Source organism: Cygnus atratus, chromosome 29 (assembly GCF_013377495.2).
Source record: "Cygnus atratus isolate AKBS03 ecotype Queensland, Australia chromosome 29, CAtr_DNAZoo_HiC_assembly, whole genome shotgun sequence".
In the NCBI taxonomy this organism is placed as follows: domain Eukaryota; kingdom Metazoa; phylum Chordata; class Aves; order Anseriformes; family Anatidae; genus Cygnus; species Cygnus atratus.
The window spans coordinates 1,216,052-1,286,706 of NC_066390.1; the positions used below are offsets into that span (position 1 = coordinate 1,216,052).

General features: G+C 49.6%; 2 protein-coding genes across 2 annotated transcripts; both read left to right on the forward strand.

The window, feature by feature from the left end:
* The first annotated feature begins 41,917 nt into the window (after positions 1-41,917).
* HOXC13 (homeobox C13) lies at positions 41,918-45,789 on the forward strand. The gene is made up of 2 exons (XM_035571744.2): positions 41,918-42,560; positions 44,714-45,789. Exons 1-2 carry the CDS (start codon positions 41,918-41,920, stop codon positions 44,968-44,970), a joined length of 900 nt encoding a protein of 299 aa, XP_035427637.1. The 3' UTR covers positions 44,971-45,789.
* A 9,064-nt stretch (positions 45,790-54,853) lies between these two features.
* Positions 54,854-56,454, forward strand: HOXC12 (homeobox C12). The gene is made up of 2 exons (XM_035571748.1): positions 54,854-55,418; positions 56,216-56,454. Exons 1-2 carry the CDS (start codon positions 54,854-54,856, stop codon positions 56,452-56,454), a joined length of 804 nt encoding a protein of 267 aa, XP_035427641.1.
* The last annotated feature ends 14,201 nt before the right edge of the window (positions 56,455-70,655 follow it).

Below are 70,655 nucleotides of genomic sequence, written 5' to 3' on the forward strand. Positions count from 1 at the left end.
CACTTTGGGCTCCTTTGCGAAGTATTTATTAACCTTGTGCAGGGGATGGGTTTTCCAGCAGGGAAATGCATCCGTTAGCAAACATTTCTTTCCTTTTCCCCCTCCTGGCTGCCTCCGGCTCAGGCCGGCTCTCAGAGAAAAACAATCCTCAGTGGCCAAACCTTCCCAAAACCCGGAGTCAGCTCGTGGAGCCCTTCCCGGAGGAGGAAGGCAGGATCCCCGGGCTTCCTTCACGAGGAATAAACGCTCATTTTAGTAGCCAATTTGATTCACTTTTCAAGGAACAGGTTTTCATGCTTTGTGCATTTATTTCCTAATTTTATTATGCCATTTAATTAGATCATGCACATTGGTTTTATTGTTAAAACATGTCCTTGTTTTCTTTATAACTGGATTTCATGGCACTACAGGGACATTTAGGAAAATATCACATTCCAGCATCGACCGTCGAAATCAGACCTAGATCTGAACGGAGCTGCCGGCTCGTAAATCTCGCCCCAGATGGAAAAAGCGGGATATTATTCACAGCGTGCGGAGCGCCGGCGGTTCCGGGAAGGGCCGCGCACCCCCTCGGAGCACTGAAATTACAGCCCGAGGAGGGACGGCGAGGAAGGGCACCGAGGGGTTGTTTGCAGGATTCCTCTTTACAGGCTGATAATGGCTGGGGGCTGCCCCCCCGAGATGCTGCATTCTGCCGATGGGAAAGCTCTCCGCTTTCTCCTCTTGCCTTTGAGGTCTTCTCCTGCCGAGGAGCCGTTTCCCACGTCCCTTGCAAAAGCCATGTGCGACCCAAGCGGGCTGGATTAGCGTGGTCTTGAAGGGGAGCTGGGGAGGAAGGGCGACTTTTCTCGCCGTGGGTCAGAGCAGATGGCTGGAAGCAATGAGGAACGGGGTCTGGGAACTTCCCCGGGGATGCCTGAGAAAGGGGAAGGGAAAAAAAAAAAAGTGAGGAATCTGCAGATTTTTAGACACTTGATCAGATGGTTGGAGGTTGACTACAGGAAACTGAGAGCCTGGGGCTTTGTTACTGCGGGTTCCCGAGGGCTGGGGGCTGGCGGGGGGCTGGAAGGGAGCCGGCGGGAAGCAGAAATCAATTAGTGCTGGGGAGAACTTGAGCCGGTTCAGACGGATCCATTTGGAGGAGGCACGCAGCGAGAGGGGCCGGGCCGCGCTGCAAATCACCGGCGAGAGGCACCGCACATCCTCGGCTGTAATTCATGGCAGAGCGGGTCTCATCCTGCCCCCAGCCCTGGCTGCGGACCACGCGGTGGACAAGTGGCTTTTGCAGGCTCAGCTTGCTCCGGAGTTGGTCACCTAAAGGTCTGGCTGATGGGTGCCGTTTGGGGTGCTCTGCCTTGGAGGGGCTGCTCTGCACGGGGATGTCTTCATGCGTGGTGCAACCTGCCCTGGTCTCGAGACCAAATGGGGTGAAAAGGGCTTTGTGGTGATTGCTGGATGCTGGGACACTTCAGCTTCTTCTCTTCTTTCTTCCTGCTGCCAGCACCCAAGGAGAAACACAGAAAAGATGAGGGCAACCGGGTCTGGTGGGTCAATTGGAACAATGCAGAAGACCTTTGGTGCTGGAGGGATCTGGAAGGGAAAGGAGACACTGGGCAGGTGGCTGCTCCTTGGGAAGATGCCCCCAGGAGATCACATCCCATTGGAAATTAGATTTGAAGCACATGAAGACAGTGAGCACGGTGACCCAGCGATCGCACTGATTTTCCTGCAGCTCTTCCTCCAAATGGTTCCCATGTGACTTGGGGCCACAAGAAGGTCTCTTTTCCAGCCTTCACCCCATCCATGGCTCCTTTGCCTCCAGGATCCTGGAAAACCGGAGCCCAGAGCCAACAAAACGTGCCATCGGCACCTTCAGCCCCTCTGATGCTTCATCCCCTGCAATAAACAGGGGGGTTCATCACCTGCCCCTGGCACAGGACCCCTTTTACAGCCTGGTGCAAACCCCACAGCTCGGGACACGTCGGCCCTGATTTACACCCGCAGAAACAGCCAGCACCGATGGGGTGCAGGTCCTGAGCCCCGCAGCAGGCTGAAGGCACCCGCAGCATCACTGCTTCAGCTCCAGCCGGGATGGATTTGGCCCAACTCGTTTAAAATTCCTTTCTCTGCACACAAAACCATTTTCTGCGAAGTTTAGCCTTGGGGAGATTTATTTCCTTGTTAGCTCAAGATTTTCCTATTAGCCCATCTCAAAGAAACATGGCTGCATTTTCTCCAGTGCACCAGCTGTTGTGCGAGATGCAGGTACATATTACAGCCGTCATTAAACGGGCTGTCATTCCTAGCTTCCTAATTACCGTATGAATAGAGAGTAGCATGAACAGAGCAGCCGATTGTTCCACTGTGACTTACACAGGGAATCAAAAATGGAAGATGCATGCGCCGCGCTCGGGTCTTTTCCCTTCGAAACCTAATTGGAAAGGAAACTCGAGTCAGATCTGGCCGCCTGCATAGCGCTGTGCCTCATTTTTCAAGAGGGTTTTGAGAAAAGGAAAAGCCCCCGGTGTGTTTCCAGCCTCTCCCCCTCCTCGTTCCTCCTTTAGTTGGTTTGAAACATGTAATTTAACAAAGCAGCACAACTGAAAATGAGGGAGGACAAACATATGGTAAAGTGGATGCAGGGAATATTCCAATAAGCAGTAATATACTGCAAAGATGTATCCTGGTTGCAGTCAGCAGGTTTTTGGTGGTTTTATGTGTTGTGGGTTTTTTTGTTGTTGTCTTTGGTGTTTTGTTGGTTTTTTTTTTTCAGTAATAGCTCCATCCTTTGTTGCAGGAAGTCATGGTGCAGTTTTCCACAGAAATTTCTTTTTCAAGCTCTTTCCTGTGAAAAATAAATAAATAAAAAATCAGCATTGCTGCACCGGGGTCACAAAGAGCCCATCGGCGAGCGGCGGCACACTCAGCATCCAGACGCCCTTGATTTGCAGCACCTATTACTGCCATTTTATAGACTGGTGAAGGAATAAAAATAAAAACACAACAAAGGACGGCACAGAGGTACCAAGGGCTGGTCCTGGCAAAGGGAAAGACGAAGTTTTGCTCAAAATGTGATCTGAAAATGAGCTGAGACACAGCCAGTGCACGGGCTCGTGGTGCTGGAGCGACACCTGCAATCACCCGGGGTTCTTTGCCAGCTTCGGCACCCACTTGGGGAAGGTCTGGAGGGAGAGTTTGCTCATGCCTGGTTTGGATTTCACCATTGCTAACCCATCCGGTGACTGGAGATATCCTAAAGTGTCCTGCCTTGCGGAGCCGCCAGCCTTCCGTTCATGCTGCACCCCTGCTAGGGGGCAAGGAGCCCTTGGGGTCTCCTCTGCTCTCCCTAAGTGCATGAAATTTGGGAAAAATGAGGTTTAGGGTCTCTATCTGATGCAATCCATCCTGCCCTTTACAGGGCAATTTTTATGCTGAAAAGGGAGATGGGAACTTCATGGTGTCACCTTGAAATCAGCACATCGAGGTTTTGGGACACAAGAGGTGCACCTCTTTGAGGTGTCAAGGGAAGCCAAGCAAGCAGACCTGGCCAAGACTCTTTGCATCTCATCCTCTCCCACATCAGAGGGACAAACTGACCCAGTGGCACCACACCAAGGGTCCCACAAGGACACTGAACACCTGGCGATGCTGTAGCCACCAGGCTGGCCAGGGAGGACACGGGAGCCCGGCCTCCACCGAGGAGGCCACGTCGAGGTGCAACGCTCCAGCTGCTCGGGTTCTATCAACCGACCCCATCCCCTTCCCACCTCACCAGAAACCCCAGCCACGTTCTCAGGATTAACCATTTCCAGACATCCCCACCTGCAGCCAGGGAGGGGAAGCACAGCACTAGCTGGTGGCCTCAGTGAGAAATGAAGCAAATCTGGAGGAAAATGGGGTTTTACAGGGCTGGGGGGACGATCCAAGCAAGCTGCCTATGGAGAAGTGGTGTTACACCTCCTGGAGCCCTCAGATGGAGATACGAAGGGTTTTTCCTAAAGATGCATGAACCCGTCTGGGTGAAATGGGATGTGGGTGGAAAACTATCACATGCATCATTCCCCATAGAGTTTGTTTTGGGTGCAAACACATTATGGCACAGGAGGTGCTATAGGGTAACGGGATGTGCAGGGTCCAAGCCTGCAGCTCATGGAGGGTAATACCAAGGCAGCAAAGCCAAGGAGCTCATTAGGGCACGGACGGTAGGACCTGAGACGTGGGAATGATGCCATTCCTATAAAAAAATCCCCCAAATGGGTTGCTCACCATCAACCTCAGCCCTCCCAGGGGGAGCTGAGCCCCTTTGGACACCTTCAGCCCCACAACTCATCCTGATGTTGCTTCCCACTCCCTTCTCCTCCACCCTGGACCACCACGATCCCACAAAAAGGGGGATGTGGAGGGGGTCTTCCCCCCCTCGCCCCGTCTTTGTTCCTCGCCAGCTCCATCTGCCCAGCTCCCCACCTGAAGGCAGCGCGGTCCCTCTGTGGCATCTCAACGCGTTGCCGTGGAAACTGCAATATCCCGACCCGAGGATGATGGCTGGGAGTGGGAAGGGAACAGCAGGAAACAGTTTCCATGCAAATATCCATTGCAATAAAAGGCCAATAAATAAACAAGCAAAGGAACTGGGGAGGAGGAGAAAAGGCGGGGGGGGATTATAAAATGGAATAAAAAATGGGACGCCGGCTCGCGCCTGAGGAGCTCATTACCTGGAGCTCGGCGCGTAAACGAGCCTTGTGTTAATTGTGGCTTCGTGGGACACTTTGGCAGAGTAGGGATGTTGGGCAGGGGTTAATGAGAGACCCCGGGGCTTGCATGGCTCCGAAGGGTAATTAGCGCCAGGCCCTAACGAGCTTGGTGGTGTTGGGGCTGTGGCAGGCAGGGATGGAGGGGAGAGGTCGTGTGGGGCGCAGGCAGCCCCCACGGCTCACGTAGGGGGTGGTTTTGGGACACCCCCTCTGACCCAAAACCACCATTTTTCCCCCCAAAATGGACCACCTGGGTTTATATACTCTGGGATGGGGCAGCACGGGATTGGCTGGGAAGACAGGGTAGTTGCATGGGATTGGCTGGAAGGAAAGCTAGGTGGCAGCATAGGATTGGCTGGGCGCAGAGCGAGGTAGCGGCATAGGATTGGCCAGGAACACAGCTGGCAGAGCGTGATTGGCTGAGGACTCAGCCCCATGGGGGACCCGGGCAGGATGCAACCCCCGGGATGCTGCATTGGGGCAGGGGGCTCCCTGTGGGAAGGGGGCACCGGAGGTGGGCTGCGACCCCGGAGCAGGATGCGACCCCTTTAGGATCGCTTCTTTGGGGCACCCAAAAAAAAAAAAAATCAAAAAAAAAAAAAACCACTTTTTGGACCCAACCGCAGCAGCTGTAGCGGCGGGGATTACCCTGCTGCAGCGTGTGCCAGCTTGCAGCATCCCTCGGCTCCGGAGCCCGCACGTAGGATATCGTGCGAGGGGAGGGAGGAAGCAGGAACGTGGCTGGCCTTGAGCAAGCCGTGGCCCCCGTGCCTCAGCTTCCCTGCCCGAAACGCCAGGACAGCGCCCAAGATGGCCGTGGTCCACTGAGGGCACGTTATTTGCAGGCCTGACTTCGGCACCGTAACTGTGTCCCCCATGGGGGTTTTGTTGGGTTAATTACAGTTTGTGTAAGCGGCCACACCTATAACCGAAATAGCTGTGACCGAGCCCAGTTTGCGTGCAGATCCACCAAAACCAGGAGCCCCGAGAGGGAAAGAAATGCGGAGAGCGTTTTTGGTAAGATGGAGCGTTTTTGGTAAATTCGATTTCCATGCAGAAATACCAACCCACGTTGGGGCTGAGTGGAGGAAAAGCAAAGCGAGGTCCCACCTCAGGGTCCTTCTCAAAGTGCCGTGACCACTACCAGGCACCCAGAGACCACAGTGATGGGCGCCCATGGCAGAGCCCAGCGAGGAGCAGTAGTGATGGGGCCGTATCCTGCCATAGCCGCCCAGCGTGGCCTGAGCTGTCCATGCGGCACGGCTGGGGCCGTTTGCAGCACCAAGGTTGGTCCTCGTCGGTATTTCAGCTGCAGTCTGCTCAACATTCCCGGCTCCCATCATGGGTGATGGATGGAGCATGGTGTGGGACCCAAAAATTTGGGGATTTCTCACCCCAGTGATGATGCCTGCACCCCTGGGGGCAAGCCCTGCATGACTGCTCACTCATGCATGTCCCCGATGGGTTTGGGGCCTGGAGCAGCATCCCTGCCAGCCCCAGGGCTTGCATTTTGGGTAGCTGTGGCACCCAGCTGCCCTGCCACCAGGGGCTCCTGCGGGCAGGATCCGGCCCTGGCCTCCGTGCACAGAGGGGACCCCTCTGCCCTCCCTCCCCCCGGACCACGTGTGTTCCCAAACCTCTGATTCCCTAATTTTCCTTTTAAAAAAACCATTAGGGTTATACAACCACATTAGATGCCTCCTGACGGACAAGAAAGGACACGAATCCAACCTTTCATCATTCCCACCCCCAAATAAATCCAGACAAGGTTCCTTTGTAGCAGCTAAGCTGAGACACCTTAACATTTCCCTGCTAGCAAGCTCCAAGTTTCTTTACTCACCATATATTTCCCCTGACAGTTTGTACAGATACTTAAGACACCATATAATTATCATCACAGCTAAAAGGCAAGGGGTGATTTATTTGTGACAAGCACCACCTTTCCGCGATGACGCCATTGACACTTACACCGAGGGTTTTTTTGGCGTAGGGAGGTGCGGAGATGCAAAGCTGGGCTGCTTTCTCCTCCGTCGGCAGTTTTTTTCCCCAATGCTCGTCCTCTCCCCGCGGGTGCTTCACTGCCAGACGCCCGGATCCGGCCCCGGGACCGTCCCCACCAGCCCCAAGGCTCTGGAGGGTTTTGGATTTCGGGGCTTGCCCCATCACTCGGGCCGGCACGGGGCTCGCCGTCTGCACGTCTTTTTACTCTTGGCGTGTGAACAATGCGTGCACTTATCTCAGTACTTATTTAGTGCCCGGCTCCACACCCTGAAATTGCCTGATTATAGCTTTCGGAGCCTGTGTGATGCATTGGGTTAGGCAAACAGATGTGCCAAGCAGTCTTGTTGAAAACCCACATCCAGGCAGCAGCTTTCAGCTCTCCAGGTTGTTCCTTTTTTTTTTTTTTTCCTTTTTTTTTTCCCCTCTTCTCCCTCCGCCTTTTGCTTTCAGAAGTAGCTCTAATAATTGCCTTCATATTGCTCTCAGCGAGGGAAGGGCTGGGGAGAAGCACTCAATGGTTCAGCCACTTGCCAGTAATTTTCTCTGCAAGGAATGGGCCCCTCCATAGCCAAGAACTCATGACTCTTTTGCCTGGTTGTCTCCTTGCCTAGAACAAACCCACCCCCTCGCCTCCTCCCAGCCTCCTCCGCCAACCGAGCCGCCAAGGCGTCTCCTCTCCACTCTTGACCTCTTTGAGTGCACGTCTCCGCATGGCACAATCCGCATGGGGAAGGCGAGCAGGGCTGGTCATGGTTGGGGCCTTCACCATCCCGTCCTCTACCTCTCTGTGGCATCTCCTAATCCCACAGCCACCCCAAAAGGGCTTGAAGGGAGAGGGTTATGTGTCAGACCTGGTGTGGAGAAGCATGGACCAAGAGGTCTTTTGCTGAACCCCAGCCACACGTCGCAAACTTGTCCATTTCTCCTTTTGGAGCCGATGGAGACAACTGGGCACCTTGTAAGGACCATCTGGGCCATTAAGATGGTCAAATCAGTATGGGGGGAGGTTTTTAGGAGGGATCGACTGAGGATAAATCCTTTTGTGACTGCTGATAGACAAGATGAAGCCTTACCCAAGAAGACAGGCAGAGATTTGACAGGAGTCTCTTGGTTCCTCCCGATCCTCCTCCCAACCTCTAAGCCTTCATGATGGGAAACATCCACGTGAGGGATGAGAGACCTGAGCTGCCCAAACTCAACCACTGGGACCCCGGCATCGCTGCTCACATCGTTGCAGCCCATAGCCCTTCTTTGCTCTTAGGAGCTGCTCTCAGGTGCCTGTAGCTGAGGTCTTCTCACCTTTATGGCCCACTGGTTGGGTTCTCCCTCCTCCTTGCCACCTTGTTCTGCTTTAAGGGGCTGTTTGAGACCTGGGGCAATGGGGAAGGTGCAGCTCATGAGCATTTTTGCTCCCAGGCCAGGAATGCAGAGATTGGGCAGCACTTGACTAACAAAGAGACTGCAGGATGCCCTGGGTCTGTGAGCATGTCCTTGGGCTGAAGCCCGGTCCTGTACCATGGTGGAGCTTGGAGAAATGGAGGCTGGGGCACCTATTCCATGCACCACCTCCGTGAATGCTTGGATCCCACGAGGAATCTGCTCTTCTGTGCCTTGCCATGGTTGAGCTGGAGACCAGCATGCTGCTCTGAGGAGCATCTGGTCCCCTCCATGGCCCGTACAAGAAGCCTGGCAAGAGCATGTCACACGGGGACATCTTCCTTATGGATCTTTAGGGTTATATGAGGTGAGTCCCCAAGCACCCGACTGCATTGCACATGCGTAGGTGCCCTTGGGTTCCCAAGACATCTCACAGAGCAGGATTTGTGCAGATCACCCACAGCTTGGCCCACTGGGGACGGGTTGGGTTGGCCCATGGGTAACAACATGGAGGGACCCCAACCCAACCAGCCAGATGCCTACCCATCTGTACACAGGCTAGCCCCGTTCCCACCCCAGCCCCGTCCCCTGCCCCAGTAACACTGGGCATGGAGAATGAGGATGGCGGTGGGTGACGGATGCTCTCCTCCTCCCCTCCAGTCGTGCCACCAGCACTGCTGTTTCCCAAGCTGATTTCTCCCCCCTCGCTCTGGGAAGACGCAGTTTTCTCCCTGCCTCTGCCACACTGATCCTAACCCTGCCTGCCCTCCCTTGCCCACTCTCACGTGCAGCGACGGGCTCAGACTAGCTGCTCTCCCAGCAGCAGCTACCACGGCTTTCTGAGTCACCCCCACGTTCCCACGTGCCCCGGAGAAATCGGGATTGCAACCGCTCAGCTCAGCGCCTTCGCCGCCTGTTTGCATCACCAGAGTGGCGAATTAATTCCCTCGGAGTGCTGAATTAAGCCTGTATATCCCAGCTTAGCTCCAGAACAGATCTCTTCCCTGCCCCACCTCCTGCTGATTCTGAAAGTTATTTAAAAAATGTCCTGGAATCAAACCAATGTTTTGTGGTTAAAAAAAAAAAAAGAAAGTTTAAGAAAAAAAAGATTAAGAAAAAAAAAAAGATTAAAAAGGGAAACTACCGTGCTCCCTGCCATTGCATCAGGGCAATGCCAGACTGTTGCACATGTTCACGTGTGCAGCCAGCTTCCTACAGGGATGCATAAACGGGTAGAGTGAACCCCACTTTGCTCAGTGTGGCTGGAGCCACCCCATGGCCCATCGAAACCCTGCGACATCTGAATTTCAGCTGGTTCCACCTGACACAGTCAATGGGGAAGCACACACACGCAGAGGACAATTTATCTGCGCTATCTTGGGTACCAATCTCCAGTGATTCACCCTCTGCAGGTGTCTCTTCACCTTTGACTATAACGGGAGCCTTTAATATCTCAGCTTTTATCAGAGACAGGTCCTACCTGTGCATCCACTTTTGAGCACCTCTTTCAAGAATGATCTGGGGGACAAATCAAGAAAAATGCTGAGAATGATCCAAAGCTTAATGAAACACAGCCCTGCTTGTGCAATCTTTGCAAGAACTCTAGAGAAGAGAAAGCAGAAGGAGCAGACCTAGCTGCTTCATGCAAAAGCTTTCTGCAAAGGGAGGAGCAAATTATTCCCTCTGTCTGCTGGGAACAAGCGAAGAAGCCATAGGCCTGAACAGCATGTAGCAGGATGAATACCAATGCCAGGTATTACACCATGGAATTTTTGGTGGGTTTTCCTATGATTACACTACTTTACAGGACTGTGTCTATATTAATGCTAATCAAAACCCAACATTAAGCTCTCTATGAGGAGCAGGTGATCTAAAATGGCTTAGAATTGGGCTATCAAAGGAGAGCCTTGGAGGTCTGATAACCAAAACCTCTCATTCTTCTCCTCCCTTAAAAATAAATAAATAAATAAATAAAAATAAATGGGGCACTTCTGTCACTTTTAGTTCAACACCTCTCAGGAATGACCTGGTCTCAATAGCATTGGGTGCTACCCAACATGCACCACAAAATGCATTCGTCATGTCCCACTGGGATAAATTTGGGAGTACGGACAAGGCCCACCTGGAAAACATCCATGTTTTCCCCAAAGGGCTCAGAAACAGATGAATTATGGACAGAGGTGGCAGAGAGGAGCCAAGGTGTCCTGCACCCCAAGCTTGTGGCTTCATGGTGAAGCCTCCCAGCTCCTGTGTTTTTCTTGGCCCCAACATGATGTAGCTGCAGGCCCACGCAGTGCAGAGAACTGTAGGCTGCATGCATTAAATTCACCCTCTCCCACAAGCTCTTCAAAAAAAAGAAAACACACAACCCCAGAACAGCAAAGGCAAAAGCCAAGGAGAAAGACCTTGGGTGGCAAAACCACATGTTTATAGCCCTTAGGCTTTGACAGATTATTGGCTTGAGAGCATTTCTAGTTCCAGGGAAGTAGGAGGCAGCCAATTCCCAAAAATATGTCATTGCCAGCATTTCAAGAGACACATTTTTGGCAGGCCAGTCACGAAGACAGGCCCCTTGTCACCGCAAAGTGCTCATCGGCTTGCCCACATGTCGACGACGGCTTCAAGGCTCCCATGTCTTTTTGGGGGGTTTTCCCAGCGGGAAGGGTGCTGGTCCGTGGGCATGCTGCAGTTTGTGGTGGAAATGCTCCCTGTGTGCAGGAAGGAACGCCAGAACCTAAGCCCACGACCACGTTGAGTCATTGGCCATGGCAGACAACCCAAGCCCTCGACCTCTGTGCAGGCGTGATGGTTTTCTGCCGTGTTTTGGTCACCCTCAATGGAAATCCTTATCTTGTCCACCTGGTGTCAGAAGAAGGCTGCAGAGAAGGTCAGGGAGGAAGAGGAGGCATGAGGTCTCCTGAGTCCATGCACCTTGGGTGACCCAAAGAGAGAGACACAGCTGGGGATGATCAGAAGGCTGGAGCACCTCTCCTATGAAGAAAGGCTGGGGGAGCTGGGGATGTTTCAGCCTGGAGAGGAGAAGGCTCCAGGGAGACCTCATTGCAGCCTTTCAATACTTAAAGGAGTCTTATAAAAAGGATGGAGAAAGACTCTTTACTCAGGTAGATAATGATAGGACAAGGTGGAATGATCATAATCTAAAAGAGGATAGATTTAGATTAGACATTAGGAGGAAATTCTTCACTGTAAGGGTGGTGAGGCACTGGAACAGGCTGCCCAGAGGAGCTGTGGATGCCCCATCCCTGGAGGTGTTCAAGGCCAGGCTGGATGGGGCCTTGGCCAACCTGATCTGGTGGATGGCATCCCTGCCTAGGGCAGGGGGATTGGAGTTAGATGGTCTTTAAGGTCCCTTCCAACCGAAAGCCATTTTATGATTCTGTGATTCTATGATTCTATGATTCCAGGAGCAGCTGCATCTGCAGGAGCCATCTCAAGGCCTTCGAGCACCTCTCTTCTGGGTTGAAATGTGTGTCCAATCCCACAGCTGCATGGGCTGCCTCTGACGTGCCCAGTGTGGGACAGATAGCTGTTCAAATCCATCCCAATTTTTGACACTCAGCTCCCCCACCCCACTGCTCCAGGCCCCAATGACCACCCAATGGCACTGCATCCCCATGGGATGCCATGACCAGAGAGTCCCCAAGGGACCCAGGAGATCCAAGAAATCCACCTGGAGAAGCAATGTCAGGGCAATAGCAGCACAGTCTCCCATCTGGGGCTGCTTTTGCCACTCCTGCCCCACAGACATGTCTTCCCCACAGCTGTTTGGTCCCTTTTATGCCAATAACTGCTTGGAAAACTCCTCCTTGGAAAAGCAGCTGTCAATGAAGAACGTCATCCCTGAGGGTCAGCAGCTCCTCCCAACCCTTCAAGACCAGACTTTGCTCTGGGAGCTTTTCCTGCCTCCCATGTGGGACTTTTTTTCTGCATCCCTTCTAGTCTGTGAAGGCGAGAGGTGCAGCTCAAATTCAAACCACTGCGATGTGCTGGTTCGGGTCTGCCCAGAGCCCTTCTGCTCCCCATTTCTGAAATGATGCTTAACAACTCTGGTTCTCCTTTTGTTGCACAAGCGAAAAAACAATCTTCAGCTGCAGGAGCCGTGGTGTCTGCAGGTTTCACATCTGCAGAGCAGGGATGTGTCAGGGAGAAAGTAATGCAGACTGACGTGTAGACAGCAGGAGAGGATTTGGGACATTAAAAGCCATTACAGGTGGGTGATATTCCAAGCTGGAATAAAATAATGTGGGAAACTGGTGGAGAAATATGAAGAAAAAGGATGGGCAGAGAGGTGGATGGGTGGGTGGGTGGATGGGTAGGTGGATGAATGGATAGATGGATGGGTAGGTGGATGGATGGTTGGATGGATGGATGGATGGATGGATGGATGGATGGATGGATGATGAAGCCTGTCCTACAGAGCTGCTGGATTATTTGCACCAGATTTGGGGTGTTTCACCCCACTTCTCCCAGAGCCCTTTGTCACGGGATGGACTCTATGGTGGAAACCACAGCTCACAAGTAAGATTTCCCAAGGGACTTTCCCAAAATTTCCCATCCAGGGAATGAAGCAGAAATCAAGCAGGACACACAGAGATGGGAAACATGGCCATCTGGCCCTGAACCCTTCTGGCTCAGCCCCCACTGCAGAGGCAGGGAAAAAAGACCAAGGATGAGAAGGGGTAAAAGAGATGGAGATGGCCAAATCCTGGGTTTGCAGTGCACGTGGGGCTAGCTGTGACTCCAACAGACCCCTGTCGCATCATTGCACCAAATCCCATCCCATCCCATCCCATCCCATCATATCCCTCCAATACTGCCTGTTTTATTTTAGTCTCCATCCTTGGAATCTCTCAAGACTGGGCTGGGCCAAGCCATAAGCAGCCTGATCCGAACTCATAGCTGACCATGCTTTGAGCAGAAACTTGTCCTAGAGACATCCTGAGATCCCACACAACCCAAACTACCCTGATCTGGCCCAAAAACACCATTATCCAACCCTAATTCCCTACAATCCCTGCACACCCTACTACACAATCCTGTGTGAATCCAAGCACGCTCCTCGCTCTGTGCAGGGGCTGTTGCACAAGCAATGGGGTTAGCAGCATGTGAGGCACTAAATGAAAGGTGCAAAGTCCTTGTCTGGCCCTCCCCGGGGCGGTTCAGAGCCATCCCAGCCCCAGAGGCTCGATCACATCCTGAGGAGAGCCTGGCACAGGGCCCTGCCTTGTGGTCGTGATGGGCTGAATCAGCTCAAGGCAGTGCTTCTCCCGACATGCCTAATTGATACCTTGGGTCCAAGGTGTCATTAAAACGCTTGGATAATCGCTACGGCTACAGAAGCTGGACTGTCAGTTTAGGGAGGGTGATTAATGTTCCCGAAATCCAGCATGGGGTGTGGGCACAGGGCAGGGGGGTGCAGGGGCTGGGGGCTGGGGCAGCCCAATGGGGCCCTCCCGGGAGGGACCCTGGGGTGGGGGCGTCCCCAGCAGCTCGATCCCAGCCCCTCCAGCCCGGCTGGGCTGCGCACGCCGCTTTGGCGCATGATGACGACCTCTTGTTTAATCTTTTTTTTATTAGCATCAAACACCCGGAGTCTTGTAAGTACATGTGTTCTCCTATTGACGCGAGGGAGCCTTTGATGCTGATTTACAGCAGTGAGGTGCAGCTGATCCATAATTGTACCCTAAAAAAGGGATATTAAGGCATTAAAGGCATTTCTGCGGAGCCAAGCTATCCGCTCCCCCATTTCTGCCACTGTTCCACGACACTTTGTCATGCCTCTCCCGAGGAAGAGGACGGAGCCACCAGGGATGTGCCATGGGGTCAAACCACCCTTGGCTTATGGGGACAAGGAGCTCCCCCAAATGCCGTGTCCTTGAAGGTGAAAACTCCACCTGTGAAACCAAGAAAATCTGGGTAACCTTTGTTTGGCTATCCCCAGCAAGGGAAAAATAAAACAATTAAGTCACATAGTGAGGAACAGGGAAGGAGGAGGCTGGAGGAGACCCTTTATGCATCATCTTGGGGCGTACAGGCTCCTCCGGTTCCTCGTGCCTTCTTGATGGGCTGGAGGCATTGGCAGCACCAGAAACAGGTCACTGCCACGGCACTTTTTGGCAAAAGAGCCTCTGCCGCTGCTAAAGAGGCAGTTTGGTATATAGGCCACAGAAAGCAGAGCAGATTTAGTTCAAGGCATTTATTTTCTACTTAGCACTGAGTGAAACTCAGTGGCAAGTAGGTCACCCCATAGTTTTCACATTGGCAGTTGCTCCGGGACCTGCTGGGCTCTCCATTTTAGGAGAGGTTTTTGGCAGCACCTGTCTGCACCCCAGCCCTTCCCCAGGAGCTACAGACCCCAGAACTGGCCCCTCACCAGCCACCAGCGATGCAGAGGGCCACAGTGGCTGGTGGAACACATCTGTGTGTCCGTCCTCCATCACTTGGCACAACCCTGCCTGTGCCCACGCTCTGGCCCTCGTCCACCAGGGCTGTGCCCCAGGCAGTTAAAGTCCAGACCTGGGCCTGATCCACTTGTTCTCAGCATCCTTTGGTGTCCCCAAGGAGAAAAAAATGCCCCAGAGGATGGCATTTCTGGGTACGTGGGACCATGAGAATCCCTTTGGGGAATCTTTGGTGTCTGTTCCCTGCTCAGCCAAGAATAACCCATGCCAACACCCCTTCACCCACTATATCTCACTTCAAGGCCCGCTGACACCTCTCTGAGCAAGCAGCAAGGTGGTGTACAGATGGGGAAACTGAGGCACGAAGTGACAATAAAACTAATTCACATCAGGGCTGTGGGACAACATCCAGCATGGTGCAGGGTGCATCAGGGGCTGAGGACGGGTGAAATGATGTCAATCGAGCCAGCCAGCTTCCCAGATCCTTTAGATATTTCTTCTTTTTTTTTTTTTTTCCTCTCCATCAGTATTTTTCCCCCTCATTTCTTCCAACGGAACGGGTCATTTACTGAGTCAGAGATCCCCCGAGCGATGAGCTCATGGAGTGGCTGGCGCGCGGTGGACCCGGGGACATGGGGACGTGCCACCTCCTGCCGCGCACCGGCCACCCGCTCCGGCATCGGGGGTGACCCCCAGCCAAACCCCGCGGGGCCGAGCCTCACCTGGAGGCGCCGAGCCCTGGGCCGCGCTGCTGCAGACGGCTTCAAGCCGCCTGCATCCGAAGGCGGCAGATTTACAGCCGCCCTGCCGTCATTCACTGTCAAATTAACAGCTGAGACACAACAGCAGAAAGCGCCTGCATGCTTCCCTAGTACTCCTTCCTAAATTTTCCCTTTTTCCCCCATAATAAACACCCCCCTGGGTTGCCCCTTGTCTCCCCAGGCTCAAAGCAAAGCTCCTGGGGCAGGAGCATCCCATTTGGGACAGCCCATCCATGCAAAGCCCCCTGCCTGAGCCACGCCAGATTTATACCGGCTTCAAAACATAAATGTCAAGTGATGGGGCTGCGTAAATTATTTTTAATAAGAATAATGCTGCATCTCACTGGCATGTTAATACATATATTACCCATGCTGAGCGCAGAGGGCTCAGCAGGATGCTGAGCATTTAATACACTTGTTCGAAGTGCTCATCCGAGGGAAATCGGTGTCTCCCACCAGCAAAGACCCACGCATGCAACTCGTGCGGGTGATGCCTCATCCCTGGGGCTGGCAGCAGAGGGGATGCACACACCAAGGTGTCTGCATCCCGATTTTTCACTAAGATGGCATGAAGCCATGCTAAGACTTCATTTCCCCCAAACCCAAGCAGTTTTCCAGTGCTAATGCCCTTCCCAGCCCCACTCAATCCCACCCTATCTAAATACCTGCAGGTACCAGGGCCCCTTTTACCACCCTCTTGTGTCTGCCCACTCTGAATGAAGGGCTTTTACACTGTCAAGACTTCTTTATGCTCTAAGCGGTTTGGAGAGTGTTTTTCTTGCCACAGCCGCATGCAGCCGGTGAAGCATGAGCTCCGCCGTCGCCTCATTGCATTCACGGGCTGGAGGGCTCGGGAAGAGATGGATTTATGATTCCCTAAAAGTGATTTATGCTCCTAGCTGAGCAGCCCAGCAGAGTCCCCCCACGCACGCACACCCCTGCTCTGTTGAAAGTTTTAAGACGAATTCACAGGCAGCCTCCGAAGGAAAAAAACAAAAGGGGCTCCCCCCACAGCCCTCCAACTGCCAGCGCTGCGGCTATAATTACCCAACCTGTAATCAAGGTAATTTGCATCCAGCACGACCCAGAGTTGCACATGCCCAGCCGAATTTTCCAGCCCGCTGCAATCCTGCAGAGCAGGGCGAAATTTTTATAGGGAAAATCCTGCCACGTCATTGTATTGCTCGGAGGCTTGCGCAAGCGCCCAGCGCTGGGGACGGCAGTGGCTGCGATCTTTGCCTGGTCGAAGCCAAGTTTTGCAACTTGCTTCAGAGGGCCATGATTTCTTCCAGGGAATATAAACCTGCAGACTTCACAGCATGGTTATTTTCCCTCTCGCTGCAGAGCGCTGTAGGAGCAGGGAAGGTTTTTGGGGCATGTCCCTAATGCCCGAATGTCTGCTCCAGCTGGATTTAAGTGTTACTTCCAGTCTAGGTGGTGCTGAGCTGTCATTCCTAGATGTTGGGTTTCTCCTCCATTTGGCACAGATCTCCCACAAGATCTGTACTGAACCCACCTATGGGTTTCAGCCACTTTCCTACAGAAATTAGCACTCATGCTCTGTGTGTGTCCATGTGAGCAGGAGTATAAATTCCCACCTCTATGCCTTTTAGACTTGTTGGCCATATTAATATCAGCACTGAGCTAAAGGTCTCCAAGGTAATTAAATTCCTGCAGTGTTGATGTAACCGGGTGAAGGCGAGGGGCGGTATTTCTGTCCTGGGGAGGTCTGGGTGAGCTCCACACCAGTGCAACCTTTGGAGCCTCCCTGCCAGAGTGAGACATTACCACTGCCCAAAGACCAGAGGAAACCACACCCAGAGCCCAGACCATGCTGGTGAATGGAAAATCCATTCTTCTGGTCCTGCTTCAGCATTAACAAAAAGGATGAGGTGTGAACCCACTGGAAAAAAGCATTTCCTCCATCCCAGGATTCATGAAACCCCAAAACCACACGTACTGCATCCTGGGGAACATTCACCCAACATCAACTGGTCTTTGGTGCAACCACCCCTGCAACGAGTCAAAGGGTGGTGCAAGAAGCCATTGGGTGCCATGACCCCATTGGCCATCCTATGGGGGTGAACACAAGCAAGACATCCCCTGCATCTTCCCTTCCCAGTAACTCTCTCCCAGTGGGACCAGTACCAGCGTGCAGAGCCTGGGCTGTGAGGAGCGAGCCACCAGCTCCACCCCGACTCATAAATCAGTGCCCGTCCCACAGCCCGGTGTTATCATTCATCTCTGAGTCCACACAAATCAATGCGGCTGATGGCTGCCGTCTGCGAAACACTGCTTTTTGCCGGATAACGTGGCATTAGGAGCTGGAGGGAGAGGCCATTTTTAAAAGCTGCCAGTAAAGTGTTTTACAGGATGGCTGGTAATTTATTTTAAAATAAATAAGTTCAGCGGAGGAATGACAGGGGGAAAGTGAACGTGCCGGTTCCCGGCTTTCCCCGAATTGAGTTGTTTTGCTGAACAATAATTGCTGGTTTCTGCTTTGAACTTTCTTTTCATGGTGTTGTGAGAATTTCTGTGCGATTTCAAGAGCTGTCGTGCAGGGACAAGGTGAGCCTCTGAGGCTCGCTGCGGATTTAAATACTGGGTGGCAAACCTTCAGCATCTGCAGCTTCTCTGGACAGGAGATGAGGATTTAGGTGGTGACGGGGCATAGGGCAGGGACTCTTGGCAAGAGCTTGCTGGAGTAGAAGAGCCGAAGCATCTTCCAACATAGAAAGAAGGCATGGCCCCAGCAATGGGCTGGCCTGAGTCCCACCTGGTGGAACCAAAAGCATCCTTAGTTTTGTGGGATGAGTTTGGGGCTTGCTGGAGTCAATGGGGGAGCTTGCAGCCTGCTCCTGATGGATCTCACGTGGGATCAGGCTTGGCCACCACTGGAGGATGCTTACAGCTGAACCATCTCCTGCTCCCAATGCTTGGCCTCTCCAGGAAGGACCAGGGCTGTTTTATTTTGCCCCATAAGGTCGATGAGAAGCATTATGAGATACCTGGGGGTGGATAGAGGCTAAGCAGCCAGAACCTTATCATGTTCACTGGGATCTGTGTCATGGTACGTTGCACCTTGAGGTCTCTCCCTTGCTCCAGGTGATGCCCAGAGGCCGTGTCTGAAGCAGTTGTGTGCACTAAGAGCCCTCCAAAATACAAATAAGTTGATCAAGGCCAAGGGTTTCGGACAGAAATACCAGTGCCCCAAACTTTGCATCAATGCTCTGCAAGGTGAGCGCACGGGCTCACAAATCAACATCCATCCCCTGACCCACTGATGCGCATCAAGGCTCGTTGGCCACGCGTCATGTGGCTCCACGCCAAGCTGGCCCTATTCGAACCAGCCTGGGGAAGCTGCAAAGCCGCATTCATGTCATGAGTCTCCTGCCCTGGAAATCCCTCCTGGAAGGACGCAGGTTTGGGTGGAGGCCACCAGGCACCTATTTTTGCAGTTCACCCCCTATGTAACCTGCCCACAACCAGCACCACTCACCCCAGTGCATGCGGCTGGGGGTCAGATCCCCCTCTCCTCCTCCTTCTCCCCGATGAAAAGAGTTATTAATGCAGAGGAAAGTTATTTCCATTTCAGATGCAATTTCTGCAGGATGCCTAATGCTACCCGGTCATATCCACCCTGGTCTTCCAGTGTGCCCGGCTTGACAGGGACTGCCAAAATCTACCGGATCAGCTGGTGTCTTTTATTTGATAAATGGATGTAAGCAGAGAAAATAGGTATATTTTCAAGCCTTTATCAGACCACCAAAGCATTTCCCAGAAGAGGCACCCCTGGCCTCCATTAGCTCATCTCTGAGTACGGTCCTCCAAGCTTATAAATTTTTCTAATGCAGAATCTCTGGGGATGGCTGATGAAATACAGCTTTGGCTGTTACAGAAAGGGAGGCATTAAAATCTGGTGCTCACAGGGAACATTGAATCCCTGGTGCTGGAAGACCAGCTCAGACAAATCTCCATCACGAAGGCTCAAAACAAGCCAATGTAGGCAAGAAGGTGGCTTGGTCCCATCTCACCTCATCACCTGTAGCTTCAGGATAACATTCCCTTGGCTCTGGTGGAAGTGGGCCTTGGGGTGAGGAGTGCTCTCCGTGTTCATGGGCTTGGTTTGCTTTTACGAGGTTAAAAACAGCTCAGTAAATGTGTGAGAGCCACACTATTCCCAGCAACCCCACATCTACCTGTCAGAGTGATAAAAGCACCCTGTGCGTGCACCGGCTGCTAGAAAGCTTTTCAGACAGAGTTGTTTGAGTACTTTGCCAGGGAAATCACTGCCATTATCTCCATTTTAAATAAGGGGAAATTGGGGCACCAGGAGAGGAAATGATGTGGCTGAGGTCACCAGCAAGTTAAAGGTAGAGCCAGGAACAAGCAGGCAGCAGATAAGATGTGATGCGATGGTTAAGGGCTCCCAAACCTTTCCAGAGATGGATGGAGCAGGTAGAGCTGGAAACTCAAAGCTCTCCACAGCCTGTGGCTGCTGTCTGGTCTTCTCCTTGGCTTCCTAGATTTCAGCCCAGAAAGCAAATATCTTTCTAGGTATAACAGCATCAAATCCTGTCCCTTGAGGAAGGACGTTGTGGGGTGAGAATGCACTAACTTAAGGGTGCTGATGTGGGAATCAACCTGGATTTGGGTGAAGAGGTGAGGGAATACCCCCAGAATCTGGCTATCTCCTGTTGACATGCACCATTTCCATTCCTAGGATCTGCAATTTGTGGGGCAAAATGAGGAGACCAAAACTTCACTTGGATACACCCTTCTGTCACCTTCTCCCTCGCAAACAGAGCTCAGCCTGTCCCAGATGTGGGAAGAGACGAAACCAGGGGCTGGGGCAGGAGATTTTGCAGATGTGCTCAGCAGAAAATGTTTTTAAAGAGGGCGCTGAGCAAACAGAGGTTGGCGGGTCATTCCTGATGTCTGGGTTTATGAAACGCAAGGAATATCATAGCACGCTTTGGAAGGATCCCCATCTCCCTGGTGTCTGCAGCACAGTGCACCTTTTTTGGCAAGAAGAAACAAGGTGCGAGCTGGCATGGCTCATCCCCAGAGCTTAGTCATGGAGTTAAAGGGTGGTGTCATCAGCACGCAAATGGAAAACTCCCTGGTCCGAGTTTCATCCCAGCGTGATGACGGGGGGAGACTGAGCTGGCTTTGCCTCCCCAAAGGTGTTGAGTCCCCAGAAATCAAATTTACTCCGGCCCCAGAAAGGGAAGGAGACAGCAAGCGTGCACACAGCGTTTCAGCAGCAATCTCACAGGAGAGGACTGAAACCCCTCATTCACTGGGATTCATTCAACCCAATTTGCAACCCACTGCAATTCCATGCCCTGAGCCAAACGTGCAGCAGGCCAAATCCCTTCTGCATCCTCAGAAATCATGGAGTTGAGGGTTTACATGTCCTGGATCCTGGCCGCCCTCTGCTCCACTGGGATGGTGCCATCGGATGTTTGCAGCGCTGCAGAACTGGTTCATGTGTGACCGGCCTGGGCAGCTGAAGGGGTGAGTTTCCTTTGCCATCCCCTCAGCTGACACTAGTTGCCCTAATCCATCGCGGTGACGCTAGCAATGCGTGTTTTGCTGAGAGGAAGCCATGCAACGCTTTGCTTCCTAAAGCTCCAAAATCCCAAGGGTGAGATCCTGATTCCTTGGACATGACTGTGTTATGAACACAAAGGCAGGTTCTGCTCAGCTCCCAACACCTCCTGGGGCAATGAAGCTGTCCTGGCTGGCGGCCCTTTGGGTGCACACCCCTACACGCAGCACACCTGACCCTTTTAGATGCCAAAGCCACGTGCGGGAATGCCTTTATGCCCACACATCCGAGGCCCAAAGCCAACACTGTCCAGTGGAACATCTTCTCTTTCCCATTTGCTGTCTCATTTTTAGCTCCCCAGATGGAGACTTCAAAAGAAAACTTTGTAAACAGAAAGGGGAGCCAGGCTCGTCCTGGCAGGGATTGTTTCTGGGAGGATTTGGTATGAGCAGCCACCAGCTGTCATGAATCACAGGGCAATGAAGGCTCGGCAAGGTCTGCTTCTGGAGCCCAGCTCTGATGCAGAGAGCAGGAACACACCCAAGGCCATGTCTTTTAGGCAACAGCTGCTCCAGTGATTTGGGGGGTTCCTTCCCATTTGGGTTTGGGAGAGATCTTTCAGTCCCATGGGCATTAATTCCACCAGATCCCAACCAAGCCGGGACTGAAGGTGGGTATTGACCTTAGCCGTGGTCCTGTTGCTGAGGTCTCCGAGGACTGGGTGCCTAATTCCCACCGAGGAGGGCTGTGGCCAGAGAAAACCCTTTGGAATTTGGTGCTAATATTTTGGGGGAGTCTTGAGGAACCTGGGAGTCATTTAGTGGGCATGAGTGTGGGAAAGAAAGAAGGGAAAGGGTTGGAAAGGATAAGAAAGAAGAGAGGAGAAGGGAAAAAGAAGAGAGAAGAGAGAAGAGGGAAGAGAGTAGAGAGAAGACAGAAGACAGAAGAGAGAAAAGAGAGAAGAGAGAAAAGAGAGAAGAGGGAAGAGGAAAGAGAAGAGGAGAAGGCAAGGCAAGGAAAAAAAGGAAAGGCAAGGAAAGGCAAGGAAAGGCAAGGGAGGGCAAGGGAAGGCAAGGGGAGGGGAGGGGAGGGGAGGGGAGGGGAGGGGAGGGGAGGGGAGGGGAGGGAAGGGAAGGGAAGGGAAAGGAAGGGAAGGGAAGGGAAGGGAAGGGAAGGGAAGGGAAGGGAAGGGAAGGGAAGGGAAGGGAAGGGAAGGGAAGGGAAGGGAAGGGAAGGGAAGGGAAGGGAAGGGAAGGGAAGGGAAGGGAAGGGAAGGGAAGGGAAGGGAAGGGAAGGGAAGGGAAGGGAAGGGAAGGGAAGGGAAGGGAAGGGAAGGGAAGGGAAGGGAAGGGAAGGGAAGGGAAGGGAAGGGAAGGGAAGGGAAGGGAAGGGAAGGGAAGGGAAGGGAAGGGAAGGGAAGGGAAGGGAAGGGAAGGGAAGGGAAGGGAAGGGAAGGGAAGGGAAGGAAAGGAAAGGAAAGGAAAGGAAAGGAAAGGAAAGGAAAGGAAAGGAAAGGAAAGGAAAGGAAAGGAAAGGAAAGGAAAGGAAAGGAAAGGAAAGGAAAGGAAAGGAAAGGAAAGGAAAGGAAAGGAAAGGAAAGGAAAGGAAAGGAAAGGAAAGGAAAGGAAAGGAAAGGAAAGGAAAGGAAAGGAAAGGAAAATACTTCCTTTAATGCCAGAAAATTGAATGACCTGGGGGGAAAACGCCCATGTGTTCCCTCCCCGGTGTTTGTTTCTGAAAGTAGTGTTGCTAGACATGAACCGTGGGCCACAACCAACTGGGTGTAGATTGGCCCAGCCCCAAACTCCTCAAAGGAGCCGGGCTGCCCGACGCCAGCAGCACGTTTGGCCAAAGGAAGACTCCTTGGTGGTTGGGGCTTCCAGCCCCCAGGGCTGAGGTGCTCTGGTGAAAGCTCCCCTTGCCCAGCCCTGTCGTGAGCATCGGCCGAGCCAGCATTTTTGTGTGTCTGTGTGCACAAGGGTTTGGCTCTGGGCTTAGTAAAGCCAGTAGAAATCCTTCTTTTGGCTCTTGCATGAACCAGAAGGATCCACATATGCATTGAAGAACAAACTGTTTAAATTGCTGGATTATGGAGGGAATTTACCTTTTATTTCTGCAGCCTTTCTCCTCACTGCTCATCGCAGCTCACGTAAATCAGAGCCCCTAAGACGAGTTGGGACTTATCGGGACGGGCCTTTAACTACTGCCGAAGCTCAACAGGAAAAGTGGATGGGATGGGAAAGACGACAGCATGGGGTGACCCCACTCCCCACCACCGCTGGGATGGGGTTGGATCTCTCCTGGATCTCATTGGACTGAGTGGCTTTGTACACAGACCTCATGAAGGGAAATAAGACCCTTGCATGGGACTGAAAAGGATGGATCACACAAATCCCTCAAAATTTGAAAAAAGAGAGAAAACAAAATAATAAAGTGGTGATTAAAATCAAGGTGTAAAGAGACCTTTGAAGCAATCTCTGTCTCTCTCTCTTCTTTGGGTCCCAAAGGCAGGGCAAGTCAGGGAGGAGAGGTTTACCCCCAGACCCACTGCTCCCACTTCCCACCTGTCCCCAGTCTCCACGAGGACCAATTTTCAGAAGACTCTGCCCAATTTCATGTCCTGATCTACAGCAGGGTTGGAGTCAGAGGAGATGGCATTTATGTCCAAAGAGTTAATCCCTTCTTGGCTTGGGCACTGTTAAGGCTCCTGGGATGAACGGACACTTCTCAGATTGTCCCCCTGGTGATTTTTCAAGCCTTTGGGAATGGCATCCCTGGGCTGGTAGTCATAGAATCGGCCATTTTCTACCATTTTTTCTCCCTACAGACTCGGAAAGTTTTGCTCTAGCAATGGAAATAAATGATACAAAAATGTCCAAGAGAAGGGGAAAAACTCAGATTTGGGGGAGGGGAGAAAGTTCTGGGAGAGGAATATTTCCAGAGGCAGCGAGTCATGGGAAAAATCTGTTGTTTGACTGGAAAACAAATTTTTAACCATGCGAGACATGACGGAGAGGGAAGGTTTCCTATGCTTTGCCAACCAAAGGCATATTTAGTTGTGGGTGTGTTTAAGTGGGGGATTTATTTAGTTTTTGTTAATCAGTTCACATAACCACAGCCGATCCCGTTACTCTCCGCATCCGCATCCGGCCAAACCTCTCTGAGGGCTCCCAGGGTGTTTTCATCCATCCCTCCATCCCTGTTCCCTCTCTCTGCCTCCTCCAGCCCCAACATCCCACGTTTCCAGCTCTCCCCCCACCCATTTTTTTTTTTTTGCCGAAACCAGCCCTCTTGGCTGCAATATTTTGTTAATAACACACTGTCATCTCTAGCCATCAATTCTAAAGCAAAACCCCAGCCTGGGTCAAGAGGGAACTTTGTTTAAACCCAGTAAAAGTACTGTTTTCCTACCAAGAGGACTATTTCATAGGAGCGTGAGTAATTTCTCTTCCTGTTGACATGTTTTATTTTGTTGAATTTACGCCTGACAAATTTAGGAGGCGAAGAATGAGCCTGAGCATCTCGTAAGGGTGGCGATTTTTCATAAAAGGCTGTTCTTAGAGGGAGGCATTTAAGACAGAATAAATCTCTCCTTGCACAGGGAAGCACACAAGGGGAAGAAAACCAACAACCCTATAAGGTGGTAAATAGTAAAGCTGTTGTTTTTCTGAAAAAAAAAAAAAAAAAAAAAAGGAAGTCCCTGAGCTCTAGCCGTTGTTTAGGAAATCATGTTTTTTTGGCAGCTGGGCAAGAAGAAAGGGAAAAGAACAACAACAAAAAGTCAAGTGAAATCTTCCCACCAAGAAATAATTTATCCAAGATTTCATCTGCAGGCACATCCAAAAACAATTAAATGAGCCTCATTACCATTATTTATTGAACCACCCCCTCTAGCTAGAGGAAAAGCAAAATACATAACTGAAATGAGAGGAAAAGGCCTGTTATAAAAATACTTTAAAATCCTTAAGGGCTGCTGGACGATGTAAAGGAAAACCAACAAAGAAATCATGCTGGAAAGCAAATGAAATCTTTGTGCAGTGGGAGGGAGCAGCTTTCTGGTGCCTCGGAGGCTGGAGGACCAGGAGGGTGGAGGCTGGCTGCATGGCCAGGAGGGTCCTGCCTGGGTTCAGGTGCCTCCAGACCTCCTCCTCCTCACCAGGAGCAAGAGGAAGGCTCGTCTCTGCTTGTGCAGCACCTGGCTGGGGTGCAGAGCCGTGGAGTACTGCAAAGTTCATGCATCAGGTTGGGAAACATCTCCAAATGCCCTTACCCTTCTCTTCCAATTTCGGGGGGGGAGAAGGGCTCTTCTCCCCATTGCAAGACTTCTCCTTGGGTAAAGCTTTGCCTGCAGCCCATTAACCTCTACAGCAGTTAGGAGAGGTGTGAAATTCCTTATTTCATGGACAAGGAAGATAAAATATCCTGGAAATATATAATCTATAACCTGGAAAACATGCTGGGAAAGTATTCCAGAGAATAAATACTGGGTGTTGCTATAGAGCCAGAACACTGCCTTCTCATCTCCTTGGCCATGCACATGTTGGAGGTGGTGGAGAACATCAAGGGTGTCCAAGGTCCACATTCGCACATAGTGCACACTGGAATGGGTGGATGGATGGCTAGATGGATTGGTGGATGGATGGATGGATGGATGGATGGACGGACGGACGGACAGCCCTAAGTGGGTTATCCCTTTCTTTTCATTTTCATTTTTAATTTTCTTTGGAGATCCCTGGGTCTGTAAATAACAACTTTGCACTGAAGAGGAGTTCAATACTTTCAATAAAAATGAAATCTTTTACCAAAAATATCACTTGGGGATGAAACCCTGATGTGCGATGACCCAGCTCATGGGGAATAGATGTGTGCATTCACTTCCATGTCTGAGTATTGTCTCAGCACTGGTCTCTGGGACCTGATCTCCTTGGAGGGCACCTTCACAAGGACTTCGGCACCATGGGGACTGCAGAATCAGCCCTCTGGTCCTGCCCCTGACTTTTCTCTGTTGGTGACCTGCTTTCTGGCAATCCTGGGAGCAACAGACCAGGGAAGCTGCAGAGAGGACCTGGTTTTCCAGAAGCAGCAGTATTTCTTGCCCCAGGTGTCCTACAGTTGGAAAGGGAGCCCTTTCCCCCTTGTCATTCCTCCCCATGTCTCCTTCCTACCTCCTGCTTCCAACACACCTGCACATAGAGAAGGAACATGAGCATTTCCTGCAGAGACCAAAACTCCCCAACACCTCTGAAGACTCTCTTATAAAGGCGATAGTGGCACAACAGAGCTCATGGGCTTGAACATATCAGGTCCCTGTTCTGGTACAATGCTCTCCTCTGAGTCGTGCCTTATAACTATAAACAGAAATCAAGCAATCTGTCCTCAAAATGGGTCATGCCCCAGCATTGGAGGCAGACCAGAGGGAGGTGGAGATTGCAACCATGGCAGAAAACTCACATACTGGCAGGGGAAAGGAAATTACATCTCCTTTCCCACTGGGAAATCTCCAGTTGTTGTAGGTGATGCATTTGAACGGCGCGATGGGGTTACTGGGGGAAGAGGACAAAGGCCAGAAATAAAGGGAGCAAGAAGGGATGGGTGGGACACATCTGTATGCAGACATCACTGCCTCGATCTGAAGGGGGAATGCACCAAGACATCATCTCTGCACATCAAAAAAATTCCCCTGATGTGTGACAGAGACGCTGCATGTTGCAGAGGGGAAAAACTCAGCATCCAGGGCTGGATCCCAAGTCACCAAGCTCATTGGGGCAGAATTGTGCCTAGGCTAAAAAGGTTTTAACCAAATGTTGGGTTTGCAGAGAGAGAGGGGAGCACCGGCAGCATGGAGAGAGAGAAGAAAAATATATATATATATATATGCGTGGGGAAAACGATTGCTCTTTTGTTCTATATTATGTTCTCTTTTTTTTTTCTTTTTTTTATTCTTTTTTTTTCTATTTTGTTATTTAAAAAAACATTGGCAGGGGAGATACGGGGAAGAGTGTGGTGCGCATTGCTTGGGGCGAAAAAAAAAAAAAGGGGGACTTGGGAGCTGGGAGCTGTGCAATTTCCTCGGGCAGGGAGCGGGAACTGCGCGGCTTTTGCGCCGGGTGCTGCCCATCCATAAAAGCGGAATTTTCCGCCCCTTTCCGCGAAAAAAAAAAAAAAAAATCAGGAGGGGATGCTCGGCGCTGCAGGTGCCGGGGGGGCAGCGCTCATCGCATTACTCATAGGGCACCGGGAGGCTCCGAGTTAAGACATGCACGAAATCGCTCCCCATTCCCACGGGAGCGAGCTGGCACCGAAGCACCCATTTAGGGCTGCTTTCCCGGCTTCTTTTTTCAATTATTATAATTATTTATTTATTTATATTTCTTCCTAGGAAAGCCCCAATTTCCTCGCCGTGGAAAATCACCCATCGACGGGTGCTGAAAGCACCCAAGCGGCTGGAGACGGGAAACGAAACCTGAGCACTTCAAGGGAAAAAAATTAACCCGAAAAAAAACGGTTTTCTGCCTTAAATAAATTGTTACAGGTTGAAAGATCGGCGCTGCGGTTTCGCGAGTGACAGAGATCGATTTTTTTTATTTTATTTTTTATCAGTAATTTTCTGGAAAGATTAATAGGTATTTAAAAATTAGGAGGCTGTGTGCGATTTGTGTTCACTCGGGAGTAGAGATTTCTAATGTTGGATCTTAAACTGAAATTCCCCAAGGAAGAACACACATAAATATGACCTGAAAAAAATATATCGATTTTTAGTCCTAGTTTAAGCGTTGGGGCATTTTGTGTCCTTACAGAAAACCATAACTTTAAGCCCCGGGGATCTATTCAAGAACCTATTTTAGCTCTTTTTAAGAGCTGATTTTATTTTCGATGCTTTTTCCCTTCACTGTCTGCAACTTCTGTTCATAAGGTCTTTGAAGTTAAGAGAAGTAAGTTAAAAACTCAGCTTTGGGGAAGAAAACCGACAATAATGGGATAGTTTAGGGCTTGTTCACTTTTTTAATATTATCTGCGAGAAAGTTATTCAACAGGTTTGCGAATTTCTGTAACATAAAGGCTGGAAAAACGGCCTGGCGCAGAGCACCTGGATATCTGAGAGTGATGGTTTCCCATTTTTTGCCACATTTTCACCGATTTTTGTGAAACCTGTGCAATTCCCGAGCCGACATACTTCAGAGCAGCGTTAAAAGCAGTTGGTTTTTGTTTGTTTTTCAGAGCTCCGATTCCCCAAGGTTTTCTATATTTCTGTCCTTATAGCTTAGGAGAAAGGGGAAAAAAAAAAAAACTGACTTTGAAAAAAAACTAAAAACGGACTAAATTGACAAGCTGGCTTGAAAATTTGGAAGGAAAATCCGTGGCAGAACTTTGGGGCTGGGGAGGGAGCGAAGATGCAGAGAAATTGGGGGACTGATTTGGGAAAACCCAAAAGGTCATGAAACATGGAGAAAAAAATAGGCCTTTGCCGGTAAAAAATAACAATTAAAAAAATAATAATAAAGCTCTCAAAATAAACCATGCAATCAAACCAGAGAAAAACAGAATGAAATGAAGCGGGGAAGGTGCATGGCAGTGCTTCCCTGCAACTCCTCAGAGCTTGTGGCTGGGCACTGGATTTTGCCAGGTTTATGCCCAGACTCAGATTTATTCTTATTTTTCTGTTTGTTTTGTTTGTTTGTTTGTTTGTTGTTCTGGTTTGGGGTTCGGTTTGTCGGAGGTGTATTTTTTTTTTTTTTTTTTTTTTTTTCCCGTGTGTGTGTGTGTGTGTGTGTGTAAAGAGCCAGGAGGGGGGGAACCAGCCTGAATTGTTGCTCAAGCCATCCGGGAATGCCCGGCCCAGTGTAATTATTCTCTGACATTCACTGGTTTTATTTCTTTGGACATTTGAGAGTGTCTGGGCTTCAGTGTCGGTTTAAAAGGATCGCCCAGAGCATCTTTTCCATTAATTAAAGTGCAAAATCTATGCCAGACATCCCAGAGCAGAGTGCAACTCCCCCCATGCCCCCAGTACATCAGCACATGTTAATGCTCAATTAACAAGCTTATCACACTTAATTAGAGCCGGGAGGATCTGCTTTGCCCCCTAGCCTCCTGCTGACTCCCCCAAAACCCTGGGGTCCCCCATGTCCCCTTTCATGTCCCCTCAAACCCTAAGGCAGGGAGAGAACATGAGCAGGCTGGGACAACCCAGGTGAAATGGGCTGGGGAGTGTTGAGTCACAGCAAGGGCAGGATCTGGCCCAGGGGTTTTGCAATCCTCCCTCTGAAGAAACATTGCTTTTCATTGCCTTGGGAATACCCCCATTGCAGGCACCTCAAGGAACATCCTTTTTGCAACTGTACAGAGCACATGTGTTTGCACATGTGTGTTTGCACATGTATTTGCTTGTTTACATGTGGGGGGGTATGTTTGCACATGGATGTGACACAGAAGTGTATGAACATGGGTGGGGCTTTAGATGGATGAAAGGATGGATGGAAAGATGGATGGGTGGATGGACAGAGGTGGATGGTTGGATGGGTGGATGGGTGGGTGGATGCATGGATGGATGGATGGATGGATGGACGGACGGATGGACGGACACACAGATATGTTTTGCTGTGGGGTGACTGCTGAAAAATGAAGGTTTCACTTCAGACTGTGCCTAGGATGAGAGTGGATGTCGGATTCACAAATAGATGTACCTGGGTGGGCTATAGTTGCTTTTGGGGGCTGTTTTGGGACTCCAGTATCCCAGGGAAAAGGTACCAACCAAGACAGCAAGGGCAGAAGACACCCTGAAGGCTGGCATGAGGAGGTGACTAAGGGGACAACACAAATAGGGGGGTGCAGAGGTTTATGAGTCCCACCAGGCCTGGATCAGCAATGATGGACTTGTACCCCAAATACTGCAAGGCTTGTGGAGGAGAGGGGACACATGCCTCTGGCATGGTAGAGGCAAGATGTAGTCAGACCCTGGCTACCAGCTGCTCCTATTGTTTTGGGGAGGGTGGAGATGTCCCCGTTGTTCTCCTGGGGGCAGGAGGGGGCCTCGGTTTTTCAGTGGCTGCTGGCACTTCTCCTCTGTCTGGGGACAAGAAGCAACAAACTGTTGTCCCCATGGGGGGCAGCGGGGGAAGCTTCATTGTTGCAGTGGGACTGGGTGGGATGCAGAGTCTTGAGCAAATTTGGGCGTAAAATGGACAAAGAGGTTTGGCTGCCCCAGATTTGGGTTTGGAGCAGGAAGGGAAGAGAGAGAGAAGAGCGCTCTGGGGAGCATTAACTCTGAAACCTACAGCCCACCCCTGAGAAGGCTAAGCTGGAGAAACCCAGATGGAGGGGAGAGGCAGGGGTGTTGCAGCAGTGACAGCCCTCAGGGTTTGTGGTTCACATTCACCCCATCCAGGTGGAGAAGACCAAAAATATGGAGCTGGAGGAGGTTCCCAGGAGCACTGAGAGTATGTTGTGTGAAGGCTCTGGGGCTCACTGCTTGGGACACACCAAGCAACCCACTGGCACCCTGGGGTGCAACCTTCCCCTCCACAGCCCCAGGATTTGCTGATTTGCTCTGCAAACACACACTTTTTCTCTCTCCCTCCGTTACTCCCATTTCTCTCTTTCTCTCCCTTCCTTCTTTCCCTCCTTTTCTTCTCAAAAGTGGCTGTAATGGGTTGCAGAATCTGCAAGGAATTGGGTTTTTCAGCTCCAGTGGTCTCTGCATGCCCCGCAAGACGCATTTCCTCCCAGGTCCCAAGTTTCCCGGTCCTGTTCCCTCCCTCCTCACAGCTTCTTGACATTTCCAAATTTTGAAATTTTTCACTGTTCATCTTTCCCCCAAAACTGTCAGGATTCCTCTCTTGCAAAGCCAAACTCCCCTAAAAAGACAACATGAGTATCCTCCAATGTAACAGTATTCGTAATGCTAGTCCAGCACAGCCAATTAAACGAGCTTCATCACTCTTAATTAAATTCCCCAATTCATTTATCCATATCTGCATGCAGGTATGCATTCATATATACATAACCACAGGCGCAACCCTAAATACACATATATGTGTCTGTGTAGGCACGCAGCCTTTTATCCTTAAATCTCTGGCTGTGTATGTAGGAGCAGGAGAAGAGGGACAAATCGCCCTTAAATTGCTTAACTTCCCCTTCACGAAAATTATTTCTGCCACGGAATGAGAGCACTCGGGGTGACTTGGTGGCTTGCTCACCATGCCAGATGTAGGATTTGGGTCTTTTGAGGGTTTTTCGAGTGTCAGGCTCAAGTTTTGGGGGTAATTCCCCTCTCACGAGCCAGTGTCTGGGGGTCTCTGCCCATCCCAGGGGGTTGGAGCAGCATCCTGGGCTGGAGCTGAGAGCATCCTTCACCTTTCACGGGTAAATCCTGAGCCCCCAGCCCGGGGCTTAGTCCGTGCTCTTTATTTCGGTTGATTTTGCCGGGCAGAGACGGCAGATTTGCAGATTTTCGTTCAGAAAAAGCACCTTTTTATGTCACTGTCTGATAAGGGACCGCTCCAGCCCGTGGGAGGCGCCTGCCAGCGCTAAATGCGTTTTTTTTTGTTGAAATAAAGCACTTTTACTCCGCAGTTCTCTTCCCTTAGCCCAGTCCGGCTGTAAAAATGAATTCGGGCAAAAAATGAATTCGTGTGTAACACTTCCTAAGTCTGCACTGTGGCATGCAACGGGAATTTTAAACTGCTCTTATTGATATCATCATAATGATTATGATTACCGATGCATTTTGCATTCAAATCTTCCAGCCTTCAAAAACTACTTTTTATTGTTATTATTATTATTATTAAAGACTGCGAGAACTCTTCCCGAAATCCCGAATTTTTTCCCGGGTGCTTGGTACATCCCTGCAGCGTTGCATGAGCAAAACACCTTTGCAAAGAGGAGCAAACGCAGGAGTTTGCAGTAACCTCGGAGCAGCAGCCAAAGCATGGCTGGAAAAAGAATGTAGAAATGGGATTTGGAGCAAAAGAAAAGCAGCTTTACCGGCAAATATTTGGAGCCGAGGAGACTGATGCAGGCCGGTAACTGGCATTTATTCACTTGGCTGTCTGCAATGCCGATAGGGCTGCCTCAAGAGAATAAGAGAATAACTGATGGTGCCCACGAGTGGCTCAGAAAATCTCCCATTTCGCGAAAAAAACACCCTCTGCAGCAGGGAGCGGCTGTGATTTTGCGCTCTCCCCCCTCGCACCGGTCTCTGTAGGCAAATCGGGAGCCGAGCTGACTTTGAAAGCTTTGCAAAATGCCAGGCAAAATGCCTCTTGCCCGCTGCTGGAAAAAAAAATAATAACAATAATAATACTTTTTTAAAAATATATAAATCCTTCCTCCCTATTTTTCACGACATTTGCTCAAGGAAGGAAATGGAAGGAAATAGACAGAAAAATTAACTTACTAATGATGCCCAAGCTCTAGTGTGGGTTACACTCAAAGAACATCGGTTTCTTCCACAAAAGCTATGCGCATTTTTTATCTGAACACCCAAAGAACGGGTTCTCTAGGGCATTTTTAGATAACGAGTCAATAGATCTGCACAGATAAAACATGTTTGATAGCAGGGATTTTTCCAAAGGTCGACCCTTCTCCCCCTGGACGTTCAGGTGCTGTTACCCGAAGTTGTGCACAGAAGAAATCGGTGGAAATTCGCCCCCGGCAGAAATTTCCCTCTGTTATTTCTCCGTCAATAGCCGTAGGAGGGCTGCAGCTCACGGGGTGCATTTACATACCGTAATAAGACCTTGCGTAAGATTCAGGCAGCATGGGGCAATCATTGCACAAGCCACCAAACCACTTTCTTTCCCATCGCCAACATGCTCCCGAGAGCTGCCTGAAGTTTCCACCTCCGTTCCCGGAAAAGCCAATTAAATCCCTTATTTCTCTTCCCCTTTTGTTTCTTAATCTCTTCCCTGAATTTCTCACATGCTGAATATTTTGGAGAGATTTAGCTCCAGAATTAAATCTTTCACACCGGTTGGTTCAAGCAAACCCGGCCAGGGGACAAAAACAATCCTGCAGAGGTGGGAAGCCCAAAAGTCCCCGTGCGAGTCGCCAGGCATCATTTGAAAGGACGGATCTGTATATCCAAGGTTGGAAAGACACCATTTTTGATTAAAAAATTCTGATTATTTCATATTTATTGGAAAGGGATATCGGCGCAATATTTAATCTATTGGAAAGCAAATAAAAAGTGAAGCATCTCCGAAGGCTTCAACATCCCCTCCAGGTAGCCCCGGAAACTTTGTCAGGTTTCTCCTATTTTCGGGATAGACACAAGAGCCAAAGTGTCCACGGGATATGGACAGGAGAAAAGGACTGGAAGGGAGGGTCATAGATGTGCCTACGCATCTGTGCGGTAGATAATCAATGCCGGATATACAATAATTGCGTAGGTAGATGGATGGATGGGAAGACAGACAGACAGATGGACGGATTGATGGATGTGTCGCAGAGATTTTGCTTGTTTTTACCCAATTCCACAACGCAACCAAGGAACCTAAATCAAGCGGTGGGGATTTCAGATGGATTTTCAACCCGTTTTTAGGGAAGCAAAGCCTGCATGTGGCTGCGGTTCTCCTGCCTCCAAAGAGGGGGGGGTGCGGGGAAAGGGACCCCCAGCAGTCCCCCAGCAGTTTCCCCCCCGGGGGGGGCTCGTCTGTGGGGTCCCTGTCCCCGCGTGGGTCCCCGCTGTCCCGCTCGTGTCTGACAACCACAAGAGGTTGTAGCGGAAGGAGGAGACCCTAAAGGGGTTGGAGACTCTGGCCGATCACTCCAACACCCCCTTTGCCGAAATTGGACCGAATCAGGCAACAGGGGCTTCGATCTCAATAGCCCAGATCCAAAAAGGAGGCTAAAAGTAAGAAGACAAGCTTATTTTTTTTCTGTTTACCCCTCTCCCCCTTGCCCATGGCACACGCAGAGCAGGATGCATCCTCACCCCAGCCCACGCTATAAAGAAACTCTATTTCTTTATTATTATTATAATTATTAATAATTTTGTAAACAAACCTCCGGGTTCTGCAGCACCCAGATTTCCCCAGGAGCAAAACTTATTCCGGTCCCCGATTTAACTTTTTCTACTTTTTTCCATTCCGCTGAGCTCAGCAGACACAAGCTCGCTCCCAGACAGCTCCCCCTGCTTATTTGTTGCTGTCCCCAAGGATGCCTCTGTTTTACGCACTTGCCATTTAATGCCGAAAAGCCCCAGCGTGACAATACAAAAAGCATGGTGTTTTTTCTTTTTTTCTCTTTCTCTCTCTTTTTTTTTTTTTTTTTTTTTTTGGATTGCAAAAACACATCCTCGGGGAGGAAAAATCACGAGGAAGTATTTTTTCCACGTGTTTGGGGAATGGAAAAGCACATAGGAGCTGCGTGGGTCACTCGTGCATGCCAGAGCCTGAGAAAGCCCTGGAGGACAGGGGGCATTTTTTTTTTCCTTGCCAGTAATGGAGCAAAATCCTCTTTCCAGCCCTTCTTAACCCGGTGCAGAGGAAACACAGAAAGCCAAAGCGTTGCTGATGCTCGGAGCAGCTGAGTTGCAGAGAGGGGAGAAGGCAGCAGCTCTGCCCCGGGCTTGCCAGGGCTTTTTTAGCCCATTTTTAACCTCAAAAATCCATATTTGGGTTTCATGTTAGTAAAAGAAGAATTTCATCAGGCGGTTCTTGGCATTTAAGATAGACTCTGAGTGTTACAATGAAATTAGTATTATTAATTGCCGACCGTGCTGGCACTTCTCATGGAATATAAATAGCCATACCTGAGGTGGAGGCACAGTCCTGCTCCTGGGTGCAAAACCCTGTTAATCACATCCAGACGCGTAAAGGGCACGCAAAAAAGCAAACAACGCCCATTCCACCCACAACTCGCACACGCTTTGAGGGAAAACACAGTGATTTAAACCTCTCCTTGCCAAGCTGGAGGCATGCATCGCTTTATTTCCCTCCACATTTCTTCTCCTGCAAAATTCAGCACAGCAAACAATTTTTGGAGCAGGCGGGGATCTCTGCATTTACCAAAACCGAAAATGGTTTTCAAAGAGAAGCGTTGGTTTTTTTGGTTGTTGTTGTTTTTCCGTTTTCTTGCTTCTTTGCTTATTGCATACATATTTTCCCTAACTAATGCTTAATAAATCCCAGGTTTTCCATAGAAAGTTATACTTAGCTCACGATGTTGCTTGCAAACGGAGTATGTGTCGCTGTTTTTGCACTCAGCGTGAATGTGTGGGCATCGATCGTGCCTATGCATCATTTATATTTCTCTATTTAATACATACTAAACCCCAGCTTGGCAAACGCAGTTCATTTAAGTCCAGCTTCTGCCTTTGGAAATGAAACTTTTCAGTGTTTTGCTTTTGAAAATGTGAATAAACTTGGCAAAGAGCTCACCCTCGTCCCTCTCAAGCCCTCCAAGCAGCTCCAAGGGATGAAATATTTCAGGGCTTATTTGGACATCAAGTGGACCGAGAAGTAAATACTTCGGGTGGGACAAGGGGAGAAACAGCCCTGAGCACACAGCTCCCATAGAACTGGTCCTGAATAACATTTGGCAAAAGAAATAAGGTTTCTTACATTGGCCTGGTGTTATTCTCCATCCTTCGAAACGCATCTTGAGCTAATTCGGTACCAGGAGAGGGGAGCAAATAACCCCGGATCGCTGCAGTTCCGCCGCCAAAACGTGCCTCTGTGTTTTAGAGCACTTAGAAATAAAGAAAAAAAATGATATTTGGACAAAAAATAAATAAATTCTCATCCGAGCGCAAGGAGCTATAAACCACCTGATTGTCCCCGGCTCGTCTCCCACTTTCTCTCTCCAAGAATATGAAGGCAAAAATGAGGAGAAGCGATAATTACGCTCTCCAGATACCATGTTTGTTGACACCAGCCGGACCAAATGGCCCCTTTCTTTTGTCAGTGCTTCAGGCGACCTCCTGTTTTAACTTGGAATTGAACTTGGACTTCCGACCAGACAGGGGCCCTAAATTCAGGCAGATATTTTATTTGTCTGTCTCCGAATCGCTGAGTCAAGCAGCACCTACTGCACCGGGTCAGCGTGGAAATAATAACAATAATTAACGGTGGGGAATTGCCAAGAGCTGGGACATTCCGCAGAGGCTGTAAAAAAAAACCTCCTTTGCCTCAAAACGTGGTGTGGCGGCGGGATGCGGGGGAGAAAAAGGGGAGAGCCCCAAAGCGGGGGTTCAGGGGAGGCTGCGGGATTTGGGGAGCCCCCCGACAGCTGCCCGGGTCAGAGGAGGGGGACCTAAAGGTGTTTCTCCTTTCTGCCTCTCAGCTTTGGCATATTTTTTGGGGGGAAAGAGGGAAGATAAAGATAAAACGCGGCCATAAAGCCACAGGGTGGGAGACAGAGAGGTTTGCCTTTGCACACCCACCTCTGGCCCTGCCTTGGGCGAAGGGGAGTGTGTGGACTTTTTTTTTCTTCTTTTGGGGGGGATTTTTTTCCCCCCTTTTCTGGATAGTAAAATGCAAGAAAGGCAAATATCCGCAAAACACACGGAGAAGGTTTAGTACACACCACACACCCCCCCCCAAAAAAAAAAAAAAAAAAGACTGGGGGTCTGCTGGGGGCAGGCTCAGCGGCACCAAAGAAAAAAAATTAGAGGAAGAAGAAAAAAGGTGAAAAAGCCCGAGCTGCTGGAAGCAGGTTGCAGGAATCTGACAGGTTAGGAAGGAGAAAAGCCGGATCGTCCCTGGTCAGGCTCAGTTCCTCGCCGGACACCCCCCGAGACAGTTTTTGATCCAGCGCAGGGAGGCGGGGGGGCAGTAACCTGATCGGGGGCTTCCGTCCGCCGTGCATCGGTCCTCCCCTCTCCCCTTTTAAAAGCATTTAAATTAAATATTAGGCAGGGTTTGGGCTATTTTTTTCTTTCCTTATTTTTTTTCCATACAAATATCTCCAATGCAGCAGAGTGGGGTGAAGAATTGGTGATAAACCCAGCGTCTGGGACAAATATAAGTCTGATGCAAAACTTGCTCTTTGAATTTTTTTGTCTTTTTTTTTTTTTTGGGTTCAATGCGTCAAGGCAGGGAAGAATGTATTTAATCTCATTTTCGTGCGCTATTTCGGGCATTGCTTTTGCAAGAATGTGTATCGGTTGCTAACGCTGGCCACAGCCCCAGCCTTGCCTGGTTGGACTAATTCAGAATGAGCTGAAACAGGGATGTCACGGGTTTGGTTTTTTTTTTCTCGAGAGAGCGCCGTGGAGCAGAGCGCACGCAAAGTTTGGGAAGGCGAGTCGGCTTTGGCTTTTATTTATCCAAGGCACAATTTGAACAAAGCCTGGGAAAGCTTTGCTTGGACTCCTCTACAAGAATATGAGAATCAGAGTAATAGTTTCTTCACTAAATTGGTACTCCAGTGGGAAAATTATGTGCTGATCTCAGACTTTCTCATACCACGGGCTCTAATTTCCCTGAGGGCTCAAAAGCTAAAATTCCGCTCCTTTATTTTCCCCCAAATACATAATGGAAAAGCAGTTTGCCTTTCCAAATCTAGGTAAGGATTTCTGTGCGGGTGCACCGCGTTTTAGAGGCACTAAGCTGCTTTTTATTCCATACAATTCCTACCTTGGCCATTTTCCTTTGTATGGGACTTGCGAGTTGCCTGGAGGTGGGAGGAACCATAAATACGGTTTTCCTCCAGAAAATCGCTGGGGTATCGAGGGGAATTTCTAAATATTTCAGACAACAATGGGTGGGGAAAGAAGGGAACAAAGAGAAAGGAAAAATAAATAAATAAATAAATAAATAAATAAATAAGATGAAGAATACCCATGTGCCACAGATACGCGCTGAATTATTTTCTTCTATCCCCACACTGAAATAAAAGATTTGTCTTTTTTCTTTATTCTCATCCAGGCCTTTTTATTTTATTTTTTTCCTCCTCCAGGGTATGAGGATAATAAAAAGGGATTTTATAATAAAATTCCTCAGTTGGTGAATTTTATTTTAGGTGAGAATTCCCTGGCCTGGAGATGCAATGCCTGACTTGGAGCCATGTTACATGAGCACGCTTGTGCTCTCTAGGTGTTTGGGCACAAACACACACATCAGGATTTCCAGGGGAACAGTTACCTTCACGCGTTTGGGGCAGAAATCCATCTTTTTATGAGTTTGCCTTGAGTGTCTACAAATCAAATTAGGTGTTAACAACCACAATATATTGAAAAATTCAAGTTCTCCGGCTGCAAACATGCATTCACCTGCAAGACTATGTTCAGAGCTGAATTTCCGTGGTTTGTTTTGTTTCTCAGGGGAGAGTGACAGTAAAGAAAAGGGCTAATTTAAAGGCTAGAGGATAAAAAAGTGCCCTAAAACCCACCGGCTAACGCACTGGAGAAAAGGTAAAGAGCCAACTTGCAGTTTTGCAAAGCAGAACCCAGCCGGAGACGGCAAGGATGTCATTTCTTTTCCCATGGACTCGGAGGTGAATCTGTTTCCCTCTTCCATTCCACAGCTGGAATAAAAGTAAAGAAATTAATACCGAGTTTCGTCCAGGATCTGCCAAACCCATGCGTGTCTTCATCAGAGGGAAATTCAGCCTCTTTCTTTTCGGAACCCGCTTGTAGACGGAGAGGGAACCGCTCCCCTCAGAAAAATCCATATAAAACCTTCTCCGGCACAATCTGCGAGCCTAGAGCCGGGATGAGGATGAGAAGAAGGAATTTACAAGTCAATATTTTTTGATATTGCTATATCTTTCCCTCTTACTTCCCAAATTAAAAATAAAAAAAAATAAAAAATCCTGAAAACGTGACGCTGCCGTGCTGGTGGGTGAGCGATGCATTCTCTCCCATTCCTCTGGCATTTTCTAAAAAAGCACAAGCAGAGGAATATTATATTTTGAAGAAAAGCTTGGAAAAAAAAAAAAAAAAAAAAAAACACCATAAACCAAACCAACCCAAAGAACGGGTCTCACATCTGCTCTTATTTCTAATTGCTCCTTCCCCTCTTCCAATTTTTTATTTATGGGTACCACTCTCCTAAGCGGTTCCACATTTTCCTAAGTGTAAACATCCCTGGGCTGCTTTGGGTTCATTAACCAGCTCCACCGCTCGGCCTCGCCGGGACAGCAGCCCTCTTAAACCGGGGGAGATGAGAAATTAAAAGAAAGGCTGAAAAAAATATATATTTTTCTTTTTTTTCAATAAAACCCTGCGTTTTGGCGCTGAGAGGCAGAGGATTGCTTTCAACGGGGTTCCCGACCTTCCTCCTCCTCCCTCCCCAGCCAGAGACCCTTCCCCAGGAAACCATCGCTTTAAAAGTGATTTTTCTCCCCTCTTGCCACTAGGAAAGAGCTTTTCCTCTTGTTCCCCCCCCCCCCCCCCCCCTTATTTTCGGCGTGCAACCCACGAAGCGGCCCAACTGAACAATTCAGCCTTAATTAAACCTATATTTCACCGGCATGCGAATGGGAAATACCCTCACACAGACCTGGAAAAGGAGCTGAACGCTACGTTTTCCATTTCCCCCCTCGCCTGCCTTCCCGAAGGCTCCCACCTTGGCTGCTGCACGGCTCCGAACCGCCCCGGCTGCTCCGCACCGCGCTGAGCTGCGCCTCTAATTAGGCTTATCATAAATCTTTACATTTTTAGCATTTAATCCCCTTCCCACGCTGCGCGGATAGGACATATGCTATGAAATGTTAACTACTTCATAAAATTACCCGCTTCGGAAAAGAGCAGCCGCGCTGCTCGGGAGGGGAAGGGTTTTTTTTGGGGGGAGCGGGGCCCGACGGGGCGGACGAGCCGCCACCCGGCTTTAATTTAAGCAGAGTTTTTCGCTCTACTCTCTCCATCACCCCTCCGAGCCATGTGTTCCTTGGCTGGGGAGGGTGGGGGGAGATTTTTCTTTGGTGATTTCTGGATGAAATCAAATTATTTTGTGGAATTCAAAGGATGCGGGCAATCAGACAGCTGGATTTTTTATTTTATATATATATATATATATATATAATTTCCCATGGCCAGCGCAGCCTTTTTGAATTACGGTTTTAAACCCGGGTGGGAGCCCGTGGAAGGTGTCCCTGGTCCGCAGCTCCCGGTGTCCTGCGGCCGCTTCCCCGGCTCTCCTGGGGCCCCGCTCTGGCTCCTTTCGCCTTGAACTTGGACTTTGACGGCTCCTGGGGACTTTGGGATGCCGAAAATCTCTCCTCGACGGCTCCGAGCAGGGCAGGTTAATTGAGAACACGTCTTGGTCCTTTTAGAGGCCGGGAACTCCCCGCCTCTAGGATTTGCGGGAGTTGTTTTTTTGGGGGTATTTTCCGGCTTTTAATTTAGTGGGAGAGTGAACCTGGAAGCGAGGCGCCCTGGAAGAGAGGTATTACCCCAAAAAACAGCAGCACGGAGGGGGGTTTAGGATTTATGGGGACGCAGAATGGGGATGTCCTGCGTGGGAGGAAGGGGAACGCACCCCAAGGGGGGCGACAAGAACAGGCGGGGGCCACCTGGGGTCCCCACGGGGCACTCTGCTCTCGACGTCACCCCCCCGGTGACATAATTTTGGGGGGAAAACACAGCGCAGGCGAAGATCACCTTGCCCGTATAGGCTGGGACACTAAATTTCTAAATAAATCTCTATATCTTTCCTCTCTGTCTATTTTTTGGGGTGTTGACGATCTTCCAGCATCCTTAATAAATCCTCCCCTAAGGGTTCCCCGACAGCTGCGAGCCCCCGCCGACCCCTCCTCCCTTTCCCCATCTTTCCCCGCCAGCAACCTGAGATATTTCTATTTTTTTTCCCCAATTCTATTGCATCCAGCCCGGAGCCTGGCCCTGTTTTATGAACTGAGTCGGTTTTTTACAAACGCTCACAAATCAGCCTGGACCAACAACAGACCCCCCCACCTCCGACACCCCTCCTCTTTGTCCCTACCTACTGAAATATTTATCACCGGACTATGAAACATTAATAACGCCGTTTCTCACCATCGCCACCCCCCCCCCCCGCCTCGATTCCTGAACGGAGAAAAAGAAAAAAGAAAAAATATTTCGGATTCTGGCAGGAAAATGGGGGGGGGAGGAGGCTTTGCTTTTTTCTTTGGGTGCGTGGGGGACACAAAGCACCTTGCGATGAACTATCAGCAACAGGTTCCCCCAAAAGGGTAGGGTGGACCATTTTTGTGCGCCCCCTCGAAGCGTGGTGTGTGTGGGGGGGTATTATTCTGCCCCCCCACCCCACCCTCCCCAAGATATGGCTGGGGGCATCCTTCCCCCACCCAGAAATACGGCGGGGGGGGGATCCTTTCTGCCCTCCCCCTCGGAATACCGCGGAGGGAAATATCCTCCCCCACCCGAAATAAGGGCGGGGGGAGTCCGTTGCCGCGCCCCCCCCCCCCCCAAAAAAAAACAACACAGCAGGGAAAAGCATCCCCATCGCGGGGGGGCGTATATTTGGGGCTGCGTGGGGGCACCCCGTTGCGCACAACCTGCGACCCCCGGCTGGGGGGGGGACGGGGTCGAACGACCCCCCCCCCCCCCCCGAGGGCGGCCACGCGGGGGTGGGGTGTAGCGGGGGGGCGGCCCCCCCACCAGCGGCCGCGCGTGGCGCTTTGTGCCAGCCGCCAGCCCCGACGGGGCGGGCACCTCCTTTAAGTGGTTTGGCGGGGGGGGGGGGCGCGGGGGGAGAAAAAAGGGGGGGAGGGATAACGGGGGGGAAGATGGGGAGAAAGGGGGGGGGGGGGGGGGACACCGTCCGGCGTCCAATCAGCGGCCTTTCCCCCCCCTCCCGTCGGTGCGGCGGGGTGACGTGGGCGGCGCGGCGGGGGCACGGCGGGGCGGGCTTGGGGAGGGGGGGGGGACGAAAAAAGGGGGGGCAGAAGGAGGAGGGGGGGGCGTGGCCGCGGCGGATTTCTTAATGGAGCGGCGGCGGCGCGGCGGCGGCGCATGCGCGCGCGGCTCCGATATGTTGGGGGGGTCGCGGGGCGGCGGGGCGCGGCGCGGAGCTTTCCCCGACGGCGGCGGCGGCCACGGCGGCGGCGGCGGCGGCGGCGGCCACGGGAGCGGTGGCGGCGGAGGCGGGAGGAGCAGCTCGGCATGACATGACGGCGCCGCTCGGCCTCCCCCCGCGCTGGCCCGACGGCCTGGCCTGCCGCTGCGAGGAAGCCCCGCGGGAGAAAAACCGCATGGAGGGCTTGGGGCACTGCCGGGAGGTGTTGCCCCCCCCGCCGCCGCCGCCGCCGGGGCTCGCCGTGCCCCCCGCGCCGCCGCCGCCGCCGCAGGGAGCGGCGTACGCCGAGCTGGCGGCCGCCGAGCCCCCCCGGCAGTGCCCGTCGGGGGCGGCATCCAGCGCGGCGCTGGGCTACGGGTACCCCTTCGGGGGCGGCTACTACGGCTGCCGCTTGTCCCACTCGCACGGCGTCAACCTGCAGCAGAAAACCTGCGCCTACCACCCCGGGGAAAAGTACCCCGAGGCCGGCGGGCCGCTGCCCGGCGAGGAGCTGCCGTCGAGGGCCAAGGAATTCGCCTTTTACCCCGGCTTCGCCAGCTCCTACCAGCCGGTCCCCGGTTATTTGGACGTGTCGGTGGTCCCGGGGCTGGGCGGCCACCCGGAGCCGCGGCACGACGCTTTGCTTCCCATGGAAGGTTACCAGCACTGGGCTCTTTCTAATGGCTGGGACGGCCAAATGTACTGCTCCAAAGAGCAATCGCAGTCTGCACACCTCTGGAAATCACCTTTCCCAGGTAGGCTGCGCTGGGAGCCGGCGTGTCGGAGGTGTGCGTGTGCGCGGCTGAGTGTGCACCCGGAGACACGGACGTGTATGCCTGTATATATAATTAAAGGGAAAGAAATGGCTCTGGAATGCCTCCCGTGCAAGGCAATGTGTATGAACATGCATGGGAAAGAAGGTGAAGCAATCATTTCTGAATCAAAATACACGCCGTGAGCTTGCTTGGAAAGTAACTTTGCCGCTTAATTCTTCCCTTTCTTCTCTCCTCCCTCTTGTTGCCTCACCTAAGCGCGTCTTTAGGTGCTTTTCTCTTCATTTTCTTCTTTAATTGCAGAATGCTGAAAAAGGAAAAAAAAAATCCCCTCAAATCCTTTTGTAGTGGCTCAGCTGAATGAGAAGTGTCGAGAGCTGGGACAGTAAATCATATCACAATTACGCACAATTATAGGAATAGGTGTCAAGTGACAAATGAATCTGTTCCGAGGGAAAGGAGCGAGGCAGGGGGGGAGACGGGGGGGGCGCTTCTCCGCCAGGTCAGGGATGCTCCTGACAGCCCCAACCCTTCTCGGAGCATCTTTTAGCCAAGCTTTTAGCCCCGCTGCCGTCCCTACACGCTTCGTGCCCCGACGGGGAGGAAGATGATGATGAGTGCTTCCTCCCAGCGCCTCGCCCCAGCCCCCCCTAGCCCCCCAGTCCCACGGCTGGGAAGGCAGATGCAGGAGCCAGGAGGGAAAATAACCGCAGTAAGGTGTGGGGAAAACCCTACAGCTCCATGTGTCTCGGATGGAGGGCAGGGACAGTTCTTGTGAGTCCCCCCCCCCGACAGAAAAAACGGGGGGGGCATCGCTTTATTTGTTTTGTTTCTTTGGGACAAAGAAGGATGGAGGAATGGGTTTTCCCCGCAGATTTTCGTGGGGAAGGGAAGATGTGGCGATGCATTTGGCATGGGAGAAATAAGGCGTTTTTAACTGGATGATGGGTACTTTTTTTTTTTTTTGATGGGGGCTCCCATTCACGCTGTGTTTGGGCGCTGCCGTCCCCCCTGCTTTCCCTCCCCATCGCCTGTATCCTTACAGACCCCCCAGCGAAGGAGATTTCTGCCCCCTTCACGGGCCTCGGCGGCATCCCCAGCACCCCACATCTCCAACCCCATAGCGCATGGCCCCCCAGGTGCTGGGGGACTCCGGCATTAACTCATGCCAGACATAACCGGGGCTCTGATGCCTGCGAGGAGAGATCGGCTCCATGCTCCCACTCCATCCAGCCGGGTGACACCTTTCCTGCAGGGACCCTCGTCACCCAGGTTACCCCCGCACCCTGGCAGTGTGCTGGGAAGGGGTTGGGACTGCCCGAAAATGGGAGAAAAGCTTGGGGGAGCTTCCCCCCCCCCCAAGTAACCACAAGGCAAGAGTGAAGGTGCTGCCCACATCCTTGCTGAATCCATCCCCAATAGCCCCTTTGCAAAGCACGGAGCATCTCACCCCGGGCAAAAGCTACTGGAGAGGGGATCTGGGGGGGGGGGGGGGATTTTTGCTGAATTTGCCCCCCCCCCACCTCCCCTGAGAAGCTTCCCTGTCCGCACTAAGCCGGCGGGAGGGGCTGGGGTGCGGGGATGCACTTGTCTCTGCACCGGGCTCGGGGTTTGTGGGTGCGCATCTGCGCGGCTCCCCGATAAACCTGATGCAGGCTGCTGGGGGAGAAAGGGGAAGGAAAGAAAATAAAAGGAAGGAAGGAAATAGAGGGGAAGCTCCGGACGTTGTCTGAAATATAAATGCTTGGAAGGGCCCTTTGACTGTGTGCGTTGGTCTGTGGGTTGACTTGCTGCTCTGTGTTTATCAGTGTGGACAGTGTCGCCAAGAAAAACAGCCTTTCCCCAAGTGCATTATTAATATTATGTTGTTATTATTGCTGTTATTATTATTGTAGTGCTTCCATTCCCCTCGCTGGATGCATTCTCCGCCTGTCTTGTCTCTCTTTCCCTCTCTTCCCCTTCTCTTCCCATTCCTCCACACTCTCTGTCCTCCTTTATCCTCCTTTCCCCCCCTTCTTTCTTTCCCCGACGTGCAGAAATCCCCATCCCACGCACCGGGATGAAGTAACCTCACCTATTCCCCTCTCGCCTTTTTTTTCTTTCCTTTTTTTTTTTTTTAATTATTTTTGTTACAGACGTGGTCCCCCTGCAACCCGAAGTCAGCAGTTATCGGAGGGGGCGAAAGAAGAGGGTCCCTTACACCAAAATCCAACTGAAGGAGTTGGAGAAGGAGTACGCGGCCAGCAAATTCATCACCAAAGAGAAGCGGAGGAGGATTTCGGCCACCACCAACCTGTCCGAGCGCCAAGTGACTATCTGGTTCCAGAACCGGAGGGTCAAGGAGAAGAAGGTGGTGAGCAAATCCAAGACAGCACACCTCCACACGACCTGACAGAGGAAGCTTTGCAGGGAGGGCGAGGAAAGGAAGCAAGAAGCGTAAATATTTATCTGGTAGCTTGTATGATAACATCATCGGGACTCTGCTGATTCGAATTCATTATTTAAAAATCGACATTAAAAAATGCACACACACACCCCAAAACACTGAACGCATCTTTGATTTATCCCTCTGTCCCGCTCTGACTGTGAATACCCAATTTTTGCTCTGAGAAATCCATTGATAAGGTTAAACTGTGTATATTTTTTAAAAATATAAGCTAAGAGTGTAGCTATGTTAAAGGAGAGATGAACTCTGAATGTCGCCCTGTACCGCTGTATAGTCTGATCCCATCGCCAGTGACCGGTCTTTCATATCTCGGGTCATTTCACCCACCGATGTAAAATGTATGGAGAACCTATGGCAAAGTTGCATCAGCTTCTTTTTTTCTCGGCACTAGGGACCGAAAATAAGAGATAAGGCTGCTACTGTGGGAAGAGAACCATTGCTCGGTATCACGTAACAATCCCAAACGCTGATTTAGGTCCTACATGGAAGTGAGTTGCTGTACAATACTATTTTTGGTATGTTCTCTTGAGGGTTTCTATATCTCTGCCATAAAACTGGAATGCCTGTTCTCCGCTGACAAGATGGAAAATGCACAATATTGTCTTTGGGGTTTGTTTCTTTCCCTCTCTAAACCGACTAACTATCGACAGTGTTCTTTGGATATGTAAAAGCATCACTTTTTTTAATGTCTTGTATATGTATATAATATTGTGGTGTCCAGATGATATGTACCGACTGCAGATGACATTTCTTAAAAATAAATATCTTTTTTTTGTTGTTGTTTTGCCTCGAGGAGAGGCTCTTCGCCACCTCGTTGTGCACCTCTTTGTAGTCCCTCGCCTTTCCCACCCCTCCTTCCAGCCGCCGCAAGCGCAGCCCGGACACGAACCTCCGCGGAGAAGCGATGAGAAAACGGGGGCAATCCGGCAAATTTGGGCAGAAAGCGCTTCGTCAGGGGCTCCCCGTAAGCGGGAGGAGGATGCGAGGGGCAGATGAGTGTCCCCAAAGCGGGATGTCCCCAGGGGGAGTAAAAAATGGAGCAAATAAACCCGCGGAGACTGAGCCAATTGAGTGTCTTATTTATTTATTTATTTTCATTTCTTTCTTTTTTTCTTTCTCTCTTTTTTTTTTTTTCTTTTTCTTTTGTCCTTATTTTCCTCCGCTCCGCAATTATCCCGGGTGAAAACGCGATGACTTTCCGGAGACGCTGCTAATCTCTTTAAATCTCCGCGTGTGAGAGGGCTCTGGCTCAAAGGATGCGTTTCACTAAACCTGTTTGACTCAGCTCCGGCCCCAGATAAAAATCTCGCAACCTGCCCTCGCCCCGCGGAGCCGGCTCCGCACCCGCGGAGTTTGCGCGGCCCCGAGCCGGCCGGGCTGCTCCGACAGAAATACGAGAGAGGAAATTGTTTCCATAGGCGGATTACAATCTACCTTAATATCTGCTAGATTTAATCACCTCGTTAAATGATCAAAAGGGGAGGGGGGAGAAAAAGGCTTTTAAAGGGATGTAACCTAAAACAATGTTATTGCGGCTGAAATTTGCATTGGATGTGTGCTTATATTTATATGAAGGGGAAGATGGAGCGGGCACAAGCGATGTAAAGCTACATGGAAAAAAAATAGCATTGGTGCCTACACAAATGGGTGCGTAGATGCACTAGGTGTTCAAGCTGATATGCATGAGTACATACAAATATATATATATACATTTATACAAGGGTATGTAATGGTGTGTGCATTTAAGCTTATATGTCCATTTCTTTAAAAGATCTGGGAGTCGGTGTGCATATATACTATATATCTCTATATATGTTACATGTCTGTATGCAGGGCATGATGGTGTGTGTATAATTTATATTAGTCTGGGTATTAAAGCAATCTATGTATCTCTGTATATAGATATATGACATGATATGGCCCATGTAACAATTTGTCTATACTGTATATATGAATTTATATATATATATGTGCAAGTGCACCCTTCTATATTATTATATGAAGTGGTGGGTAGATCCTATGTATGTTATATATATAAATTTATATATACTTACGCAAGTGCATCCCTTTATTATTACACAAAGCGGTGTGGGGATCTCATTCTGTGCCTGTACCTGTGTGTTTAAGATGGTACGTGTGCACGTGTGGGTGTACATACAGCTTTATAAATGCATATAGCTTTATAAATGTGTATAAAAGACAGATCCCCGGGGGGGTGTATGCAAAATAATAATGGTGCAGCGCAGCGACAAAGCTCCCTATGGAGCCCACATCGCCAACACCACTACCGGGAAAGCCCCTTCTGTGTTGGGATGTTTCCCGGAGTGATCCCAAAACTCGGGAAAGGTGGAACACTGCTTTGCCTTGCACCGGGAATGGGGTGAAGCGGGGGCTGGCAAAAAAAAAGGGGGATTTTCCCCAGGATTTATGTCCCCGCGCTCCCTAATTTCTCCGAGTGAGTACTTGGTAAGCGGGGAACCTCGAGGGGTTCTTGCATTTATTTTTGGAGTACGAGAGCTTCGCTGGTCTGGAAGCACGGTCAGAAATTTTCATTCTCATTTTATTATTCTTATTACTTTTAAAGACTCTCGGCTCGGAAACGTTGCAATACCTTGAGAAACCCATCGCCGCTGCTCTAGTGGGCTTGGGTCATGTTGTGAATCCTGCTCTGCGCCGCATGGGCGTTAGAGCCAAGAAAATATGTGTTCTGCGTGTTAAAAAAAAAAAAAAAAAAAAAAAAAAAGGCTCACTCTCTTGCTGTGTGTGCAGACACTGAAACGCTGAAATGCAACTCCAGACAAGTCCAAATCCGACATCCCGACAGCGAGAGTGCTGCTCGCTGCCTCTCTTCTTGCTTACTCTATCTGAATATTGCCAGAGCTGGGAAAAGTGTATGAAACCGAAGTTATTGAGCGGGGGTTGTTGGAGGGAATGAGGGCGTACTGATAAATATATTTTTCAGCCCGAACTGAGTCCAACTTATTCACGGCTATTTGGGACCAAGTTTCCAATTCCAATTCCAATTTTGTTCCGCTATGGTTTCGTTTCGGGGGGAGCGCTCTCGGTGTGTCGGTCGGTGTGTCGGTCGCTCTTTCAAATCGCGTGGGAGGATTTAAAAAAGAAAAAAAAAAAAAAGTAAACGCAAGCAAAAACAAAGAAGGCAGAAGAAATACATTTATTACACTTTAGGGCACGTAGGGCTTTTGACGGTCTTGGCTGGCAAATACTGGCGAGACCATGAAACCAGGCGCTCCCAGCCATTTCCCACATTTCCCCCGATATTTTAAAATATCCGCTATTTTGGGGTCGCTCGACCCCTCCATCCTCCATCCCGGCTGTGCCGGGAGCCGGGAAGGCTCACGGATGGATGTGGGTGCTGGAGAGGAGCCGGTTGTGATTTGGGGGGGCACAGACCACGCTCAGTCACCCCCAGGGAAGCGGGACCCCGTCCATGACGTGCTCGGGCCCATGAGATTCGACCCCCCGTGTGGGGCTGGGTGTCCCCCGGCCGTCGGGGTTGGGGTCTGGTGGGGATGGCGGCGAGGAGAGGTCAGGATTGGACCCGCGGGTCTCGGCACGGACACCCTGTGCCTCTACACGCTGCAGAGGACCCCGCCGCCTGCTTCGTCCCTTTAATCCCGGTGTTTTGGGTGAGAAATTGTTTTTTTCCGGGCTGGTCGGATAATATAACACCACCGCTTAATTTCTGAGATTAGTCCTCCCCAAACCTGAACACGGGTGAGTTGGGTTGGGGGTTTTTTGGAGGGGTTGGTTTTTTGTTTATTTTTTTGCTCAAAGAAGGGCAAAATATAATCCACGAAGCGAGTCATTTGTCCATCCTCTATGCAGGAGCTTTGGAAGAGGCGCTTGTCTACGGAAGAAATTCAAACCCAAACCTGCGCAAAAACGCACGCAAATCCCCAACCCCGAGAGCCAGCTCCTCACTTCCCCGCTCAACTTCCGCGGGCGCGGACGGCGAGTTCCGCTGGTTGTGAGCCCCAAGAAGACCAATGCAATGGGTTTCTACCTTTCCTCGCTTATTTTTTCACATTCCCGTTAGGAAATCGCATGGGGGATCGCTTGCGCCCCTTTCTCGTTCCCATTTATCTATTTGCGCATTTCGCTCTGCCCGTCGCTCGCCGGGTATTAGGTCAGCAAGCCGTGACGTCACTCCTGTATTACCCTTGACCGTGACTAGGCGTTGTTTGACCTTGACATCATGAGCCGTGGGCATAATAAGCGAGGGGACCCTCACCCTTGATCTTCTCGTCCCCAGCCACCCCAAGCAGCTCCCGCTCCTGTTTACAGATAAACAAGGTGTTATTTGCAGTCTAGACAGACGGGCTAATGGCCAACAATAAAGCCCTGAAAAGGAAGTTTCCCAAGTTTAGCCTTTTCTTCCCTTTGTACCGTGGACTTTGAATAACTTCCCAACCGCAGCCTTTATGGTAAAATCCCGAACAAGGGATTTCCCTCTTCCTTCATTTTCTTTCTTTCTTTCTTTTTTTTTCCCCTAACTTTTTCAATTTTTCCATTTTTTCAACTCACTCACTTTTACATATATATATATATATATACATTTTTTTCCAAATGCTTCTTTAAAGAATAACTTCCTAATCCAGAAGGGGAATTCTGTTCCCGCAGCCCCGTGCTCAGTGCAGAGGTGAGTATAATCCTTGCTAGCTTGCTGGTTAACTTGCTGTTTGTCTGGGGAGCGCTTGGTCTTGAAAAGGACTCTTTTTCTGCAGCGAAAGAGAAGAGACTTCTGAAGGCTTTGCCAAGAAATTATTTCCTAAGCCACTGACAGCCAACACGGTGTGTGTGTGCGCGCACATCCCACAAACTCCTACAGCACTGTTGGTTCCTGGCTTATAAAAATGCCTCTGCCTACGTGGTTCAGCACACTACCGACGGCTTTGGAAGCCCTCGTGTTTATGGGTATTTAAGAATTATATGCAACAAAATGTCGTGTCTCCTGTCGCCTCCACTTCGGGAGCAAGCTGCTGCCTCGCAGGGAGCTCAGCTGGTTCAGACCACAGTTGGACCAGCCGTGGGTTTAATAAACTGCCTTTCCTCCCTACCACTTTCTCTTCCTTTACAAGGAACATTAAATAAGTGAGATCACGCTTTTCAGGCTCTCCAATGGAGATTTGTTCAAGAGTCGTGAATTCTAGACCATTAACTGGTTTGTTGTTACAGTTCTTGGGGGGGTTCAGCCCTCCAAGGGGTTACAGTACGAAACGCCAGCTCTCACCCAAAGCAGAGCTACGGACAAAGCAAACTTCCCTGAAGCTGGGGCTAAACCTTTGCCTTACAAAGGATGCAGGCATCAGTTTACATTAGTCTAATAGGAGGAGAAGATCCTCTGCTGGCAAAGCTAGGGAAAATATAATGATATTCAGGCATTTAACTATTCCATGCACCAAGGAGAGACTGAAGCGGGAGGTTTCGCAAGCCTGGGACCTGCCTCCCTTAAAACTGAAAGCTGCCCCAGATGATTTGTATACTGAATGAGCTAAAGTGTCGTAGACATTTTTATTCTCATACATTTACCGGTTTTCCGCGTTGCAATTTTTTGCCCAGCTCCTACATATTCAATTTTACTACCCTCTCTCTCCATGTACGTCTATGCAGATAAATATATAAGCGGTCTTGTACGCTTATATGTCTATAGATTGTCTATGGACATACATTTTCCGCATCAGGAAAAGTAGCTGGGGCAGGTTTCAATGATATATAGCTTGCCCAAAATAACAGTTCTGCGGGCTTTCCAAAGCCTGTCTCTATTTTATTCCCCGTGTCATGTATCTATATATTTATTCTAAATACTTCCTTTTTGACCCTGGCAGCTAACTTCTTGTTCGAGTCACCGCAACTCCTTACAACTCCCAGCCTATTTGGGACGAAATTCAGTTAAGCAGAAAAGCTGAGCCAGGACGGGATCTGTTTTTCCAACCTGCACACGCGCAAGCAAACGTTTCAATTTTTTGTTTTATTTTTATTTTTTAATTTTCCAGGGAGGAAGATGCAGTATATATGTTGCAGATTTTTGCCCTATAGGAGGGTTAAATTTCACGGTCTTTTCTGGGAGAAAACTGGAAGTGGGGTTAGGTCTTTCCCATTTGAAACGTGAAGATTTTGCTGTGGGCATTAGGCAGGATCCATTTCTATTGATTTTTATTTGTATTTAATTTTTTCTTTCTTTCTTTAAGAAACAAGGCTGGAGAGGTGGGAGAGAAAGAGTCTGCTCAAGTGGTAGCCTTGAGTCGAGCTCAGCCTTGCGGGCTGCGCAGGGGGAAGATGCAATGCAGGAGGCGGGGAAGGGAAGATTTTATTTCTCACGCTCGGTAGAGAGGGGATGAAATGGTGCAAAAAGGGCAGGCGAGGAAGGAGCGCAGGGACAGATCCCCCAAACCGGGCACAGGGCAAAACACAGCAAAGTCAGCCCCAAACTTGGGGTTGTTTCCCCCGGGCTCTTCTCTGCAATGACTGATGCTCATCCGAGACAGTCATTAGCATAAGATGTCGATCCTATTTACTACACTAGACAGTGACCTTGAACTGAGACGTTGCAATCTTGCTTTTGCAGCCTCTTTTTCCTCTCCTCTTTTTCGGGGGCTGTTCTCCCGTCTCCCACAGGCACGGAGCGTTCCCCGGCTTCTTCCCACGAACATTTCCCGAAAGCTGCGTGTTGGACATGGGGAGGCGGAGAAAATAAACCCTTCGTCAGGATTATTAAATATCTGCCTCTACAAGGACTCTACCTGAAAATGGGCTTTCCTGCAAACGGGGAAAGGTTCCGAGATTTCTAGTTGGGCTGGGCAACTTTTTTGGGGGGAGGAACACCGAGGAAAAAAAAAATGAAAAAAAAGGAGGGGGGGTTGCTCAAAGCAACATGAGGTAGAAATCAGGATATATTTTTGGAGCCGGCGCTCGGGGTGGGTTGTGCACGAATGAGGCTGCCTAAGCAGCAGTGCCAGTGCCCCAAGCAGGAGGACTCGGCTCAGGCTTTCTTTTTTAAGCACTGCTCAGTTTGCGCTGAGTATTTGAAAAGCCCAAGCGCTCAACCTGAACTGGGAAATGCATTTTTAATGGGGAAGAAATTCCCAGGGAAACGCGGCAGCTTTGCTCAGGAGTCCTTAGGATTCTTTTTTCCCCCCTCCTTGGACCTGCTGTCTGGTTGCAGCAGGAGCAGCGCTGAGCCCTGTTCCCCCTGGAGCCGAAGGCCACCAAGAGCAGGGACCTCCGCTCCACGCCGTGCATCGCTTAATCCATTTCTAGGCACGGCTGTAGCATTTCTAGGCTCTCCAAAAAATAAACATAAAAGGGAACCGGGGGTGCTTTTCTCCCTCTGCCTTGCTGTGATGCCCACGCTAACAATATCCCTTCCCGCAGGACTCAGCGCGCAGTTTGTGGTTCACTTGCTCCGCAGCTCAGCCCTGCAGCCGCCTCCCGAAATGTTTCTTTGGAGGTAACCATCAGATTTTTTATTTTACTTTTTTTTTCACCCTGCAAAAATCAGATTGAATATAGAGGAAAAGCCCCAAATACGCCGAGACTCCTCTGAAGCGAAAATGGACTTTTCCATGGTCCGGTGGAGAACAATGCCGTACAGCACCCGGGCACGTCTTATATGGGGAATTTTGCAAAGCAAGAGCATGGTAGAGGAAGGGTTTTCTTTAAAAAACAGCAAACAAAGCCAATTCATATGGCAACCTACGGGGATCACGTGCTCATTTTTATATAAACTATTCCCCTCCACGGTTGCCCAGTGTTGCGAGCGCTTCTTCTGCGCTGAGACGACACTCTTGGAGAAATTGCAAGCAGCTTTTGCACTTATACCTGCAGGGAGAAAAATTCCTTGGCAAGGTTTAAAAAAAAAAAAAGTGCTAAACTTTCATTCTAGCAAAATATTTCTAGTAGTCGTATTTCTTCCTTCACAGGCAAAGCGTGTAGGAAGGTATGCACGTATCTCTGCAAGGTATGTATGTAGCGTATCCATAGATGTGCCAGGGAGAAAGAGAGATGGGAAACATGGAAAATAGGTTTTTCACCTTCAGGAGCTGTCCATGGAATACGAAAAAGCAGCTAAAGGAGTTATTTTATTGGCACCTGATTTTTCTACAGGGCTGGGAGGGGGCTGAGCAGAAGCCCCAGTGTTCTGCCAGAGGAGGAGGGTGAAGCGGGAAAAATGATGTTATGCTGGAGGAATATCTCAAATATTGGAGGGGGGAGGATGTTTGCTGTCTGGAAAGGCACCAGCTGGGGAGGTGCGGCTGAACCAGCCCGGCTCAGCCTCCGCGGAGCGCCTCCGCTCCCGCGCAGCGGTTTTACCTATACAGGAATATTTACGGTACTTCGCAGAGGCAACCTGGCAAGGGAGCGCTTGGGAGTTGCTTAAGGCAGGGAGGAATGCAAAGCCATGCAAAAATAAAGCGAACGGGGTGGGCATTTTGGTTTAAAAAAAAAAGGGGGATGGGGGAGGGGGAAAATGGCCATAAGAACAAAAAATAAAAAATAAAAGGAGAGAAATAACACCCCCAAAAAGCATAAAGCACCATCAAATGTCTTTGCGTTTTCCCGGTTCCGGGTTTCCATACAATACACCTTTTTCAGTAATTTTTTTTCTTCCCTCCAACGTGTTTATTTTGCAGTGAAAGAAGCCAGTATTGATTTTTTTTTCCCACTCCCTTGTGTTCCTGTGCAGAAGCTCTTTTCAGTATGACCAGGAGAAGACGATGGGTGGGAGGGAAGAAGAGCTCTGTAGTGTTACGAGGACAGAATATATTGCTATAAGGTGGCGAGGAACCAGATACGTGTGTGTGCGTGTGTGTGTGTACCTATATTTCCAGGGGTGGGGACCCGAGCGGCGTGGGGGTTGGGGGGAATTCTCATTTTTGTTCTTTCTCCTAAAAGAAGGCAAAAGAAATGAGAAAAGAGCATATATTCTGCATGTGTGTGCGTCTTCCTGCGTATGGAATATATACCGGGTAAATTAAGGCTATATACAGTCCTGTTCTTCTGTCTTGCTTTAGTCGACACAGATCATTAATAAAAGCGATTGAGGATTGTTAAAAATCTTCCAGCCCTTCTTGAGAGGCTGCAGCCTGGAAAGAGGCTGCGTTTCCCCAGTCCACGACAAAGCCACCCGGTCCTAGAGGAGGGAAAAATGATAATTAAAAAAAAAAAAAAGGCAGAAGAGTCGAAAAGGTCTCAGATAGCCTCCAAGGCTCCCATCCCACCGCGCGTAAATATGAGCCTGTTGCGGGCACGATCATTCGTCTCCTTAAAAAGCCTGTAAACTTTATATGACACAATATCTAATAGTAATTTATTGGGGAGATATTGTAAATTCGAACTGTTTTAGTTAATAAAGGAGCTAATTAATGAGAATCCGTCTCGCTTTTGCAGCTGGTAGAGGGCACCGAAGTGCCGCCGGGGGAGGGGTGCATTTTTGGGGCAAAACCATCGCCTATCGATTATTTTATGCTAAATATGACATTTTAGGGTGTCTCGCGTTTCTCAAGCCAGCGCTGGGAGCCGTTGCCTATTTTTTTTTTTAATAAAATGCTTTATGGGATTTTTTATGATTTTTTATGATTGGGGGGTGAAGAGGGGCCGGGGGGGGGGGGGAGAAAAGGCGTAAAAAGGCGGAACTTGCTGTTGTGTTTTGTCTCGGCTGCCAGGGGAGGGGAGGGCCCCCCCCCTCCCTCCCAGCGCAATTTGGGGCTCACGTGACCCCCCCGAACCAATGGGGCCGAGCCGTCGGTTTAACTATGTTTAATGTCAGATAGCAATAAAGTAGAAGCTTTCGGTCAGGCCCGCGGAAATGGGCGAGCACAACCTCCTTAATCCCGGCTTTGTGGGACCTCTGGTGAACATCCACACGGGAGACACCTTCTACTTCCCCAATTTCCGAGCCTCCGGAGGGCAGCTGCCCGGGCTGCCGTCCCTCTCCTACCCCCGCCGGGACAACGTCTGCTCCCTGCCCTGGGCATCCTCGGAGCCCTGCAACGGGTACCCGCAGCCCTACCTGAGCAGCCCCGTCTCCATTAACCCTTCATTCGGCAGAGCCTGCGACCTCGCCCGGGTGGAGGAAAGCAAATGCTACTACCGGGAAACCTGCTCCGACACGGCCGGGCTCAAGCGGGAGGAGAGGGGCAGGGACAGTGCCTTGCTGCCCCTCGAAGCCGGCCTCCCCAATGGCATGGGGGGCAATTTCAGCAAATATGACTATCCGGCCGCCGAGGCAGTGCCCCACGACCCTCCGTCGTGCCAGTCCTTGGAGTCAGACTCCAGCTCGTCCTTGCTCAATGAAGGGAATAAAGGCACGGCCGGCGAAGCGGGGGGCTTGGTGTCCCCCCTGAACCAAGGCAGCACTTTAGGCACCGGTGGTAAGACCCGGGAGGGCGCCGGGGGGGCGGTTTGCTTGGAAACTTGCCGGCTTGGGGCTGCTTCGTGGTGTAATTCATGGGCTCAGCGATGGGAAGCGGCGTGCCTATGTGTGCTGAGACCACTAGGGGTAGCACCGAAATCCCTAATGTTTTATTAGGTGGTGCTTCTTTTAAAAGAAAAGGCTATAAACATGTAAATATCCCATAAAAAAAAAGAGAGAGAGAGAGAGAGGCAGAGGGAGATAGTGATTGCGCATCCCTCCTCGACCGACGGCGCGGACGGTTGGCAGATCGTCGAGGCGCTTTTTGGGGACTTCGCAGAGGTGTGTCTACACGAGGCAAGGGGGGGGAGGGAGAGGAAAAGGGGGGGGGGAAGCTTAAAAAAAAAAAAAAAAAAAAAACGCAGCCTTCAACGCTGCCATTTGGATGCAGGTCTCCCGGCTCTTCCCCCTGCCGCAGGGACTGGAGCAGCGGTGGACACCCCCAGATCCCGGGGGGTGTCCCCAGCCTTGTCGCCCGCTTGGTGCCCGTCTTTCGCTCCGTGCCCCGGTTATAACGCTCCCCGCCTTTCCCTTCCCCTGCCCCCCACGCATCGCCCGTGGCTCTGGGAGGGAGCTGCGAGCATCCCTGAGCACCTCTGGCCACCGCCAGGACGGGGACAGCGGGGACACTGGGACAGCAGGGAGGTGCGGAGAGGAGTCCTGAGGGTGTCCCTTCTTTTTTATTTTTATTTTTTTAAGAGTTTTTTTTTTTCTTGCAAAATGCTCAACTCTCCCTCTCGCTCCCCCCTTTGCCAGGTGCTCCTTGGTACCCGATGCACACACGGTCCCGGAAAAAGCGAAAACCCTATTCCAAGCTGCAGCTGGCAGAGCTGGAGGGGGAGTTTATGGTCAATGAATTCATTACTCGCCAAAGAAGGAGGGAGCTCTCAGACCGATTAAACCTGAGCGACCAGCAGGTGAAGATCTGGTTCCAGAACCGGCGCATGAAAAAGAAAAGACTCCTCCTGAGAGAGCAAGCCCTTTCTTTCTTTTAAAGTTTTAAAAGCGTCCGTGTTGGGTTAAAAAAAAAAAAAAAAAAAAAAATTACATAGACTTTCTAGCGTTCACCCGAGCTCCCGGGACTTTACCTGACCACTCTTCACCCCCTCACACACCCCTCCCCGCCCAGAAATAAATGAATAAAGAGATAATATTAATAAATAACCAGTTTCCCTTAAAATACGAAGCCCGGCAGCCAGCACGTAGAGTACAAGAACATGCGCCTCCTCCGCTGCGACTGCGGGGGGAGAGACCGAGCGACTGCGGCTGGCGAGAGGCAGCCCCAGCGGCCGGGCTGCTGCTTCCAGAGATGCTCGGCGTGCTGAAGGGGAGGTTTTCAGTGCGACTTCAGCCGCCGGTCATTTGCCAGCAGCGCAGGTAGGGTTTCCGTGCATCGCCGGGAGCCGTCGGGGGCCGTCGGGGCCGCTGCTCCCCGCTCCCCTCTCGGCTTCGGAGGCGGCGAGAGCGGGGCGAGGGCGAGGAGAGCGAAATCCGCACCTCTGGGGGCTGCTTCGGGGCTTCGTGGGAAGCGGGGGAGGGGAAAATAGGAAAAAAAAAAAAAAAAAAAGAAAGGGGGGGGAATAGGGATATGGATGGGGTACGTCTTCTTAAAGCACCGGACCCCCATCCGCATGGAAGATGTTTGGTTTTTTTTCAGTGCACGGTGTTACCCAGATATGTGTGGGGTCAATATAAAAGGAAGGTTTGCGGCTAGGCTCAATCAGTATCTTTAGGAAAAGGCGAGAGACAAAGACTGAGTATATATCCGGTGTATATGGTATATAGCTATATGATATATGAGGTACGTGTATCACACTGTGTCCCTATAGATTTGAGAGTGGTGACTGTGCCCAGGCTTTGGTGCAGGCGGCGGTGGTGGTGTCCCCAATGCCAGACTGTCACAAGAAGGAAAATGCACACACGCACCTCTAGCAAACCCTTCCAGGAAAATCTGAATTCCCCTCCACTTTAAACTGAGCCTTTCGGAGATTTTTGCTCTCTGAAATCACAGCCAAGTGAGTTCTCTGCACTAGCCCCAAATTATATTCGTGTCCCCCCCTCAAAAAATGACGTTTCTTTGGAACAACTCTGCTGACGGAGTGTTTATGCTGTTTTGCTGTGTTTATTGATGACAATGTAGGAAAAGAGGTAGAAAAAAATCCTCATTTTTTTGTACCCTCCGGTGATAACAGCCTGTTGGAGTCTGGCTGAGCGAGCTGCATCTCTGTCCTTGAGATGGCTCGAAAGACGAGCTTTGCCATTTGGGTGCTATTTTCCCAATAAAGGGAAAAAAATAAAAAAGAAAAAAAAGAGAGAGAGAGAGAAAAGGAGACTGCGGTTTCTTTTAAGGAAGCATGTCTTATTCAGCTATAGGGAAAAGATAACCCTGCCTTCCTTCCCCAGCTGCCCATCAGGTTAAAAACCTACACGATTCTAGAAAGGGCAATGCTTGCTTTACCTCCCTAAAAAGTCACTCTAGCTGCAAATAGAGCCAGCCTCATCGTTAAGAAGAGGTCTTAGAGTTTGGGGTCAGGGGGTGTTTGTCGGCTCCCTAAAGCACTGTCTGGCTTTTTTCCCTCCCAGGGCAGTAGAGGGGGGCCTGGTAGGATGCGACGTGTTTTATTTGTACGTGTGCTCGGGTTTCCTGGAGAAAAAACACCAGTTTTCGCTATTCCCCGTCAGGTGTGTTGTGAAGGCACTTTTAGGTGGTCGGCGGAGGCGAAGCAGCGAGGGCAGGACGGGGGAGCAGCAGATTTAGCGCCGTGAGGAGCTTTGCCTGCATGGGAAATTTTAATTCAGCCTAAAAAGGAAAAATGGGAATTTTTAATTCAGGTTAAAAGGGGAGAAGGGGGCCACGGTGCTGCAGCCTGCTGCTTTGCCACGCTGTGCTTTGCTCCATTCGTTTTATATCGGAGGGGGGATTAATTTTATGGCAAAGCAGCGTTTTCTGGGAAGTCTGGATGCTCACCACGTGCTCTCGCTTCCCCGCGTTCATGGTCATGACCAGCAGCGGCGAGGAATGCTTTTATTTACGAGCTGCAAAGGATGGAGCCGGCTCCTTCACAATCCCTCCCTGGGCTACAAGGAGCCTTTCTTTCAGCTGCATTTCCCTTCCCAGGGCAGGAGGATCCCGCAGCCCCCGCCGCTCACCTCCTTCCTCCCTCACCCCTTCCCCGGCTGCTTCCCCTTCTACCCACCTCCCCCTTACTATTTTTTATTTTTATTTTTATTATTTTTGCAACCCGGGAAATGTCACAGCTTTATTTCCTCCCGGTTGCATTTTGCAAGGACAGATCCCCCCAGCTCCTTCTTCAAAGCCAGGAGCCTCCTTTGCCCCTCTCCCTCCTTTGCCCCTCTGTCTCCTTTGCCCCTCGCATCCCTGCACACCTTCCACACAAAAGAGGGCATCGCCTCTCGCAACGTTGTGCAATAAGCCCAGGATGTGTTTTATATGGATATATCTATGTATGCTCCAGCTCAACCATGTGCAATTAAAGGAGGAAGGCAAGGGGGAAGAATTCAATGTTTGGAGGGTATTGTGGTTTTGGGGTGGAAAGGGGGTGTTTTGGGGCCGGCTGGCTCTGCGGAGGGTGATTGCGGGCTGTGCGGTGTCATGGGGACACAAGAAGCCTCGGGATCTTGTAATTCCACAGAAAGGGAGTGAATCCACACAGGTTTTACTTAACCAACCTCCCAGTCGGTCTGCAACGAGACACCGGTTGGGATAGGGCTTGTATTTGGAGGAAGGTAGAAATTAGGGTGAGTTACGGTGAAATGTCAGAAATGCTGTGTTGGATTTCAATACCGACGACTTAAAAAACAAATCAATCCGTTTCGTTATTCTTCACCCACCGAGGGTCACTTCTATCTCGCCCATACCCACCGCCCTCCCCAGCACAAAGGACAAGACACCAGCAGCACCCCCGAGACCCCCAGGGTCATCCCTCGCCAACCGTGCGCTGAGAAAATTCCGAGGAATATGAAAATATATGCAATATTCTCTTCCAGACTGCTTTAAGAATGTGACTCGGTGGGATTTCTGTTTGGTCTGTGTTTGTTCTCCGTGTCCGTGGTACCGTTTTTCTGCTTGTATCCCCTAGTCTAGTTTATTGAGGTTGTTAATATGCATCCTTCGCCGTATCGTTCATATGTAATGTTTCTTACCTCAAGCTATTATATGTAGGGTCTATGCAAATGTCTGTTATAGCACGTTCTGGCTTTATATAGTCATGTAAAAAGTTGCTTCTCAATAATAATAATTAAAAAATAATGTATTATTATGTGATTTCTTGATAATAAATAAAATTGCCCAAACATCTACTTGGTGATTTACTGCTTACTATTTAAAATTAGTATTAACTAGCAAGGTTAATAAAAGAGTAACAAAAAATATATTGGCCAGCCTTGCCTTCTGTGGCTTGTAGATCATCTTTTCGTAAAAAAATAATTAAATGAATGTGTAAAATGCGTTGTAAAAGGAGAGAAATATCACTTGCTGTGTCGCTCTAAATATAATTAGAAAAATCCTGGGGAAACAAGAAGCATAAGTTAATCTCAAAATTGTTGGTTTAATGAGAATATACTCGTGTGCATAGCATTAATTGGAAACAAAACTCAACAAAGATGCGTTTGGTTTTTTTTTGGTTTTTTTTTGAAGATGATCAGAGCTGCTTGGATGTTGGCTAATTGCGAATCTTTTGTCTCCGGTGGAAGGTACAGGGGTCTCTACCTCTGTAGGAAGCAGCCCACTGCCCAAGGGGCTCATACAATCGCTATGTACATATGGGAAATGCTGTATGGATGGGTATAGAAACAGGAACCAGAGGAATGTCAAAGATATCCTGGGTATGACTTTAAGATGGGAATGAGATCTGAAGGCGCAGCTCTTAAATTGGAAATATATTGGAATGGGTTTAGGTTCGGGCGTGTTGATGCTTATTGTTATGGTTATGGTTATTAGGACGAGCGTTATTGCAATTCTTCGGAGTAAACTCGCAACAAATTCATCTAACAAGAGAAAAAATAACCCCGGCAGGCCAATTTAAATAAATTAGATTACGATTTCCTCGATCTCTCTCCAAGCGGATATATATATGTAATGGTTTCCCTGTTATTTTCCTTTCGAGGAGACACCATACACTTCTTAAAGGCAGGAGCCATACATTAGGTAAAAAGCTTTTAGAGGATCGATAAAGGGTTTTTATTAAAGAAATGCCAAAGGAGTCTATGGCGATTTAACTGACGCCTTCCCCACTCCCGGCCGCATCTAGCCCCAAGCCCAGTAAGGGGCAGCTCAGCCCACCCTACAGACTGGGCACACTGGGAGCCACTGGTCTGAGCCTCAGCATGGGAAAGCTGAAATTAGTTTTTTTTCGCCGGAAAACTCGCGATCAGCACCAGTTCGTGCATTTTTCCCCAATTCCTCACGGAGAGCGTTAGGATACCCCAAACCAAGGTACACTTATGGTCTTGCACGATGATGAAAAGGTTCACCCAGACCTGAGCAATTTTTTTTTTCTTTTCCCCAGGAGTTTCTCGGTTTGGAGAGGAAAGGAGGAAGGTGAATATTCCTACAGGAATGGGCTACACTTTTGCCATCTTCAAACTTTCCCCAAACGCATTTTAGGAGCGATAGAATGCTTGGGACAAACAGAAACACTGCTTGGGGAAATCGGCAGGGCTTGTGATTTCTGCAGAGTTTTCTGTGAAAAATTACTTTTTTTGATGCAGTCGTTGATTTATTTATATATATATATATTATTATTATTATTTCTTAAACACGAGTAAATACACTTCCCTTCTGTTTCTCCTACCCCAGTCATGTGTGTACACGTATACCGTACAAACAAACTCCAGCCAGAACTTTCCACACTTTATTTTCTTATTTCTATAGAGTAATAAGTGTCTCCCTGCGCCAATGTGCCAGGAAAATGGGCACCAGGAGGAATTATGCCTAACAGGTCTGAATGGTGTAGGATGACATAAATTGTATGTATTGTAAGTCGGTTCACCTTGAACAGGAATAGTTGGATTTCAAAGACATTCAAACACTCACCAAAATAGATAAAACTTATTTATTACCAGCGAGCGGATAGAACAAATTGTTGCTTCGCCATAAAATCTGTATTATTTCTGGGCTGGTTTCTTTTATTCAGCAGCGTATTTCATTGCTCCGGCTTTAAAATGAATTCGTTAGCGAGGGCAGAAAACCCTCGTCTCTTTAATTGCAAGGAATATTTCTACCGTTAATGACAAAGACCGAGGTGCTATTTCACAACCACTGCAAAATCGTAGAAAATATTAATGCGGGCAGGTCAATTTTAGGGAATTATTCATGCTTCAGTAATTTCAGCCTATACTCAATATGGGAAAGATAATGTGCAAACTAGGAATACAAAAGGGTATTTTTTTCCCTCAGCCGGGAGATATGTTCTTGACACCTTTGTGCCGGAGAAATGTGCAATTTCTTTGAATTTACGCGAAACCTCTGCAAAACACCCAGGAAAAACCCGACGCGAATTAGCGCTGAGCTCATTTCAAAGACCATTAAAGACCAGAGCCGCTTTAAGCAAAGTTTAATCACCAGCAACGCCGAAAATTCAAGGCGGCCGGTCAAAAATCTTTTTCCTCCCGCTCTCAGTTTTCTCGCAATCCCCTTTTTGAGGATGAAACCGGGGCTTTTTGCACCTAGGGGTGCAAAATACGCAGAATTAGAAGTGCGGGAGAAAACAACCCCAGCTCCGCTGCTGGCACCCAGGTTAGCGGTTTGGCTTGGAGGGGAGGGACCTGCCAATTTTATTTTTTAAAGTTTTTGTCCTGCAATACGCCAAAAATAAATAAATAAATAAATAAGGAAAAAAGCAATCAAAGGCGTAGTCTACAGAGCAGCGAGCGCTATAGACTGTGGGTGCTCATAGGTGTCCCAGGGTGTGCGGGGGCTTTGTGCGCTCTCAGCCCCTCGGACCTGGCCAAAAAGGAGCTGCACAAAGAGGTGGAAGAAGTGTGAGTGCCGCCGGGGGGTGGCGGGGCTGGGGGGCACCTTTCCTTGCCGGGGGGGCCCTTTCCTCGCCGGGCATTGCCATGGTGGGGGGGGGCAGCGGCAGGGGCTGAGGGCGGGTGGCGATGCACCCAGGCCATAGGGAAGGGGCACTCGGGGCCACCACATTGGCGAAAATTCGGATTTGGGCTCCAGGCCAGCATCTGAGGGATGCCTGTGTCCATGCGTGGAAATATTTCGCATTCCCGCCTCACCCCCCCCGGCCCAAACTCCCAAATAACAGACAAAAGCAAAGCACCTCCTCGCAGCTGCATTTTACAGTACTGCAGCTTAAAGTATTAAAGCAATTAACAATAAATATAATAATTCCCATTAAACGGAGAAGAATGACTGGACTTCCTTCTCTCAGTCTGTGTGTGGCTGAGGCTCCGTCCTTTGGCTAATTCCGTGATATATTAACTGTTTGGTTTCCTCCCCCGTGCTATTATAGGCGCTGTTTTCAGTCCCATGCCCCCCTTATCATTAATGTGCCAGTGCGTTATTGCCGAAGAATGCCTTGGTTTGATTCCGAGTGCGGGTTCATAAATATAAAATAAACACAGAGTGGGAATAATTAGCAGCATTTATCAGCATATGGCCACCCACCCCACTTTGAAACCTTCCAGACCCTGCGAGAGGAAAATGAAGTACATTGCAAGTAATTAGTTTTAAGCAAATCATTTCAAATGGAAACTTATAGGTAAAGCCTAATGAAGTGCAGAGGGGAAAAAAAAAAAAGCCTCTTTTTTATTGCTTGGTAGGTAGCAAGTAGACACAGCAATATTTTACTGTTGAGAGAATAAATTAATTAATATATCTGTAGCTAGCAACTACAATGGCTCCATGGATGACTGCATTTAAAGGAGATATATGTATCCAGTCTCATTGGTGCTGTTAACAAGAGTGATAATAAAGATGAAAAGGATAAGAAAGATAAAAAGATCAGTAGGCTTGTACTCCTTACTGCGGCTAAATTGCGTGGATTTTCTAATGACTGCGTCTTGTTGACTCTTTGCAAACTCCTCTTTTTTTTCTTTCTTTTTACAGTCAGACTTCATTAAGTGACTTTATTTTCATTTTGCTCAAATAGGAAATAAACATGTGCGCCCCTCGCCCCCCAATAAATCTCATACTAACTATCCTTCCCTTCGGCTTGAGAGGAGGGGGTCTCTCCCTTACCCACACTTTGGGTACAAAAATGACCGATTTTGAAAATGAAGTATTTTACCCGCTTTTGTCAGACTGGGAATCTAAATGCATTTTTTTTTAAATGTGCCTTTGTGGTACCAGGAAAATGCAGAAACCTTACATCCCCCTCAGTCTGCATAAATCACATTTAGCCCGTGTTTTAGTCTAGCTGGAATGTGAGAGCATGTGCCTCAAATCCGCGTTAAAATCTACCTGTAATTTTTTAAGAGAGTTTGTGCTTTAATTTTAGACATGGGTTAGCAAAACACTGCCACAGAGAACATATAAACCATCAGGATATCTCATTATAAAAACGTTTGCCAAAATTAATTTTTTCACCGGGAAAGCATATTAATATTCATATTTGCAGCCAGTACACTCCTGTGCCTCTCAAACCTACATATTGGGTGGAGAAGTGTCGATAATTACATAGAGTGTGGAAATTCATTTTACTTTTATGATTAACCAGTAAACTCTTATGAGGTGATACGAGACGCTGCTAAAGGAGAAAGCATTTAAAAAATTAGGTATGGAAAAGTACAGTTGGAGACCCAAGGTAGCAATGAGGAATGTCGGGCAGACTTCAGGTCCAGTAAAATGAAGGAAGAAAGAAAGAAAGAAAGAAAAGACCATACAGATTACCTCAAATCAAAATATCTTAAGCTAGAAATAATAGAAAATACGATATTTTAATGGGAGTTGTGGGCCAGGGCTTTTTTCTTGGGTGGAAAATACATCCCGTGGGGTTTTGCAGGGATCTGCGAGACTAAATATGGGGGGGGTAGTGTGGAAGGGGGGTTGTATATGACCCCCCCGGGCCTGTATGTGGGAATATATTGCAAAGCGAGCCGAGGACCGAGCAACTCATTGTACCCACTGGGACCCGCTGCCCATCCAGGGGGCCCCACCAAACTCTTATTTAGTTTTTTTAGCAAGTTTTGCTCCTTCTGGGGGGCTGCCTGCCAGGGCAGAGGGACCACAGGGTTTTTCTATCGGGCTCCCCCCACCCCCAAGTGGCTTTTTCCATCTCATTCACCCCAATCCCCCCCCCGTTTCCAATTGCACCTTCCAGTCGGAGCCCAAACACTGACTTTATGGGTATTTAAAACAACCATCTTCATCTGTAATTGTGGATGAAGAGTATTTATTGCTTCGGTGAATAACTAGATATATAATTATCTCTTTATAGAGAGACTGTGAAATAAAGCATCTGTCTCCCCACGCACGTCCAGGCACACACAAAGGCAGGCGAACAGGGACAAAGTTACACATCTGCACAACTACTTCATTTGTTCCCCAAAAGTGCATTTATTAAAGACCGAGGACCTTCTCTTCCAACTTTAAAAAATCATCGGGACCCATGTATGTATTTTTTTTTCCCGGATGGAGATAAAGAAAATACTTATTTGCGAAGAGGAACCGCGCTGGTTGCCGCATTTCTGCGCTGACCTTTTAATTTAGTTTTATTTTATTTTTTCTTGGGGAAAAAATGCAGGGAATTTGGGGTGGCTCTTCTCTATCTGTGGGAAAAAAAAGGGGAGGGGGAGTTGGGGAAAAATGCGCTGCGGGGTTGTAGGGCCATCAGGGTGAGGACGGGGTGGTAGTGGGGATGGGGAGGCGGTGGGGTTTAAGGGGATTTCTGGGGGAAAAAAGGAGACGAAAGGGTCCGAGCGACCACAATGGAGATTTGCTTTTAGGCAGCGGACAAAACTTGGCTTCACCCTTCTCCCTCCGACGGATCGATTCCCCATGGCTTGGGAGGACAGCAGTATCCCTGCTCCCAGCCTCCCCAACTATTTTTTATTATTTTATTTTATTTTATTTTATTTTATTTTATTTTATTTTATTTTATTTTATTTTATTTTATTTTATTTTATTTTATTTTTTCCCACTTCCGCGGCCGCGGAGCGCTGCCGGGCGGCGGCGGCGGCGCTGCCGGCGGGAGGAGCCGCCGGGGCTGCCCGTCTGGGTGGGCGGGGGCCGGCCTCGCAAAGTGAAGGTCAAGTTAAGGCTCCAGCCTCCCTTCCGCGGCCGTCCGCGCCGCTCCGCCGCAATGCCATTGCCGCCCACCTGCCCGCTTATTTTTATTTTATTTTTTTTTTTACCCCCCCACCCCGGGTTTTCCCCCCCTTCTCCGTGGGGGGAGAGAGGTGAACCAAGTGTGTCGGGGGGGCTTGAAATAGCCAAAAGGATGGGGTGGGGGCGGTTTTACCGAGCCTTTTTCGTCCCGATTCCTGATTTTTTTTTCTTCCTTTCTCCCCCCAGTTGGACTTCAAACAAGGTTTCCCCCCCCTCCTCCTTTTTCTTTTTTTTTTTTTTTTTCCCTCTCTTCCCAGCAAGATGCAAACACGTCTGCCGTGGAGGAAATTAAACGTCATAAAGAAAAGCCCAATTAAGGTTTAATGTCTGAACATTACCATTTCCTCCAGAAAACAATGAAGTTCACTCGGTAAGGAGAGAGAGGCAGAAAGAAAGAAAAGGGGGGTGGGGGGGGAGAGGGGCAGAAATTTTCGTTTCAAAGAGGGAAAAAATGGGCAGAGAAGCGTAATCGTGGAATAAAAGGAGCGGGGAGCGGGAGTGAAGCCGGTGGGGGAGAAATTTGGGGGTTGGCTCGGAGAGGGGTCGGACTGAATGAAATACCAGGGGTTTCAATGGGTTTTGAAGCTGGTTTCTGCCTGTTTTTGAAACCTGGAAGGGCCTGGGCAGGGGTAAATGAGAAATAAGATATGTGAGCAGCCAAGGGGGTGGTAATGGGGGGGGGGTCGGGATGCTGGGGGGGGCATAAAATCCCTGCGTGGCTTTTTACCTCTTGCCTCGCAGTAAGGCGTGCTGCTCTTCTCCTGTCTCCCTTCCTCCTCCGGCTTCATCCAGAGCTGGTTTCACCGCGAGCCTCCAAAAAAGCCAAACTGGGGAGGGGGCACCTATTAAAAAAATAAAAATAATAATAAAGAGGGGGAGAAGGCGACCAAGTGCACCCGCAACGGCAAAAGCTTCCAAGCCCAACACTCTTGGGCCTTGGGAAAACGGCAAAAAGAGGAAAAACCTTGGCCGGGAGGGTACCTTCGCCAGGTCTATGCTTGTGTCGCCAGGTCCGTGGTTGTGTCTTTGCAACCCCCCGACCCCCCCGACTCCTCCCCGGCCCCTCTCCCACCGCTGCGGGCAACGGGGCGAGCTGCAGCCTGGCTCAGGGGGGAAACCAGCGACACTTGGGGCTTACTCCGCTAGTTGGGGGACTTTGCTCTTTTTTCTCCTCCATCAGGCCAGGCTCGGGTGGGGGGCAGAGGGGGTGAAGCCCCCCTCCCCCCCCCCCAACCGTGAGTCCTGAGAAGCCTCCTGGTCCTGCTAGGGGGCTCGTCTGCCAACCCCAAAATAGCAGAAGAGAAAAGGTCCCTGTTCTTTGTCTTCTCCTCGCGGCGAGGAAATAGCAAAAAACGCTCCCCCTCTTTTTCAGCCTCTGCCTTAGACGCTACTCAAAGGGCAAAAGAAAAATTGTGCTGGACAGCCAGCGCTGGGATGGATGGAAGGCGAAAATCTGCGGTTAATGTAATGGAGAAGACTATTTTCCATATACACGCGGTCATTTAATCTGAATAGATAAATACGTAATTATTTAGACAAATCTATGCTATACGGAATAGAAATCCAGGGAAATATTCAACCGGAATATATACATGTGTGTAACATAGCAGTGAATGAAGATCTATGTGTATTTATGTGTGCATTGCTACAAAACTTAGTATTTCTGCACAGAGTTGCCCATGCAGCCGTAGACTAATAATTTTCTAATTAATAGGTGAGAAAAAGAAAGAAAGAAAGAAAGAGAGAGAGAGAGAGAAAGAGAGAGAGAGAAAGAAAAAGAAAATTTTAGGAAGCGACCAGACGAAGAGAATAGATAGGATTTCGAGACTCTGAGTTCATCATTTATCTGCTCTCAATGCACAGGGTACATCAAAGCCCAGTACCTTATTAAATGAGAACTCCGGCCACATTAATTTCTATATACGCTTATTTCAGATGAATGTGGCAATAACAAAACACTCAAACCCTCGTCCCGGTGAGGAAAAAGATGTGGATATCATTTCTGATAAGCAGGGGACTTTGGGGAACCGCGATGCTGGCACAGGGCATGGAGTGAAGCAACTTTTTTTAGAGATTTTGTACCCTGATCTCTCTGCTTCTCCGACTGCAAATAAGATATAGATATGCTTTTGCACGCGTGGATATATTTTATAGGGAAAGGGACGCGTGAGCACCGGGAAAGGCAGGTGGCTCCATAGGTAGGTGGAGAGGGATGGGCATTTCCCACCGCTTTACCTTGCTTTCTTCTGCCGGCAGCATTTATCTTCTGCAACCGAGATCTGCCTTTGGAAAACGTCGCCCCGCGGAGCAACTGAAGGATTTTGCTTCATTTTATTCTGATTAATGCGGGTATGGAAGAGAGAGCCCAGCGCCGCCGCGCCCGCAATTGCGAACTATTGAAGTTGATCCCCGGGAACTGTTGAGATTCCCCTTTGATCAATGGTTGTCTGAGGGAAATACATCTAGGTGCTAGTAGCTGTGGAAAATATTAAAAAATAATAATAATAAAAAGGGGGTGCGGGAGCCAAGGCATTAAAGTGCACTACTTGGAACTGATTTCCTGGGTATTTAAGGATTAAATAGCACGCATGCAAACGTGTGTGCGGTTTTAATAAGGCTGGGTGGGATTAGCCGCCCACCTTCTATTCCGAACTTTGCATTTCGGGGCTATTTTGCTAATAAACGGGCTACCCAACAGAAAACACATTTTCCCCGCCACAATTTCCGACTTTTTACACACTTTTGCACGTTTTAGTGTCACTGCTAAAGTTATCAAGAGGGAATGTCTGGCGAATAAAGGAATTTTTTTTTTTTTTGCAAGGTTCGGGTGTGTTTTATATGTCTTCCTTTGTGTTTAAATGAGTATTTTTAGAGATTTGGAAGGGGTAAAAAAGAGAGAGGAATAGAAATAGGTGTTGCTTAACGAGCTCCTCTGGCTTTCCTGTCTCCTCTGGGCTGAATTTCGCAGCGGCTCCAGGAGCGCAGCACGCTGTGAAGTTTTCCTTGAATTAATTCCCGAACCCTCGCCGTTTCCCGTGCTTCAGCAGCCCCCCGCAACCGGGCCGTGGGGAGGCCAAGAAGCAAATAAATAGGGGGCCAAGAAGTAAATAAATAGGGGCGGACGCCCCCGCCCCGCTCCGCCCGGCCGGAGCTCGCCCCGTGGGGATGGAGCCGCGGCTTCGCGTGGGCTGATGAGAAACTAAAAAAAAAAAAAAAAACAAAAAAAAACGGGAAGCCTGATTGGAAGCCTGATTGGCTTCCGAGCCAAGCAGAGTGTTAGTTATATTGGTTATTAGTGAGCCCAACTCTTCTTAACGCCTCCTCGGCATCACTTCCACCCGAGCCGGCACCCGCCGCACATTTTTAGCCCAGACAGTCGCAGAGCTGCCTGCGGTTGGGAAGCATAGTTTATCTGCTTTTATCTTGATTAAGTCCACATGATTTTGAACTTGCAGCTCAGGTCTAGAGAGATCTAAGTCATTTTTTTCCCTTTGAATTGTTCACAGCTTATATAGTTTTCTTTAGCAGTCTGGCTTACATCCAATTAAATCTCTCTTTGCCATTTGGGGACAATAATCTTTTCCAAGCGCTTCCCACTTGTAGCTATTGTCTCCCTTCAGATTTCCTGTACACATACGCGGTGTCTAGTAATCTGTTTACTGGCCTGGGTTTCCTCTCTTTCCGTCTCCCTCTCTCTTTTTTTGAAGTCCATCTGAGGCTTAGGAAGCAATTGTAGTACCGTCGTGGAAGGGAGGGAAAAATCAGTTTGAGAACATCTGATAGGCCAAAGTCATTAGACATCAGAACTTTGAGCCTATTTAGCAAAAGCAAGGCACATCTCTGTGCAGCTGCAGGAGCTGCAGCTGCTAAAGAAATGGTTTTTGCACTCACTTCCAACGCATCTGGAGCCCCGAGTGAGCACAGGTTAGCAATGCAGGCAGGTTTGGAAAAGCTCCTGTTTTTTTCCCCAAACCGGGAGCCAAAGCAAACTCTGATCATCTGTCTGAAACAGGGAAAGATTCAGGGTATAAATAATGCATCAGATATCTTGAGGCCACAGTAAGTAGCAATGTGTAACGTGGTAAGTCACTTCGGTACAAAATCTATTCTCTTCTTATTTATTTATTTCTCTTCCTCCAGACAAGTTTCCATACTGTACGGGCTCGGACAAAGGGTTCTTTATGGTAATACAAACAAGAAAGTTTTTGACAGAAGTTGGGAGGCTGCTAACGAATTTACATTGCGTTCAGATAATTGTAGCTTTGGGGAAAAAATAGATCTTCTCTCCCCAATGGGAGCAAAAAAAATGAGCAATGATTTATTGAGAAGAGTTCAAGTATAGGATTAGCCTAAATCAAAATATAACTTGAGATGTTTACACAGATCAGCTAAAGCCAACTTTCACAACTCCAAGGTTTTGATTTTGGTACAACTGCTGCAATGTTTTTGGTCACGAAATGCCTCTAACATACACTTAAAATTCATTTTAGTAACGCAAAACACATCTTACAAGCTTCGAGCTTTGCCTATTTGCCTGCTGAAAACGCTGTTAAATGTGTTAAGTGTTTGCATTATATCAGGCAAATGAGTGCTCACTCCGGAGCAGGGCGAGGGGGGGCATGGGGAGTTGTATTTGATTTATTTTTTTTTCCTTGCAATGTGCTGTTTCTGTACAAAAGCGACAAGTCCAGGACTGGAAAGGAGTCCGACTGAGATGCCAGCACAGAAGGACCCAGCCAGTTGGGGTTCCTGCCCGAAAGGCACAGGGAGGGAAAGTCTCGGGGCTGCCGCCTTCCCCTTCCCTCTGCGGCTGGGAAAGAATGGGGAAAAAAAAAGGGGAAAAAAATCTTCCAGACAGGGCAGCTTCACCTCGTACACACAGTCATATCAGAG

Excerpts from the sequence above, each read along its gene's own strand:
- HOXC13 (XM_035571744.2), top strand. The coding sequence starts at position 41,918 with ATGACGGCGCCGCTCGGCCTCCCCCCGCGCTGGCCCGACGGCCTGGCC. Across the intron at positions 42,561-44,713 it reads CTGGAAATCACCTTTCCCAG|ACGTGGTCCCCCTGCAACCC; the intron begins GTAGGCTGCGCT and ends TTTTTGTTACAG.
- HOXC12 (XM_035571748.1), top strand. The coding sequence starts at position 54,854 with ATGGGCGAGCACAACCTCCTTAATCCCGGCTTTGTGGGACCTCTGGTG. Across the intron at positions 55,419-56,215 it reads CAGCACTTTAGGCACCGGTG|GTGCTCCTTGGTACCCGATG; the intron begins GTAAGACCCGGG and ends CCCCTTTGCCAG.